We start from the raw sequence: 72,089 nt of genomic DNA, 5'->3' as shown, positions 1-72,089 counted from the left end.
TTTGTGTACGTGTATATTAAATGCATACAAATATGTAAATGTGCATATGGTAATGTGTAAATGTGTATATAGTATATATATTTAAATATGTAAAGTGTATGTTTTCATTTGTATATGTAAATGTTATATACATATAAATACGTAGATGTATATATTGAAATGTAAATGTGTATATGTTATATACACGCAAATATGTAGGTGCATATATGTTAATATGCAAGTGTATATATTTGTGTATGTTAAATAGATACAAATGTGTAAATATGCTTATGTTCGTATGTGTATGTGTCATACAGGGGTAAACTGAAAAGCTGCAAATTAAAGGCAGGGTGACAAGTGACTGGTAGACACAAAATGGGACTGGGGAGGAAAGATAAAGAGAAAAAGGAAATTAAAAAAAGAGAAAACTATCATGGTTGTTCTTAGGAAATTAATAGCCTAAGGTTCAAGCAAAGCTTCTAGCCCCAGAATGCATGAGTTTCAATTCTGCCATCACCACTTCCTAGTTGTGTGGCCTTAGGAAAACTAGTGGGTGGCTGTGGGCCTCCAACATCTTCCCGAAGAAACAAGGGGAATAAATAAGGTTATCTTTATTATTTCCTTCCTTCTGCTGCCTTTAGGCTTCATTTGTTTTTGTTTTTCTTTTTCTAACTATTTTAAGTGTAAAGTTAGGTTGTCTATTTGACTACTATATGTTCTGGTGTTGGCCTGCCTTTGTCTATTTTGTTTATTTTGATGAGAGTTCTCCTGTACCTGGATATCTGTTTCCCTCCCCAGATTATGGGAGTTTTCAGCTATTATTTCTCCAAATAAATTTTTAGTTTTAGCTCTTACATTTAGGTCTTTGGTCTACTTTGAGTTAATTGTTTACTACGGTCTGAGGAAGAGGTCATACTTCATTATTGACATGTGGATGTCAATTTGTTTCAGGACCTTTTTTTGACCAGACTATTGCTTTTCCATTGAATTATCTTGGCACCCTTGTTGAAATTGTTTAACCATAAATGTAAGAATTTATTTATGGACTCTTGAGAATCTATCCCACTGCAGTATGTGGCTACCTTTACGCCAGGATCACACAATCTTGATTCCTGTAGTTTGTTTGAAGTCAAAGAGTGAGCCGCCCAACTTTGTTCTTCTTTTCCAATATTGTTTTGGCTATATTTTCTCTACTTTATCTTAACTAAGCATTTTACTTGGATTATTGTAATTTACATCCAAAGAGAAGTATGTTCTGCCACTGGAGGGACAAAGCTCTCAGGTAGCTCAGATTGAAAAAATCTACAGTTACGCCTAGTATCTCTGTATAATTAGTAAGGATGTCATTCTTCTACTTCTCGAAGAATCCTATTATAAATGCCAAAGTATTTGGTCATCCTCATTTTAGATCGCATGAGTTGCAAAGCTCTTTCGATACCTAACTAGGGAATTTGGTCTGTCAGAGAACTAGGTGCAATCCATAATCCATTCCAATTCCATGGAGCTATTTGAAATTATCCTTCACTTCAACTTTTAAAGATAAGCTTATCAATCACTTTTAATGTCAAGTTATCTCTCATAGGATATCCTCTATGTGAGTTAAAAAAAAAAATCAATCCCTTTCACCGACTTTCTCCTTTAGGACAAAGGGATAAAGCATGGAGAAAACGTGCTTATGTAATCCCTCCTGTTATCTCCTCAATATTCTTACGTTTGCTTTAGACTATTATTTCTTACTTAAATATTTTTCTTACTGTTGCAAAAAGAATTTGCATAAAATATGTAAATTTAGCAAATGAACTTTTGTAAATCCTATCCAATGATACTCAACAACAAATAGTACTCAATGAAATGTTAGCATTGCATTAGTCAAGTATGATATAACAACACTGACAGTAAAATAAATTTGGCAAAGGAGTTCATGTGTAATCAAGCATTTAAAGTGAGTAAGGAATGAAAACCACCCAAGGAAAAGTAGAAGAGTATGTTTTGAGCTCTAAAGCAAGCACGAGATCAGGAATTTATACCTACAGGATTTATATCTGAGTTGTTGGTTTTTACTTTTAACTTTGAGGTTTAAATTTTTTACAGGCCTGGAGGTGTTGGTTCATGGGGTCAAGCCCCGTGTTGGGCTCCACGCTGAGAGTGCAGAGCCTGCTTGGGATTCTCTCTTCTCCCTCTCCCTGTCTCTCCCCTACTTGCATGCTCTCTCTCTAAATAAATAAACTTAAAAATTTTAGGCCTGGAATAATTTATGAATATACTCTATCTTCTAATCCAATAACTGTGAGAAGTTGAAATAAAAAATGTGAAATAAAAGCCAAGAAAAATATTTGAAATTGGTACTAAATGTTTTGTTTATTTAAAAAAATTTTTTAAGTTTATTTACTTACTTTGAGAGAGTGATCTTAGGAGGGTCAGGGAGAGAGAGAGAGAGAGAGAGAGAGAGAGAGAGAGAGATGGAGAGAGAGAGAATCCCAAGCAGGTTCTACACTGTCAGCATGGAGCCCAACTCGGGGCTCGAACTCATGAACCTTGAGATCATGACCTGTGCTGAAATCCAGAGTCAGACCCTTAACCGACTGAGCGAATCAGGCTCCCCCATATACTAAACATTTTCATTGTAGATGTGTTTTTGTTTCCTATCTGTCTTTGGACATTTACTTAGTAAGAGCGAGGCTCTTCAATATAACATAGCTAAATAAGAAGACATTAATGTGCTTTACTAGGTCTACTGAAGTTTCCTGTAGTATGATGAAACGATAACAGGTAAATAACATCAAACTTGTCTTACTGTGGGGAGGGGGCAATTTACGCTGTGAACCAGCATCAGTAGTGACTCAATCTGACACATATTCAGTAAGGTTTTGGATCACTACATGATTTCAAGACTCAAAAACTTACTGCAGAAGTTTTTCTTCGCATAAGGTGACAAGTGTTTTAAAACGAAAGCAAGAAAAAAAGAGTAGAAGAGAAAAAAAGAAAAGGATGCATTTACGATTTTATCCTTTCTCTTTCTGTATCTGCCCTGTAGGGAGTATTTTTTGTTTCAGACCATTCACCAGCGAATTCTCGACAAGGTCAGGACTGAAAGGAACGATGATGCCCTGTGTTACAGAAGCTGAAGGAAGCCGCAAGATCACATCATGGGCTGTAGGAGACTCTTAACTTGGCTTTTGAAGAAGGTGTCCGTGGACATACCAATTGAATATGTATTAAGTGCCATCATTTTTCAAGTTAAAGGTCACTTCAAAGCAGATGATTTCTCCTCCTACCTCCTTCTCTCCCCACCCTCTCTCTTCACACGTACACATACACACACACACACACATACACACTTACACAGGCAGGCACACATATACGCACAGGCACACACTCACAGGTACACACACTCACACAGGTAGATACACAGATAGGCATATACTCACACAGGCGCACACACACACACACACTCACACAGGCACACACTCACACACAATTACACTCTTCCTCTGTAAGGTGACACATGTAGATGGGTAAAAAGACTTAGTTTCCAGAATTTGTATCATATACTAACTGTTTTAAAGAAATGGAGGGTGGGCCATTTATTTTCACGTCTCTGACGATTTTAGCAAGAAATGATAAGGACTGACAAGGACTAAAAGAATGCTTTGCAACTAACTTGGTCTGGATTACCGAGGAGATTTCATGAGGTTATTCAAACAGTAGAGTAAAAACTGGTACACTTGGACATTATGTCTTGCTCATAAAGAATTAAAAATTCACTACACACAAATATTCTACATGTTTTAAGAAGCGTGGTATTCCACTTGAATAAAATCCATGTCACCCTAAAATATATCACCGAATTATCGGTATGTGACCATATATTTAGCATAAATGCTTTTTGGTCAAGATAGAAACAAGTTAACTAAAGCAGGAATTCAAGCCACAAAACGTGCATCTATTATAGGTAAGTCCGTGCCCTGAGACAGCAATTTTAGAGGCTTAACCCTTAACTACCTGCAAACGGGTTGGTGGTAAAGTTACATTCATCCCAGCTATGTGTTACAGTGGAAGATGCACACAAAGAACTTTGGGAGCTAATAATAGCTATTTATTTTTATTCTGACACTCGATTCTACTATTTAATTGTTACATATAATCCCATTCACAGTAGCTGGAAACAATGACAACTTTCTTTTCCACTTTAGCAATTGCCTCATGAATCAAAGAGTACTAGTAGACTGCAAAAGTAACGATCATAAAAATGCACCATAAATTTCTTGAAGCAATTGTCCTATTTCATGCCTTATTATTAAGTGGAACTTTAAAAAATGGAACCATGATTTTTTTGCTGTTGTTGAATAAAAGGTCTCTTACTCAAATGTACTGCAACATGGTCCACAGGACACAGGATTCCATGCGGGGACTTGCATCGTTTGTGGTAACGCAGGCAGAAAACTCAAATCTGGGTGCCGGTCCTTCAGCCCTCCCCTTTTCCACACCTCCCACCCCACCGTGCTTGAGCAAACAGCCCTCGCTCAACGACCCAAGTCCGAGCTTCCCACTGGACATCTTGTCTGAATCACTGTCTACAAGAAATGGATGAGGATCCTGTTTCTGACTCACGGTGCCCTAGGGACAGCTGGCTATCCAGATTACCAGCAACATGATGTGGTATTGCCGGCTTTCTTTTTAGTGATCCTTTGACAATCCTTATGTATCACAACCTATGGGGAAGGGGGATTTACTCATTCATGAAAGAATATAGAACATTTTTTGAAACACGTCCTTCTTAGGGAAAATATAGTGCGGACACTGTGTGATGTGGTAGGTAATGTTCTAAATAATGTCTTATAGCAACTGCAATAGGAGGTTTCTAAAGCAGTATATTGGCTGTCGTATTTTGAATAAATTCCCCTTGTAAATAAGCATAATACTTGCCAAAGTTGAATTAAGACTCAAATTTTGCATCGGGATAATTTGACTGTATTTCTTTGGGCAATTGTAAAGATAAGAAAGTATAATTTATTGCTATAACATGCCAATTAAGTGACTTCAAAAGAGTTGAGCATTCTTGTGAAATTGGTTGAGACATTGTGCTAACAGTCATATATATACGCGCGTGCGTGTGTGTGTGTATGAATGATTGCGTTTAATTCTTACAATTGCTGCATAATGTAAGCAAAATTATCCTTGTTTTATACAGAAGGAAATTAGAGGTTATGAGTTCTATCACCTATTATTTGCAAAAACATCATCTCATTGAATGAAGGTGCACCATCTTGAAAATCTGAATATTTTTAGAATAGGCAATGAATACATATGTAAAATATATAAGAAACATATGAAGCATTAAAATTGTATGTCAGAAGAGTAATATGGTCCCCAAAGACATGTTTATTATTATCAGCCTCTCGTTCCGTTTTTAGTGATACACCGCGAAACGCCGTATCCAGGCAGAAATAACGTAAACTGCAAACACACCAGGGACACAGATCTCTATCCTTAGCAGATGTTCAATGCCCAGACATTAACTCTGTGGACACTACAAGACCTTCTGTAGAACTAGATTATACAGCTACCGTATGAAACCAATCCACATCCATTTTCGAGACAAAGGGCCGTTTGTGTGAATGTCACATTTCGCTCCGATGCCGACACTACGACTCTCCAGAAGGAGCTCTGCTGGTCTACTGAATGATCTGGCCGGCTAATAACCACTCCCTCAGGCCAGCACAACACCTTCTGGTTTTGTATCTTGCACGGCACCATGGGAGGAACCATTTCCCTTCCCCCAGTCACACGAACGCTAGAGCTGCTGGCCTCTTTAAGCATCTTTCCTAGTAAGTCTTTAATGCAAGATAAGTGCTATGGAAGTTTCGTCATCATGTTATACTGAAACAATTGTTACGCTGGAAGAGAATCTGAAAACCTCCAGAATTCTTACTGTTGTTGCACACTTCTCAAAATAAGTGTGCATCCATGAACTTCTCAGTTACTAAAAAATGTTTAATATGAAATGCTACAAAGTATGAGGAAGAGGAAAACATTCCACCACACAGGGACAGCATTAATCAAGTGAACAACTACATACAAACTTTAAAACTAGGATCCTTTAGGGGCGCTTGGGTGGGTCAGTCAGTTAAGTGTCTGATTTTTGATTTCAGCTCAGGTCATGATCTCACGGTTTGTGGGTTCAAGCCCTGCGTCCAGCTCTACACTGAGAGTGCAGAGTCTGCTTAAGAATCTCTCTCTCCCTCTCTCTTTGTCCCTCCCCCACTTGTGTTCTCTCTCTCTCTCTCTCTCTCTCAAAAATAAACTAAAAAAAAAACAACCCAAAAAACAATGATCCTCTGCCATGTTAGATTAGAAGTACCTGAACATTTATCCTTGTTAACGCGTATTAGATAGTCTTCTAAATTCTCACTTTTCAGACTTTATCATAATTTATATGACCAGTTTTCCACTGTTAAACATTTACATTATTGTTTATTTTGTACTCACATTATATACTGATAAACTTCTTTTGATATAAATCAAAATAATTATAAAATAAATAAAATTACACCCATTTCTCTTTATTGTTTTCGAGTATATTCCTAATAGTATTTCTGGGCGAAAAGGTTTGAATATTTACTGCTTCAATGTATACTGACAACTACTATCCATCACAGTTGTATTAATTTTCAGCTTTGCCACCAGGGTACATGACCATTTTCCTGCATTGTTACAAATATGGGGTAGTACCCTTTTTAATCACATTGGTTTGCCAGTGAAAGTTGCGTTACACTGATGTTTTAGTTTGCAACTCTTATTGCTAAGACAATAGAAGGTTTTACATTTGAATGTTTACATTTGAAACTTTGTTTTACATGTTTACTTGCATTTGCTGTTTCTTACATGTTCATTCCATGTTGATATTTTTCACGTGATTTTTATGGGAGTTCAATAGAGGAAGAAAGCTGACATTGTGCTCATTGTAGACTTGTTTTCTATCATAATCTTTGCAGACACATTGTGAGCAATTAACTCAGGGACAAATTATATAGACCAATGGTCAGGAAAGAGATGGTTAGTAGAGCCCATTTGCAAGTGACTGGGATGAAAATGTAGAGACTCTTTTTTTTTTTAAGACTTTTTTTTTAAAGATTGCTTTATTTGGAAAAAAATCCTTTTCCTTGAAAAAGACTTTAAAAATCAATGTATGACCCGTTTTTAACCATCTTATTCAGTATATTTAAAAGGAAAAAGCCAAATAATAATAATAATGATAATGCTGGTAACAGTTGACATTTACTATGAGTGTATGTGTAAGGCACATAAGTGCCAAGCTCTCCTTATTCTCAAAATGATCCATGAAACAGATACTTTATCCACATTTTATAGTCAAAGAAACCAACTCTTATAATGTAATATGTAAGATTACTAGACCAGTGTATATTTTACCACAGTTTTACTCTGGCTGAGATGGGGGAAAATGTGTATAAATTTACCTTCTGTTGTCAAGGAAGAAAGAGATTTCCTAAAATAAAACCCAGGAATTAGTGTATTAAGTTGAATTCTTTGTAACGACTCCTTTTGTAGGTCATTAGTGATTGAATATCAGTAAGTTTATATGGTTCAAACTAATTCATTTGAAACTGTTAGAAACTATGGGGGAAAATGCATGCAAACAACCTGTAGGAGAAAATTTGTTATGGGAGTGTCATTATTAAAGCCCAGTGCATATATTTTACAGAGGGCAAAACTCACTGACGGGGCACAAAAACTTTCCAAGCACTGAAAAGAGTTGTCTTTTTAGAAAGATTGCATCCTGCTAATGTCTTGTTGAACATTCAATGACCACAAATGTTTCTATTCTTTTCATCACGCTGGTAAACATTTTTTTGCCTCCTCACCATCAAACTTTCTCTTCTCGCTGTACCTCACCACTCTTTCCCCACACCCAGCCCTACTCTCTCTCTCCTTTACCCTGCTTTCTCTCCATCTTCCTCTCTGCTTCTCTGCCTCCCTTCATGTCTACGGGTGTTGACTGAGGAACTACTAAACAGTATGCTCAATGCTCAGTTCTCATACGTGGTGGCTGATGGGATAGTCTTTTAAGGAGTTTATTTATGAGGCAGTGGAGAAGAAAAGGAGTGGCTTTTTTTCATTAGATAGAAAGTCGCTTTGGAGTGGCAGTGGATGATGGGGGGGGGGGTGCCTCTCCAAAGGATGTGACTTTGAAACTGGGATGTTGAAGGGGAAGGACCCCCAGGAGAGCATAGCTTTCTCATTGAACTTAGGAGACAGAAACTTGATTTCAAGACTGCTAAAATTAGCCCGCATTAGTGGGGCAGAGGACTGGACAGCACCATGTGTATAAAGGAAATTAAATTCTTAACTAAACATCTTCCCACAAAGAAAACTGTATGTTTAGATGGTTTCACTAGTAAGTCTTACCGGACATTTCAGAAAGAAATAGTACCAACGCTACTCAAGTTCTTTAAGATATTAGAGGAATACAGACTAGCTCCCACTCATTGTATGTGGTTAACATCAGTCTGCTATCAAACCCTGACAAAGACATGTAGAGAAATTACAGACTAGTATCACTCATGAACCTAAATAGCAAGATCTTAACAAAATACTGGCAAATCAAATCCAGCAAAATGTAAAAATAACACATCTTGACCAAGTGGCTTTTATATCAGGAATATAAAGGCATTTGACTTTCACAAATCACAAATCAGCATCTTGTTAGAAAAAAAGAGAAGTTCCGTATGATAATCTAAAGAGATGCAGAAAAATGATTTGCCAAAACCCAAGAAAATACGCATGATAAGCACTGTCAGCAAAGGAGAGATACAAGGGAACGTTCTCAACTGATAAAGAGCACCTACTAAATTTGTTCAGCTAACACCTTACTTAAAATCAGACACAAGGCAAGGATGTGGGCTCTCACCACCTCCCTTCAGCATTGTGCTAGATGGCTGTGTGATGAGGCTTAGTAAAGTGAAACCATCATGGCAACAGAAAATGAAGAGGTAAATTGTATTTATTCCCTGGGGTCATTATCATTTATATATAAAATCCTTGGAAACCTAAAAAACATCTTTCAGACTAATAAGGGAAAATAGTATGGTGGCAGGGTGTGTGGTCAAGAAACAAAAGCAATTGTATTTCTGTAGTGTGGCAGCAAAGACTTGGGAACAAATGTAGATATGAAGGGACTTTTTTTTTCAATGTTATTTAGAGTAGCATAAAAATCATAAAGCATTTGGGGCAAATTTGGAAAAATGTATAGAAGACCTCTACACTGGAAACAACAACACTTTGAAGAGATACAAGAGATAAGGAACCACATAAGATGAGAGTTATACCATGTTCAGGGATTGGAAGATTCAATGTCATTCAGATGTCAAGTATGCTGTTTCTGGTACATATCTGGAGATAGAGAAATGACCTCTGAATAGTTCCATGGACCCAAGGGACCCAACAGGAGAGGGTCCTGACCCTCTGACCCCCTCTCTAAGAGAGCTCCATGACAGTGCTTCAGGTCCTCAGGTATGAAGGCAATGGTCCCCAGCGTCTGGCTATTCCTCATAATGTTCCCATCATGTATGCCTACTGACGTAAATAACTGTGTGCTCCTTTGACGAAGCACTGGAGGAATCATTACTGTATATACTTGCTCTGGCTCATGCGTGTTGCAGGGTCCTGCATCATGGAGACCCAGCCTCTCCTTTTCCACTTCTGAAAGTTGTCACGCTCACATGTGATATCAAAATACACTCTAAGATAAGGCAAATGACTTCAGAATAGAGAGCCTATAAGTCCCTTTGTTGAATTTAATAATGATGGTACAACACATTAGAAGCACCTGGAATGTTTGTAGGGGCGCCTGGGTGGCGCAGTCGGTTAAGCGTCCGACTTCAGCCAGGTCACGATCTCGCGGTCCGTGAGTCGTGCCCCGCGTCAGGCTCTGGGCTGATGGCTCAGAGCCTGGAGCCTGTTTCCGATTCTGTGTCTCCCTCTCTCTCTGCCCCTCTCCCATTCATGCTCTGTCTCTCTCTGTCCCAAAAATAAATAAACGTTGGAAAAAAAATAAAAAAAAAAAAGAAGCACCTGGAATGTTTGTTAAAACTGCAGATTCCTGGGCCACGTTATCTGACCTACCAATGAGAATATGCGGTGGCCGATCCGTGCTGTCAGCGCAGAGCCCGATGCAGGGCTTTTGAGATCTAACAACACCCACTGCAGAGACTTCGAGTGGTGGTCAGGCAAAGCCGATTTGTGTTGTAGGAGAGCAATTTGTTCACAGAAGACCCTGTGTGGTACCAGGGTAAACGGGGAAGTACATTTAGCCCTTTGAGGAAGGAAGTAGTTAGAACTAAATTAGGTGCTATTGCTTCCTGGAGTGGAGAGCAGAGCCCTAGTCTGAAGGGCAGACGTGACACAAGAGGCTGCATAAAAAGGGCCAAGTGGCACGTGTTTATTGAGAACAAAACCCTGAGGCAAGGAGGGGGCTTAGGAGGTTCCGGGAGGCAGGGCCGACCCCGATATTCAGCTCTCCTGTTCGGTCACCAGGGAAACGTTTTCTTTGTACATCAGGGAAACTCCCTACCTCCAGCTCTTCATCTTCCACAAAACCCTCAAAAGGACTTTTTTTCCTCCTTCCTCTTTGCCTTGTGTCACTCATCCGTAATGGCTGTAGGTGAAGTTACCGGCCAGCACACTTACTGTCCTCCACCTCACGTCTACACTGGGGATGAAGACCCATCCCCGGCTTGCACGCCGCAGTCTTGATGTGCTTCCGTGCCAACTTTCACGGGCCACATCGCCAAGGACAGGCAGGTTCCTCTGGGCTGGAACAAAAGGGTATCATCTCCACCACCGCTTCCTGCCACCGGTGCCTTCATGCGGCCGAGGAACACAGCTCAGGTCTCGATTTCCAAAAGCCACGTGCGAGGGATGCCAACCTCACAGCTTACTCACGGATGCCTCTCGTCCTGATCAAGCTCTCGGGTGCAGAGTGTGTTAGGGGGCGTTACTGACCATCGTCTGTTTATGACACAGGGATGCTGCCCAAGGAGCTAGGATTGGGAAGTGTTTCACAACGTCACAGAACATTTCCGAATCATCATTTAAAACGTGTGACAAATCCTGGTACTTCAAGCTCTGTGTTCAACAGTTGGCGTCTTGCATTCTGATCATTGGACGAGCACTTCATCCTGAAGGGATGGTTTTTGTAACCTCCTTTGGGTGAGTGATGTGTGCTTGCGAGGGCTCTGTAGGGCGTGTTTCGGCAGTTCCACATCCCAGTTTCTTACGTACTACGTTTATGCCACATCTGTAAAGACTTGAAAAACAGAGTCCCTCTCCTGGACATGACTTTACAATTTCTTCAAGTCTAACGAAAGCTCAAGGAGACATTATACAAAACAAAGAAATTGCGTAAAGTTCTAATTCACTTGAAGTGTCAGTTTTGCTCCGGTGGGGTTACTGATGTTTTCCGTACTGTCTCGTGTTCCAGTGGGAAAAGGAAGTGAGCTACGCATTTCCTTCTGAGCTGTAGGGCTGGCTCCATCAGAAACTAAAATTAGGACCTTGTGTAAACCATCGCCTGTATCTGGACTTCCAACACACTGGTCAGAAAACTAAACACAGAATGGATCAGAAAAGGGGCCCCATGTAAGAGTCCTGCCATCTCTAAAATGCTTACCTTCTATGAATCAATTGAATACACGGTGTTACCCTAAGTTTGTACTGGGGAGAAATCTTTTGTGAAAGTATAAATCCTCATTATAGCTTGATTCTTTCCCGCGTCTGGCTGGATAGGGTTTTTGTTGAATGGACTGAACAACAAATTACTTTGGCTTGCTTTGCACGGAGAGATGAACTCAGAGATGAACCTGCCACATGGAAGGCCTTCTCTGTCACCCCCAACCACCGTCTCTGCGCGTGGGAGGGCTTTAGAGCCCCAGGTGTAGATGGAAGAAAAGGAGGTTTGCCTAGCATCTGCAACTAGTTGTGCAATTATCGGCCAGGGACCTCCTCGTCTGGACCCTGTTTCGCTCGTGTGGGCCGTGGAGGAGCTCTGAAGGTCCAGTCAGCTCTGTGTGCTGATGCATTAAATCTGAACAGAAACCAAAGGGGTTTTGGCTGGCTCTCTGTTGAGCATCAACAGCAGAGTGAGCGCTTTATACCAAGCATGCACCTTCATTATTGATCACGAGCTTTCGTACGAATTTCAGATCCTCTGAGGGCGCCATGAACTCTCAGGTGACAGACCAAGTGTGGTGGGGTTGATGTGTTTGAGCTGATAACAAACCCAAGAAGGTTTTCCTGTTTTTAGATTTCATGTTCTGGGCATCTCCATCAAGGGCACAAGGCCAACACACCCGTTAAACATTGAAGTTTTCAATAAAGGAGTGGTTTGTTAAAAACTACAAAAATGAAAGAACTCGGGCTGGCTCATTTCTGTTTTACTCGTTTCCTTTCTTTTTCTGTTTTGGAAGGCTGTTCGCTACAACTCACTGAGCAGTTGAGTGAAGCGAGGGCAGAATTTCATTTCAAGTGAAGCTGGACTGAATTGCCCCTTTGGAAACTCCCCAAGTACAGGGTAAAGAATGCCCGGCATGCCAGGCCTATGACAGAGTGGGATGTGACCAATTCCAAATGTTCTCTGCTTTGCCAGTGCTGGTGCTTTGCCAGTGCTTGGCCACCCCAGGAAGTGGCCGTTAAATATAAAATAGGCTTTTAGCCTGAAACAGAATCTCGATATTTCCTTCCCGACCCTCTTTCATGCGAATACTGTTTTAGCAACACCATCAGTGGGTGGGTAGTATGCTTCAACTATTTTGCCTTGACTTTTCATGGTAAAATGACCAGTTATGCAACATAATTCATACTCTGCCACAGAAGATGTTTTTTATTTTTTATTTTTTAATTTATTTAAAAAAAATTTTTTTTTCAACGTTTATTTATTTTTGGGACAGAGAGAGACAGAGCATGAACGGGAGAGGGGCAGAGAGAGAGGGAGACACAGAATCGGAAACAGGCTCCAGGCTCTGAGCCATCAGCCCAGAGCCCGACGCGGGGCTCGAACTCACGGACCGCGAGATCGTGACCTGGCTGAAGTCGGACGCTTAACCGACTGCGCCACCCAGGCGCCCCATAATCACTTTTAAATATATTACATTTCTTTCCGGTTTGCATAAATACTGTTTTTAACTCTGTGTGTACATGTGTGTGGATACATGTAGGTATGTATATTTTACATAAAAGTTACACCTAAGCATAAATGTTTTATGCTTGGATTTTACACTTGAATTTTACATATTTTAGATTTGAATATTTATATGTATATCTGTGTCTAAGTATTTATATACTTATATTTGTTGTACATCTAAGCATACATATTTATATTAAATATACACCTGTGTACATGTAGGGGATCCCTTATTGTGTTTATACATGACCACACAGGGATATTATGCATTCATACACTTCACAAATATTTATTTGTTGAGCACCTACTTTGTCGAGCACTGTTCTAGATTTGGGGGATATTTCAATAACAGACCAACGTTCTGCTCTCCTGAATCTTACGTGCTGTCACTTTTAGTATCCCTGACTTAGTGTTACTATTTGGGGTCAACAAGTACATCTGTGGCTTTATTACAGCCACACATAGGATTATTACAGGAGATAATATATAACTGGCATTTTTTCGAGCTCTAGTTTTATTGCTATCAATTATGGAGTGCAAGACACTTTTGTCTCGATCAATTCCATTTGCTGTTTTATCAGTACAATCTTTATTGGGAAGTATCCTGTGGCATTTATGATTTCTGTTTTAGATTTTAATAAATATTTAAAATATTACAGGCACATAAAATTCAAATAACTGTATAATTATTTCTCTTCTAAATTAATTTGTTCACAGGGAAGGTAGCACAGGAAATTCTGTACTCTGTATTTCTAGTTCCAGAACTCAAAGTCAATTTTTTTCTTGCGAGTAATCTCTGTTCATATCCATCATGCTATGTTGTTTATTTAATTATGAAAACTGTATAAGGCAGGTTGTAAAAACATATAAATGATAACAAGAATGTTAAAATTGGTGATAAAACAAAAGTGGAGACATGTAAGGGCATACCTATACGACTAAAATGCATTCCTGATCATGGATATTCTTAGCACTGTGTTAGTCCTTCTCAACCACAGTTGCAGATTAAAGTGATTTAGGCAGCTCAAAAGTATAGATATCCAGACTCTTCACCCTTAAAATCTGACTTGACTGGTCCTTTGAGGTGGGGACTTTGCAAGGTTAGATTGTTAAGAATTTCAAAAGCAGCTCTAATCTACAGCCAAGGCAGGAGACCCTCAACCGTAGAGCTGTCTCTCAGTTTCTGAGATGATCAGGCTACTTAATTAACAATGTTTATAAGGTTAAGACAAGTATGACATTGTGCCCCTAGAACTAAGTAGGTTTTTCCTAGGGGATACTCATAGAAGGACACCCTGTGACATAATGAACCACATTCTCTCTGTAAAAACATCTGTAAAAGATATGATGAAAAGAACCATCGAGCTCTTCTTTTATTATTTTTGTTTGTTTTTTAATGTTTACTTATTTTTCAGTGTGTGTGTGTGTGTGTGTGTGTATGTGTGAGCAGGGGAGAGACAGAGAGAGAGAGAGAGACACAGAATCTGAAGCAGGCTCCAGGCTCTGAGCTGTCAGCACAGAGCCTGACATGGGGCTCGAACCTGTGGACCACGAGGTCGTGACCCGAGCTGAAGTTGGACACCCAATCAACTGAGCCACCCAGATGCCCCTGAGCTCTTTTTTTATAATGATTCTGATTGGTGGCACTGCCTTTTTCACTGCTATTAAATTTTTTCAACTACTGTGCTATTAAAAATAGAAAGAGAAAACATAAAGTAGGTGTAAGCCTGTGGAAATGTACAGCACTGGAATTTACAACGTTATTACTTATGGCACATTTCTAGCAGACATGGATTGGATACAGACTAATTCTCACTGTATTGACTCTGCTATATTAAGCGAAAGGACACCCATCGTTAAATTAATGAGGGAAACAACCTATAAATGTAATTAGGGAGGAAAGAAGGGTAAAATTAAGCCCAATAAACGGTTAGAAAAGGGTTTATTTTTAGTAAAACTTGGACACTTTACAATAATGGCGATAATGTTTTTAAGCACCATTAATCTTTGTAAAGGGCTGATACCAGTGGAGACTGAAAACAGTTAAGTGCCGAAGCCTGATCTGTGTGTTTCAACCATAGTCTAAGAATTAGATTTTATGAATCTAACCAGTAACTTAAAAAAATTTTTTTTAATGTTTATTTATTTTTGAGAGAGATAGAGAGAGACCAAGTGCAAGCAAGGGAGGGGCAGAGAGAGAGGGAGACACAGAATCCGAAACAGGCTCCAGGCTCCGAGCTGTCAGCACAGAGCCCGACGTGGGGCTCAAACCCACAAACTGCGAGATCGTGACCTGAGCCGAAGTCGGATGCTCAGCCATCTGAGCCACCCAGGCTCCCCTAACCGGTAACTTTTTATGTCTATTTGTAATCACTTAAAAGCATAAAGTTGAACAAAAATCAAAATGGCTGCACCACTGCTTCAGTGAAGCCAGAATTTAAAGTAACCTTTTTGTTTGTCTGGGAAAATCTTAGTCTAAAGGAGTCATGACCACTACACCAGCCCTGCAAGAGATCCTAAGAGAGACTCTGTGAGTATAAAGCAGGAAAGACTACAACAGACCAGAGGACATCACCATAAACATGGAATCTACAGGTAACACAATGGCACTAAATTTGTATCTTTCAATGATCACTCTGACTGTAAATCGACTAAATGCCTCAGTCAAAAGTCACAGGGTATCAGAATGGATAAAAAACCAAGATCCTTCTATATGCTGCCTACCTGAGACTCACTTTAGACCTGAGGACACCTGCAGATTGAAAGTGAGGGCATGGAGAACTATCTATCATGCTAACGAAGTCAAAAGAAAGTCAAAGTAACCATACTTATATCAGACAAGCTAAATTTTTAAACAAAGACTGGGGGTGCCTGGGTGGCTCAATTGGTGAAGCATCCGACTTCGGCTAAGGTCATGATCTCATGGCTTGCGGGTCTGAGCCCCACGTCGGTCTCTGTGCTGACAGCTCGGAGCCCAGAGCCTGCTTTAGATTCTGTCTCAGTCTCTTCTCTCTCCCACCCCCCCAACTCATGCACTGTTTCTCTTTTTCTCAAATATAAATAAACATTAAAAATAAATAAATGAATAAAATAATCATTAAAAAATAAAATAAAGACTGCAACAAGAGACGAAGAAAGGCATTATATCATAATTAAGGGGTCTATCCATCAAGAAGATCTAACAATTGTAAATATTTATACCCCCCCAACGTGAAACACCCAAATATATAAATCAATTAATCACAAATATAAGCAAACTTATTGCTAATAATACCACAATTGTAAGAGATTTTAATACTCCACTTATAGCAATGGACACATCACCTAGGCAGAAAATCAATAAGGAAACAATGGCTGTGAATGATACATTGGACCAGATGGACCTAACAGATATATTCAGAACATTTCATCCAACATATATATTCAGCAGCAGAATACACATTCTTCTCGAGTGCACATGGAACATTCTCCAAAACAGATTACATATTAGGTCGCAAAAAAGCCCTCAATGTGTACAAAAAGATTGAGATCATACCATGCATATTTTCAGATCACAATGCTATGAAACTTGAAATCAACCCCAAGAAAATAATTGGAAAGACCCCAAATATACGGAGGTTAAAGAACATCCTACTAAGGAGTGAATAGGTTAACCAGAAAATTAAATAAAAAATTAGAAAATACACGGAGACAAATGAAAATGAAAACATGATAGTCCAAACCCTCTGGGACGAAGCAAAGGCAGTCCTAAGAGGAAAATACACTGCATTTCAGGCCTATCTCAGGAAGCAAGAAAGGTCCTAAATGTAGAACCTAACCTTACACCTAAAGGAGCTAGAAAAGGAGCAGCAAATAAAGCCCAAAGCTAGCAGAAGAAAGGAAACAATAAAGATTACAGCAGAAATAAATGATATAGAATCCAAAAAACCAGAACAGATCAATGAAACTAAGAGCTGGTATTTTGAAGAATAAACAAAATTGATAACCCCCTAGCCAGACTTCTCAAAAAGAAAAGAGAGGGGACCCAAATAAATAATATCACAAATGAAAGAAGAGAGATCACAACCAACACCATAGAAATGAAAACAATTATAAGAGAATACTATAAAAAATTATATGCAAAAAAACTGGACAATCTGGAAGAAATGGACAAATTCCTAGACCCTCACACACTACCAAAACCCAAATGGGAAGAAATAGAAAATTTGAACAGACCCATAACCAGCAAACACATTGAATTGGTTATCAAAAATCATCCGACATATAAGAGTCCTGGGCCAGATGACTTCCCAGATATTTAAAGAAGAGTTAATACCTATTCTTCTCAAACTGTTCTAAAAAATAAAAATAGAGGGAAAGTTCCAAACTCATTCTAGGAAGCCAGCATTACCTTGATTCCAAAACCAGACAAAGACCCCACTAAGAAGGAGAATTACAGGTCAATATCCTTGATAAACCTGGATGCCAAAATTCTCAACAAGATGCTAGCAAATCGAATTCAACAGTACATTAAAAGAATTATTCACTATGATCAAGTGGGATTTATTCCAGGGTTGCAGGGCTGGTTCAGTATTCACAAATCAATCAACATGATACACCACATTAATAGAAGAAAGTGTAAGAACCATTTGATCTTATCAATAGATGTAGAAAACGCATTGACAAAATGTAGCATCCTTTCTTGATAAAAACCCTCAAGAAAGTTGGGATAGAAGGAACACACCTTAACATCATTATAACCATATATAAAAGGCCCACAGCTAATATCATCCTCAATAGAAGAAAACTGAGAGCTTTCCCCTTAAGATCGGGAACAAAACAGGGATGTCCTCTCTCACCACTGTTGTTCAACATAGTGTTGCAAGTCCTAGATCAGCAATCAGACAATGAAATGAAAGAAAAGGCATCCAAATTAGCAAAGATGTCAAACTTAATCTTCACAGATGACACGATACTCTACATGGAAAACTGAAAGACTCCACCAAAAAATTGCTACAGCTGATAATGAATTTAGCAAAGTCACAGGATATAAAATCAATGCACAGAAATTGGTTGCATTTCTATACACTGGAAATGGAGAAGCAGAAAGATATATCAAGGAATCGATCCCATGTACAATTGCACCAAAACCCATAAAATACCCAGGAATAAACCTAACCAAAGAGGTAAAAGATCTGTACACTGAAAACTATAGGAAGCTTATGAAAGAAACTGAAGGAATGGAAAGAACATTCTATGCTCATGGGTTGGAAGAACAAATATTGTTAAAATGTCGATAATACCGAAAGCAATCTACACATTCAATGCAATCCCTGTCAAAATAACACCAGCATTCTTCACAGTGCTAGAACAAACAATCCTAAAATTTGTATGGAACCAGAAAAGATCATGAATAGCCAAAGTAATGTTGAAAAAGAAAACCAAAGCTAGAGGCATCATAATCCTAGATTTTAACCTGTATTACAAAACCATAATCATCAAGACAGTATGGTATTGGCACAAAAACAGACACAGATCAATGGAACAGAATAGAGAACCCAGAAATTGCCCCACAAACATATGGCCAACTAATCTTTGAAAAAGCAGGAAAGAATATCCAATGGAAAAAAGAGTCTCTTCAGTGAATGGTGTTGGGAGAACTGGACAGCAACATGCAGAAGAATGAACCTGGACCACTTTCTTACACCTGGACCACTTTCTTACACCATACACAAAAATAAACTAAAAATGGATGAAAGACCTAAATGTGAGACAGGAAACCATCAAAACCCTAGAGGAGAAAGCAGGCAGCAACCTCTTTGGCCTAGGTCACAGTAACTTCTTACCTGCCATGTCTCTGGATGTAAGGGAAATAAAAGCAAAAATGAACTATTGGGACCTCATCAAGATAAAAAGCTTCCTTACAACAAAGAAATCAATCAATAAAACTAAAAGGCAGCCAATGGAATGGGAGAAGATATTTGCAAATGACATATTGCAAAAAGGGTTAGTATCAAAAAGCTATAAAGAATTACCAAACCCAACACCTGAAAAGCAAATAATCCAGTGAAGAAATGGGCAGAAGACATGAATAGACACTTCTCCAAAGAAGACATCCAGATGGCTAACAGACACATGAAAAGACGCTCAACATCACTCATCATCCAGGAAATACAAATCAAAACCACACTGAGATACCACCTTATCGGTCAGAATGGGTAGAAGTAACAACTCAGGAAACAACAGATGTTGTCAAGGATGTGGAAAAAGGGGAACCCTCTTGCACTGCTGGTGGGAATGCAAATTGGTGTAGCCACTCTGGAAAATAGTGTGCAGGTTCCTCAAAAAATTAAAAATAGAATTACCCTACAACCCAGCAATTGCACTGCTAGGAATTTATCCAAAGGTAGAGGTGTGTTGATTCAAAGGGCGCACATGCACCTCAATGTTTATAGCAGCACTATCAACAATAGCCAAATTATGGAAAGAGCCCAAATGTCCATAGGCTGATGAATGGATAAACAGGATGTGGTGTGTGTGTGTGTGTGTGTGTGTGTGTATAGTATAGTATATATATATAGTGTATATATATATAGTGTATATATATATATGCATGTGTGTGTATAGTATATATGTGTGTGTATATATATGGTATATGTGTATATATACACAATGGAATACTACTCAGCAATGAAAAAGAATGAAATCTTGCCATTTGCAACAACATGGATAGAACTGGAGGGTATTACGCTAAGCGAAATTAGTTAGTTAGAGAAAGACAAATATCACATGATTTCACTCATATGTGGAATTTGAGAAACTCAACAGATGAACATAGGAGAAGAGAAGGAAAAATAAAATAAGATAAAAACAGAGGGAGGCAAACCGTAAGAGATCCTTAAATACAGAGAATAAACTGAGGATTGCTGGAGGGGAGGGCTGTGGGGGTGATTAAAGAGGTGACTGGCATTAAGGAGGGCACTTGTTGGGATGAGCACTGAGTGTCGTATGTAAGCGATGAATCACTGGGTTCTACTCTTGCAGCCAAGACTACACTGCACGTTGAGCAACTTGAATATCAATAAAAAAATTTAAAGCAAGCTTTTGATTGCTCTCTTCCACAAAGCTCCCCTCTTCCCTTCTCTGCCTCTGTCTCAGGAACCTGGCACCACCCTAGAAAAGACTAACAAGGCTGGCAGTGCTTCTACAACTCCTGTTGAAACTGACTAGCTCCTGCATTTCCCTATTAACCCCCCGGCCCCTCCCTCCCCGGGCTTGCAGGTTTTGAAGATCACAGGCTGCTGCAGCCGCCTTTACCTAGCAAAGCAATAAAGCGACTGTTCCTCTTTATCTGGGACTCTGCCTCTGCGTTCTATTTTGGCTCCGAAGCACGGAGGTCAGTTTTCGACAACACATTCCTACATCTTTTGATGTCTGGGAGAAAGGATTCCTGGCAAAACCAATTAAAAAGCTGAGATTGTTTGGACGCGTTAAATGCTCACTGTTAAGACCACGAAAACCAGCCTGTAAAAGTTTAACATTGTGACCTTCAAAAGGGCAGATGCTACCATACAGAAATCACCATCCTTACTCATCGATGACTACGGGATCCATTATCAGTGGTCTTATGCCTGAAGACGGGTCACTGATCATCTCCAGCACCACTGTTTCCATGCTGCTGTGAACCTGCTGTCCAGCCTGAATTGTGAGCACTAGCCACCCCCCCCTTCCCCACCCCCAGTGTCCAGTGTTTCAGGAGAATGGGGTTAGAAACCCAGATTGGAAAGGTTGCCACACCTTAATGTCAGATTTTTTTTTTTTTTTGGTTTTACAAAATGTTTGCTGTAAAAGATATTGCCAGTATCTTCACATTTGTAAAAGTAATGAGATCTCAAAATCTATGCTAAAAATTATTTTCATTTCCACAAAAATCTGGAGTAAAAGCCTATTAAGCCACCCTAACACTTTTGGAGACTACGGCTGGCTACTGAAAGTCCACGTGGTTGGAGATTTTAGACTCTTGAGAGAAATGATGAGTTAAACTCTTGGTACAGCTAATAAGAATGCGGACTATCAGGACTGAAATTTTTGGGCAAAGGAGAGACAAGTGTGCCGTGTTTTGCAAGGTGAACATCTAAGTTGGGAGGGACATTTTCTGGAAATCAAAAAGTGGAAAACAAACCATAACATTCTTTTGGCCTACCATTTTGTTATTATTATTATTATTAATTTTTTAATGTTTATTTATTTTTGAGAGAGAGACAGAGAGAGAGAGACAGAGACAGAGTGAGAGAGACAGAGTGTGAGTGGAGAAGGGACAGATAGAGAGAGAGGGAGACACAGAATGTGAAGCAGGCTCCAGGCTCTGAGCCATCAGCACAGAGCCTGATGCAGGGCTCAAACTCACGAACCGCGAGATCACGACCTGAGCTGAATTTGGACGCTTAACCGACTGAGCCACTCAGGCACCCCATTGTTATTATTATCTTTAAATTTTTACTGTTATTTAAAAAGTTGAATGTTACTCTTAAAATTTTTTTCTTAAATAGAATGCTTTTCTGTGTGACAGTGTCAAAGGACACTTAAATATGCTTGAATCCAGTTCTGCGTGAGGAGTTCAGAAGGGAAAGATCCAGACTACTCAGTGGCAGCCTGATAAGTAACCACGTATATAAACACAAACCAGTGTGGACGCTGACCACAGCATTAGCAAACATAAATACAAGAAATGAGTAAAGACAAATACCAGAGACAAACGGCAAAAAATTGAATCAACTGAAGGCCACTGATTCACTAATGAGAAAGGAAGTATTGGGGAAAAAACATCAGGAAAAATCATAAAACCACTAAAAACGATGCGTTCTCTTCTTTTCTCAAGAAAAACGAAAGGGAGCACGAGGTACTGGTGAGCCAGTGTATTACTGCTCCATAGGTCTCAGAATTAAAGACGACGTCCCTGTTGTCAGTCATCCCAGCCCTGGTCCTCCCCTCGGGGTGTCTGGCCTCTAGCTCATCTGCTCTCGTGTCTTGCAAGATTACAGTCAAATGTCGGCTGGAGCTGTGGTTTCTTCTGAGGCTGGACGGGAGCAGGGGAGGAAAATCTGCTTCTGAGCTCCGTGGCAGTCACACTCTGTTCCACACAAATTCCAAAGTGAGGGCTTCTGTGTATTGTTGCCCACAGGACGGAGGCTGTCCTAGTCTGCTTCCCATGTGGTCCTCTCCGTAGGCCAGACCCTAACCTACAGCTTGTTTCTTAAAAGTGTTCAAGGAAAGAGTCCCCTGGCAAGATGGAAGCTACAGTCCTTTGAAACACGATCAGGTACGTGTGATCAGGGAAACTCCCCCCGCCTTTGCTGCTTGTTTATAAAGGCAAATCACAGGACACACCTACAGTCAAGCAAGGGGATTATGCACAAAGGATTCACAAAGGTCATCAGATTCACAAAGACTAATAGTCTAGGATTATGGGCCACCTTAGAGTCTGTCCATTGCATACATGGAGGGAAAACTTTCAATAAAGTGTTAACAAACCTAAACAGCAGTATGTGGAAAGGACTATACACTATGCCTGGTGGGGTTTATCTCAAGAATGGAAGATTGGTCTAACATTAGAAAACAGAGAATATTAATTCTCTCCATTGACAATATGAAGTAGAAAAATCATATGACATCTCAGTAAATGCACTGACATAATTCCACTTTCATTAGTGATAAAAGCTGTCTGCCTAATAAGAAGTAGTCTTTTTCGATGTAGTAAAGGGCATCTAGGAAAAATGTATAGCTTATATCACAATTAACAGTGACAAAGTGGATGCTTCCTAGGGAAGAACAGAGGTAAAGCAAAAATTTTTTACTCCCAGAACTTCTGTTCATCATTGTACTAGAAATCTTAGCCAGTACAACAAAGCAAGCACAAGAAGTAAGAACCATAAAAATGGGGAGGGGAGGAGTACAATTTTCATTCACACATGATATGATATTATATCTATATCTATATCTATCTATATCTATCTATGCATATAGTGGTTTTATGATTTTTCCTGCTGGTTTTTCCCCAATACTTCCTTTTTCGTTAGTGAATATATATATATATATATATATATATATGTATATATATATATACACACATGTATACTTATGTGTGTATATATATATATATACATATATGTATGTATATTTCTAGTAGTTTTGTAATATTTTTCTTAGGATTTTGTATATATAATATATATGCGTATATATAATATATATAATACATACAAAATCCTAAGAAAAATATTACAAAACTACTAGAAATATACATACATATATGTATATATGTATATAAAATGTATACAAAATCCTAAGAAAAATATTGCAAAACTACTAGAAATATTAAGTTAATTTAGCAAGATCACAAGAAGAAACTCAATATAAAAACAAAGTGTTTCTTTGTGTTAGCAATGATCAGAAATTTAAAAAAGATCCATTCACAATATGAGCAAAAATAAAGTACTTGGAGATTAGTTTAATAAAAGAGACACAAGGCGTGTTCATGAAAACATTTTTGAAAGAGTAAGGAGGACAAAATACGTAGAGAGATATACCATGTTCATGGACTATAAGGTGCAATAATACTAAGATTTTAATTTCCCCCAAACTTATCTGTGGGTTCAATGCAACCCTAACCATAATCTCAGCAGAAATTTTTGTAAAAAATTGACAAGCTAATTTGATATTTATGTAGAAATGCAAAAACCTACATAAGCTAAAACATTTTTGAAAGTGAAGAAAAGTCAGAGAAGTCATGGCACATGATTACCAGATACAACAATAATTAAGACAGCATGGGAAAAATAGGCAAATAGATCAATGGAACAAAATAGGTCATCCAGAAGATGAGTCACACTTAGTTCTGTTGTGGAACTGGGTGGCTGACCCTGGATTCAGTCCTGTGACTTGCTTTAGCCAACAGGAAGTTAGCAAATGTGATGCTAACAGAAGAAAAGGACATGCCAATTATGCTCGCTCACCTTGGCACCTCTGTCATGAGAGCTTGCTCAAGCTAGTCTGAGAGAAGATGAGGGAGGGACACAGGGCCCAGACACTCCCAGATACTGCCCTGTCCCAGAGCCAGTCAATAGCTGGACATGTGAGTGAGCCATCTAAGAAAACAGCTCAGCTGAGGCCAGTTGAAATTGCAAACTCACAAAGCCATGACTTTTATAAAAGCTTACGGTTTTGAGGTGGTTTGTTAATACGGCATCTCTTTTCAGTGGATAACTGATGTACTTATAACTTATCTGCCTCAAAATTTCACCTCAAAGGACTTCTCATTCATTTTAAGAAATTGCTAGTGTTACTGAAGGATGCGTGTGTGTGTGTTCTGGTTGGGAAGTTTGGTAATTCATATTATGGATTTTGATTTTTTTTTTCCACTTTGGTAGCTCAGTCAACTCTTCTAGTAATGAAGCAAGTGCTGCTCCAAGGTCTCAGATATCAGATATGAACTGTAGAGCGTACTATGTGTAAATATTTGGATTTTAGTAAAATTTCCTAGATATTAGTAGGATTTGTTTTTACCAAATTCCAGTATTCTTATCAGATTGCTTCTAATTTATGCAAGAAAATGGTATTTATCCAACAGGAGAGTTTCCATCAGATGGCGGTTGACATTTCCATTCATGATCGAGACTTTTTTTTTTGAAATGTGGGATCTGTACACTTATTGCCTCTCAGATTCTGTTAAAAAAGTCATGAGATCATGACCGGAGCCGAAGTCAGATGTTTAAGTGACTGAGGCACCCAAGCGCCCCCAAAATGTGTCTATTCTTACATTTCTCTTTCAGCATTTTCTTCTTAAAGCCTGCTGGTGACATTCCAAAAGATAGTTGTTTAACCACATATTTTAATTTTAGAAACTGTGATAGGAATTTTGGGAAACCACATGACCTCTCTGAGCTGCAACTGACTATATTAGAATCCTAAATGGTACTACACGATGGGAAGGAATTCCAAAAGTAACCTCAAAGAATGTATGACATTCAGGAATAATCTTATTCTTTTTGGGGGGGGGATAATCTTATTTTTGAGATTATTTCATGACCTGAGATTTGTTCAGAGACTGAAAACAAAGAGGTGCCTGGAGAGGTGCCTGGGTGGCTCAGTCGGTCAAGCATCCGACTTCAGCTCAGGTCACCATCTCACGGTTCATGGGTTTGAGCCCTGCGTCGGGCTCTGCGCCGACAGCTCAAGAGCCTGGAACCTGCTTCGGATTCTGTGTCTTCCTCTCTCTCTGCCCTTCCGCCACTCATGTTTCTCTCTCTCTCTCTCTCCCTCAAGAATAAATAAACATTAAAAAATATTTACAAAATTGAAAATAAAGCTATGGACTAAAACCACAATTTGCCTCAGTGGGGTAAATTGAATGTCAACTTAAACTTTATTTTTTTCCACTCTGTTGAGATATAAGTAATTTATAGTAAACAACACATACTTAAATTGCAAACTTTGAAAAATTTTGACAGAAGTACGCACTGTGAAACCATCAGTGTAATCAAGATACCAAACACTTGCATCTACCTCAAAAGTTACTTCAGGCCCCTGGGCCATCTCTCCCTCTCTCCAACCCTGTTCCAACAATCAATGATCTGTTCTCTATCATGAGGGATTAGACTGCATTTCCTGAAATCTTAATAAAATTCAATCATAGAGCAGCAATAGTGTTCTGTGTCTTTTTGCACTCAGCCTGGTTATTTTGAGATCCATCTACGTTGTTGTATGTATCTTTTTTTTTAATGTTTCCTTTATTTTTGAGAGACTGAGAGAGACAGAGTGCAAGCGGGGGAGGGGCAGAGAGAGGGGGAGACACAGAACTCGAAGCAGGCTCCAGGCTCTGAGTTGTCAGCACAGAGCCCGATGTGGGGCTTGAATCTACAAGCTGTGAGTTCATGACCTGAGCTAAAGTCGGATGCTTAACTGACTGAGCCACCCAGGTGCCCCCGTTGTTGTATGTATCTAAAGGTTGTTGCATATTGGGACACCTGAGTGGCTCAGTGGATTAAGTACCTTGACTCTTGATTCCGGTTCAGGTCATGATCCCAGGGTCGTGGGATTGAGCCCCGTATCAGGCTCTGGGATGACAGCATGGAGCCTGCTTGGGATTCTCTCTCTCCCTCTCCCCCACTCGTGCATGTGCTCTCTCTCTCTCTTTCTCTCCCTCTCTCTCAAAATAAATAAATAAACATTAAAAAACGTTGTTGCAAATGATTACTGAGTGGTTTTTAACAGAATGAATATACTATGTTTTGTTTACCTATAAGTCTACTAATGGATATTTGGGATGCTTCCAGTGTTTGGCTATTACAAATACAGCTGCTATGAACAGTCGTGTAATAAGTCCTTTTATAAACATTTCCTTCTTTCTTGGGTAAATACCCAGCAATGAAAGGGCTGTTTCTTATGGTGAGTGTATGTTTACCTTGTTTAAGAACATGTCAAACTGTTTCCAACTTCACCACAGTGTATGAGAGAGTCAGGGTTCTACAACATCAGGTCAGCTCTTCTGGCCATTCTAGAAGGTGGCTGGTGGTATCTGACTGTGGTTTGAGTTTGCATTTCCCTACTGACTGATGATATTCATCATCCTCTTGTGTATTTTGGGGGTTTTTACACATTTGGTGGTATTTTTGTACCTTATTATGTGAAGGACTGTTCAATATTTTGTCCATTTTACTGGGTCATTTGTTTTCCTGTTACTGAATTGTAAGAATTCTTTTTTTTTTTAATGTTTATTTTTGAGAGAGAGAGAGAGAGAGCGAGACAGCACAAACATGAGGTAGGGAAGGGCAGAGAAAGAGGGGGACAGATGATCTGAAGTGGGCTCTGTACTGACAGCAGAGAGCCCAATGTGGGGCTCGAATTCACAAATCACAAGATCATGATGTGAGCTGAAGTCAGACACTTTATTTATTTAAAAAAATTTTTTTTAAATGTTTATTCATTTCTGAGAGAGGGACAGAGCATGAGCAGGGGAGGGGCAGAGAGAGAGAGGGAGACACAGAATCCTAAGCAGGGTCCAGGCTCTGAGCTGTTAGCACAGAGCTCAACATGGGGTTCGAACTCATAAACCATGATTTCATGACCTGAGCCAAAGTTGGAAGCTTAACCGACTGAGCCACCCAGGCACCCCTGAAGTCAGACACTTTAAACCAACTGAACCACCAGACACCCCTAAATTGGAAGAATTCTTTATATAATCTAGAGAGTAGTCCTATGTTTGATAGTTGTATTGCAAATATATTCTCATGCTGTTCATTCCCTTTTTATTTTGATGGTATGGTTTTAATTCTTTTGAAGAAAAATAGTTTTAATTTTAATAAAGTTCAAGCCATCAATTATTTTTTCTTGTGAGATTCAGGTGTGTGTGTGTGTGTGTGTGTGTGTGCTTACCCAAAATCCTACAATTTTTATCCTCTCTTACATATTCTTTTAGATATTTTAGTTTTGGATTTTTTATTAATATCTGCCATCCATTCCATGTTTTTAAATGTGTGGTTATGAGTCAAGGGTCTATGTCTAATGCGCTGGTCTTGTTTGTCAAAACGACGTTCTACTTTTCATTGAATTGCCTTGGGATCATCGCCAAAAGTAAATTTACCATATACGTGTAGGTCAACTTCTAAATGGGTGGTTCTGACACGGGGGGCAATTTTGTAGACCTCTTGGGCATCCCTCATTAGATTTATTCTCAGGCATTTCATGGTGTCTTGTCCTATTTTTAAAAAAGAAATCTTGGATAAATGGTTAAAGTTATAGATGAAACTAAGAGTGGGCACATGGATAGTCCACATATATGGATTTAACAAATATTTTTGTCCTGATTTCTTTTTTTAATTTTTTTTTAATGCTTATTTATTTTTGACCGAGAGAGCGAGAGAGAGAGCTTGAGTGGGGATGGGGCAGAGAGAGAGGGAGACACAGAATCGGAAGCAGGCTCCAGGCTCCGAGCTGTCAACACAGAGTCCGACGCAGGGCTCGAACTCACAGACCGTGAGATCATGACCTGAGCCGAAGTCAGACGCTCAACCAACTGAGCCACCCGGGCTCCCGTTTGTCCTGATTTCTGATCACTAACTTGCTTTCCGTGAATCTTTAAATCCCCAAATCCATGTCTTTCAGCTCCTGGAGAAAGGCTCTGTCTTGCTGCATTTTCTTGGGTTGGTGTTTTTCTAGTTGTTTCCACACGTTGGTTCTTCTCTCAGTTGTTCAATTGGTTGGAGCTTCTTGTTTAGATTCTTTGTTGTTGTTGTTGTTTTTAAATGTTTATTTAATTTTGAGAGAGAGAGGGAGACAGAGTGTGAGCGGGAGAGGGGCAGAGAGAGAGAGAGGGAGACCCAGAATCTGAAGCAGGCTCCGGGCCCTGAGCTGTCAGCACAGAGCCTGAGGCAGGGCTTGAACTCACGAACCATGAGATCACGACCTGAGCTGAAGTCAAACACTTAACCGACTGAGCCACCCAGGCACCCCTTGTTTAGGTTATTGATCTGCTTGTCAGTCTCCGGCTCTCGAGGGGTGAGGTGGCTGAGAAGCAGTCTCATCAGTGATGTGCCCCGGGGTGGGGGGGGTGGGCAGGAGCATGGCCAATCAGGACTCTTGTCTCTTCTCACTCCTGCTCTTCAGCTTTCCTAGCCTCAAGTTTCCTTTAATATTGAGGGGCTGTTTTTGCTAGTGGCTTTTCATTTCCTGGTTGTGATGTTACGTTCCAAGGTGGTTCCTCCTTGCCTAGCTTAGGGTTGGTGATTGGTTTATTTCCACAAACTGGGCGCCTATAAGCCATTGCAGCTTTATGTTCATCCCTGGGTACTTCACTTGAACTGCTTGCTAAGTCCTTGTTTTTGCTGGAAATACCCCATCCAAAAATGGGTGCCAAGGAACCTGCCATTTGATGGCTTCAGCAGGTGATGGCACATACTTGTGCCACATAGAGCCAGGTTAATGCGGAAACTGGTACCCGATGTTAACATGGAACCTGGGAGGACACGTAGCTTGTTCAAATGCACTTGCCATTTGGGCACCAAGGGACATATTTAGAATCAGAAATAAGTTTGTACTTTGTAACATCCCACGCTTTTTTGTCTCTTCAGCTTTCCAAAGTAGGTAGTACTAATACGTGTCCATGAGGGCTGTCACACATTGCATCACGACGACCGGTTCCAAAGTCAAACACAGAATCACATTTGGCAAGTGTAAAACCATAATTTGAGCTACGTCATAAAGAGGCCAGTTTTTGGTAACGGAACTCCAGCCCGTTCTCCATTTGTTGCTGTGAACTAATATTGGACAACTGTTGAAACACGTCAATTAAAATTGCTCACAGCTCTCTTTACCAAGAATCTCTAAAAGCCATAAAAACAACATATGTCAGCTTCTAATAAATTGCAATAATTTTTAAATACTCCCTTTATTTACATAGAATATTTACTATTTGCTGTTTTGGCGTTTGTTTCTTTACTCAAATTATCCATGAAATGTTCAATAAAGATAATGTTTATGATCTGATTACTATTGTAACTCCATAATTCTAAAATGGATTCTGTGGGTCTTTACAGAAGGTCTTATAAAAGGAATGACAAGATAATTGTTTGATTGGCACATGGATGGTAATGACTAGAAAAATGGCGTTGACATAAAGAAACCCATTAAGATATATGGGGCGGTTGGATACAGAAAACAAGTCAGTTATAACAGCAGAAGAGTGATATCTCATTAACCCTCAAAAACAAAAGAAACACTTTTTTTTTTAATTTCCCTAGACACTAAACCAAAAGCTACTGGTTTTTAAACCCATCAGGAAGCTCCTCTCCCTTCCCTACTTGCCTGATAATAAGCCCCAGTCTATGTCAAATCTTGGTACTTACTAGGCTTTTATAGCAGATGAGAAAATAGTAAAGTTAATGTCCCTTAACAGGCATTTCATTTGTACCCGTTTCATTCTGAGTATGACAAATCCATCCAATACACTCAATCTTTACACAAAAATGATTTAAAATGGACGATTAGATGGGCACAGTAATTGAACTTTCCCCCTCGGCTATGAGAAAATCATGTCTCTAGTAATAAAGACTCTTTAAAACAACTGAATTTCAACACAAAGAATGACCTTAGAGACTGAGGGGTTAATTTCTCATTTAATTTCTCCATTTTCCCTCACTTGTACCCACCACTTGGAGTCTCTCAACCCAGCGTCTGTAATATCTTTTCCCTTAATGTCTGCGCTCTGCTACTTTCCTGGTGGAAGACAGCCTTGTCCTTTCAGCCCTAGCAGACACATTATTCTACTTCCAAGTAGGTGAACGTGGCCACATACATCCTTTGTAGTTAGTGTGCTATGTGCATTTGACTCTAAACTACGTAGTGGGGGAGTTCTTCACTTTTAAAAGCGTGGGTTCCTGACTTTACTCTTTGATCTTTATAAAACCATATGGTTTTCCTGACCTTGGATAACGTGAGAGATATTGAGCAATTGAGGATGTGCAGAGGCTGTTGCAAATCTGTCAGGAAATAACAGAGCACTAGGATGAAGGATGGAGACCGCTAGCATGACCACTAGGATGGAGACCACTAGGATGACCACTAGGATGGAGATCACTAGGACGGAGATCACTAGGATGGAGACCACTAGGATGACCACTAGGATGGAGACCACTAGGATGACCACTAGGATGGAGACCACTAGGACGGAGATCACTAGGATGGAGAACACTAGGATGACCACTAGGATGGAGACCACTAGGATGGAGACCACTAGGATGGAGGCCACTAGGATGGAGGCCACTAGGATGGAGACCACTAGGATGGAGGCCACTAGGATGGAGGCCACTAGGATGACCACTAGGATGGAGACCACTAGGATGGAGACCACTAGGATGGAGGCCACTAGGATGACCACTAGGATGGAGACCACTAGGATGGAGACCAGTATGATGGAGACCACTAGGATGACCACTAGGATGACCACTAGGATGGATACCACTGGGATGGAGACCTCTAGGATGGAGACCACTAGGATGGAGACCACTAGGATGGAGGCCACTAGGATGGAGGCCACTAGGATGGAGGCCACTAGGATGACCACTAGGATTGAGACCACTAGGAGGTCCACTAGGTTGGAGCATGGAGACCACTGTCCTCACCACCCAAATCACCTGCATCTCAATTCCTTTGGATGCACCTGCAAGTGATCAGAATTGCTAGCAACAAAACAAAATATCAAACACAGTGCTTGCTTTCCACTGCTGGCATTTCCCCCTGGCTGGTCAACAGATCACCCATGGGTGGTGGAGGGAGGGCGAAGGCACAACCAAACCAGGTGACTGAGGGAATCTGGGACCCTAAAATCTCCTTTCCTGGGTAGGTGAATAGAATTCAGTTCAATATGTTGAAATTGATTTGTTTAATTAAAATGGTAAGGTCCTTAATTTCAAGGAGTCTAGGAAACCCAATCAAAACTTCTCTTGAGTTCTTTATATTTTTTATCTAATTCTAAATTTTATTTTACTTTAGTATAGCTTCTGTAGTTTTTAGTACAGGAAACTGCAAAATAAATTTTAAAAATTGCGAGAAAGTAGCACTACCCAAATATCAAGTATATACAAAGAATCAGCTTGTTTCGCTCGTCTGTGTAGTTTGGCCAAAGCTGTGGAAGGGCATCCAACTTAGAGTATTTTATGTTTTATTTTTCTATTCTATGAACGGTTGACAATTCTATCTTCTCTGTCCAGAGGAATTGGATAGAAAATATTCACATGACTAAATTTTTGCATATTCTATGCACTTTGTTTTTTCCATGTCCATGCCCAAATACTATTCCCAAAATAAGCCGTAATGTATTTTTCTGAACAAAATCATATAAATGTTATATGGATTTGAGAGTTACTTTATGTGTAGGAACATTAAGAAATTCTTTTGTTTCATATATATATATATATATATATATATATATATATATGCTTATAAAACAGAAAAGAGTATGACTGTGTTTTCCTATTCATTTAGAATTGTTTCTCAAAGCTTCAAAGGCAGGTGGAGAGGTCAAATACCCACATTAGTATTTTCATTTAGTGGCATTTTTTTCATTTCACAGTGAGTAAAATATTTGAAGACTGTGATTCCATGGGTTACTGGTCTCAGGTCAAAAATAGGTGCCATGCACTTTTACAGGCGTTTGCTACATAACCATCCATCTATAATGTACCCTTAATCTTTCCTCTATGCCTTCATGAGTCTCGACAATGAATATGCCATTCACATGAATTTTGAGGGTCACCTGGATATCATGACTGCCTGGTACAGCCAGAACACAAAAAGTTGTGTTATTCCTATCACACCATAACCAACATCTTCCACACTTTGCTGAATAAGGGAGCTAAGGGGCTGAAGGCATTTTTGCAATCAGAGGATAGCTTTGTAATTTATGAAATTGTTTTCAAAACTATTAAGGCGTATCAGTTCTAAATAGCTTAGAAAACATTTGGACTCGAAAGCATGTGGTCTAGGAGGGCTTAAGGGACGGTGTCCTTTAAAGGACTCAACACAGATAACTACTGTTAGTGACTGACAGTGCTAGGAACACCTACTTGGAGGCTCTGTGTACATTTCTAATGGGAATCCTCTTGGGAACATGCACATTGACATTGCTATAAATCCACGGTCTCCCACTTTGGTTAGAGCGAAATACACTGTTATAACCTCTTTGGTTCTCAGTTGGAATGGGGCTACTGATGGCTTTTAGCAGAGAATGGCTCAGCAGTAAACCACTGCCCACAGGCTAATGTGTCTGAGAAAGTGGTTTCAGAAAGTGACAGCAGGAGATGACTGGAAAGAACCAGATGCTCTGGGAAATAATGATGTAGGCGCAACTCTCCCTCCTCCAGCTACACCTGCTCACAAGATGAGAGGCTGATAAACAGTGTGAGGGGAGGGGAGCAGGAAAAATGGTAGGGTTTCCCATTGCTTCAGAATCTGCTGAGGGATATTCCATCTGCCTTTTACAGTTTCTACATCTCATCTCCGGATCAAATTTGATTAACTGCCAACTCAACCTCCAGAATCCACCTGTTGGAAAAAGAAGGTCATATTATGGGCACCCTCAACCAACTGAACCGTGATTTTGCCAATTCAGCAAAAGAAATGGGTTCAATTTTCATCAGACTGTAAGATTCCTCTCAGCTCTGATTTCTGTATACATTCCATATCTCTAAATTCTTTAAACTCAAAAGAATGTCCTTATCAATAAACTAAGTTCAGAGGTTATTTATTAATAGGTTATTTCTGTGTAGTAAGGTTAATATATGAAATTCTTCATTTTTTTTTCTTTTCCCACTGGAAAAATAATGGTCCACAATTTGTCTTGAACTTCAGCTCTGTTTTGTTGGCTATATGAAGCTGTTTCTGGAAACTTCATTGTAAAAATGAAAACATCAGGTATTTGTAGGTATACAAATTTCTAGTAAGTCACTGGGTGAGTGAGTTAGATACTCTCACAAATAATGTAGGGGCCAAGGGACAGGCTGTCCTAAGACAGGCAACTTTGGCATAAAGATTATTTTGAGATAGAAGCAATCAAAATCCAGCAGAGTCAGGAAAAACTCTTCACCTTTCCCTCAACTGCCTAAAAGGAATCTGGACAGAGGACCCGCTCCAGGAAGAGAGCTACCATCACAGATAGCTGCATTATGATAGGAAGCAGGTATGTTGGACAGAGAGGAGCCTAGCAAGGCCACTTGGATCAAGGTCTCTTTATCCCATGGTTTCTGCGTGGCTCGGCAAACATTTGTTTACCAAACATTTGCCCTTTTACATCTTCCTGTGGCTTGCATTCCTTACCTTTTAAGTTCCAGGTCTCTACCCCCTTTTCCTTAGTTCAGAATGACATATATACCTCATTTTGCCTGACTGTCTTTGGAATGTTTCCATGTCTGTGTGAATTCCCCATATGTATGAAATTAAATTGGCTTTTCTCCTATGAATCTGTCTCATGTCCATTTGATTTTTAGTCCAGCTAGAAGGACCATGAGGGGCAGAGGAAGTTCTTCCTTCCCGATAACAGTCATCTGAGATGATATAAAAGAAAGAAAACAAACTACTGTGACATAATTGCTCATGGTCTATGTTAGGTATAGCATGGAAAAAGTGTTTATTAAAAATTTTTTTTTAACATTTATTCATTTTTGAGAGACAGGCACACAGAACAAGCGGGGGAGGGGCAGAGAGAGAGAGGGAGACACAGAATCTGAAGCAGGCTCCAGGTTCCAAGCTGTCAACACAGCCTGGCACGGGACTCGAACTCACGAACCGTGAGATCATGACCTGAGCCGAAGTTGGACACTTAACCGACTGAGCCACCCAGGCACCCCTGGCAAAAGTGTTTTTTAATCACCAGCCATAGTTTCTGCTATTCTAGCATGTCAGAATGGGGCAATTTGGCCAGAAATGTGTAATAAACACTTTCTTATGCAAGTCTCTTTTATATCACACCTATAAAACAGAAGATCAATACAATACAATAATATTTCTAAGATGTTGTTACGAAGGCTGGCCAAATACCTTTCATTGTCATTAAAATTATAACAAACCTAGCATCCATCATGTTATAATGTCTCATTTTTAAAGAATGTGGAATCAGAATTAATAGGTTTTGAGCATTGTCTATTGCTCTGCAGTAAATTATTCCGAGATCTATGTACCTCTTTCCCAGAGGCTTTCTATAAAGAGAAAGAAATGCAAAATGTGTAGAGTCTCTTGGTTCGGAGATATATAAGCCTCTATTCTATGTTTTGATTAGAGAACAGTGAAAAATACAGTCTCTTGGTGCCTCATTAAGGGAGTTTCAATCAGACGTTATCTTTGTACTGGCCTCAGATTAAATAAGGGAAGTGTGACTAGACGGCTCCCATGACTGATCAGTGAGATTAATGGTATCGAATGGGGTCAGGTGTCCCTTTCCCAGCACATCCCTCTTATAAAAAGCTGTCAGCTGGTCTTCTGCATTAAACTGAGCCTTGAGCTGTGGGCAAACCCCTGCCCCTACCCCTTTGACTGTATGAGCACGCAGAGCACAGAAAGCGGCAGGAACAACTTCGAAGAGTTACCACAGTCGCCTTGAAGAGGCACCACCTAACAGACTATTGGACTGACTCTTTGTCTCTTCGTATCTTGAAACACTCTTCTCAAAGAAAGTCCTGGTCAGTCGGTGAAGAAGATCCCTAATTATGCCAAATCCTAAAACGGCGCATGTACAAATTCATTTAAAGTTTTATGTGATTCGTTACGGAGTTGGTGCTGTCATGCCGTCGTCATGAACTATTGGTTGGCAAACTGACAGGGCACATTCTAATGCTGAGATAGAGGGTACCATTAGGGCACTCCCCATATGTGCAAATGCAGCTTTTGATCATCTCCTTTCCTACCTTCCTTGCTTTTATCTCATAAAGTCACATTCACTCACCCCGCACTACGACCAAACACCGAACCCTGTGACTTTTGAGCCTTACGATACTGAAGGAACAAAATATTGATGCTGGGGATTATTTAAAGAGATATAATTGTTCAGAGAAAATTGCCTGAAAGATGAAATTCCTCCTAAAATCTCTATTTATAACAATTTGTAATCTTCTTTCTAGCTAATTTCATCCAGGTGTGACTGTCCTCATTCATTATTACCACTTGGCACTTTTAAACTCGGTGGGATTTATTTTATTCCTATCAATAATTATTATTCACGTGGGCATTCACAGTGAAATTCATTCTAATGGGATTCATTAATTTATGGAGGATGTTCTCGAGTCTTCAGGCAAAAACTTAACAATTATTTCATTTCCTACTTTTAAAAATGAAATTCATACGCAGTTAATAATGTAATTAGTACAGTGTCTGAAAGACGTCAGAATTCGCTGCAGCCCTATGGAAGGCAGCAAGTTACCTCTTTTGAAGAATGGGTTAATATGCAGTAAGAAATAAAATACTCATCCAGCTTTAAATTCTACTCAAAACCATAAAGCCTGGAGCTTCAATATTAAATAATGACTTTATTGCTTTGCCTAAACCATTTTTCCCTTTTCTCCAATAATTTTTTTTTGTATTTTATTTTTTAATTCACCGAAATCATAGAAAATAACTCCAGATCTGTAAGCCTAAGGTGGTAATTTTAAAACTAGTTGAAGGGAAGGTTTAAATTACTCATGTTCTTTTTCACTTGTTATTGTTCTTTGGGAAACAAAGACAAGGAGGGGACAGTCGGGATCATTGGGCCCAATTTACTGGGGAGACGAACCAGCTCGTGCCCAGGAAGACGTGGCCGGTGAGTGGCAGAGCGGACAGCCAGGCCTTCTTGTCCAGAGCAGGGCCTTCCCCCCAGCCTGTGTCCTCGCCGACTGTAATATTAACTTATTCTCAGGGGTTCTTCAGTCGGGCTTTTCTCTCTATGTAAATGTAAAGTTAAAAATGCAAATTTCTCGGTTAATAAAAGGCCTGTTGTTAAAATCTGCCTTCCACTTTAAAAACTGTGGAATTAGGAAATCTAATAAGTTGGCATAATTTGTGTGTGGCAATACCCATGGCTCCCTGGCCTGGCCCCCAACTTATTTCCACGGATGTCTTCTTCTCAGACACTCTGAGATCTAAACGGGATCACTCCGAAGGCCTGAAGGTGGGTCCCTCTCAAAAGTATCTGCAATTCTGAAGATGCAATCTTCTTTGAGGAATGCCTCTATAGTGATGGCATGTCAGATAGTCATGTCTGTAATTCAGATGAAAAGTCCTGCCTGTGGTGTCCGCCATTTTGCCACATACACTTATTCATCCGCTGTTGACATCCTATCTTGTTTTCCAAAAGGATTCGTGGCCCTACCACAGCCCAAAGGAGCCCAGTGTTTCTGCACAGGTTTAGGCAAGCCTTCTGCAACATTTAGAGACTTAAGGACATCACGAGGTATGAAGCATCTAGATATTTTTAGTCATTAAGTAGTACTAAGAGCTACAGGACTGTCCCTATGGCATAAATATAGAAAAAAGGATGAATAAGTTATGAAAACCACAGGCAAAAAAAAAAAGTACAGTTAAAGAAAAATAACTACAAAGAGTAAGAAAAATGGCTAAGTATCCAAATGGCCATGATAAAAAAGAAAAAAAGTTCTGCTTATACAAAAATCGATTCAAAGCCACATACTCTAAGTCTCATAAGCTCCTTTATACTAATACCTACCAACATTTTGTCTCTCTTAGTAAATGTTAATGCAATGCAAATGGTATTTCTCTATTTTAAATAAATGTACTCCTCTTGACTATAAATTAATAGAAATAGATCCAATTATAAGAGCTTAAAATATCCCCTGTTTTTGTTTTTAACCAACTTCTAAATTTTATAAATATTAAAATCTAGGAAGAAAACAGAATACATTATTGGGTCAATATCTTACCATAAACATCTCGAATTAATTATTAACTTCCTACAATCAACTAATTTATTTTGATACACTAACACATAAAGGGTTCCACATAAATTATTGTTAATTACATCAATTTCATCTCTAATGCCATATATTTTCCATTGAGCTTTAATTAGAGCTATTTGTATGTGTGCTATTATAAACATATTACATACTAGTGTTTTTTGTTGTTGTTGTTGTTTTCCTAGAACTGCAGCCATGAAGGAGGAAAATGTAATCGGAAATCAAGAAGTAGAATAAACACTGTTTAATTCACCAGTGTTAGGAGCGGCAATAGAACGTAAGCTGTTCGGAAATTAGTTTACGTTCCCTTTGGCCAATGTTCTGTCAGAGCCCTGGGCCCCAGCGTCCTGGTGAATTGCCTGTGAAGTGCTTCTCAAAGTTCACCATGTGGAACAGGTGCGTGGGGAATCCGGCCAAAATGAAGATTCTGATTCTGTGGGTCCGGGGTGGGACCTTTGCATCTGGATTTTTAACCATCTCCCAGGTGATGCCAAGCTGACTTGCAATCACAATTTGGGTAGCAACGTCACGGGGTGAAGTGTCTCAGATGTGGTCCCTTGGCCACAAGCAATATGAATTAGATGGCTTGTTAAAAAATAAATGCAGAATGAAAGCGCTCACCCCAGACCCAGGGCAGCTGAATTACAAGCTACAGCCAGTTTCCGAGCCGGCCCTCCGCGTGAAGGTCTCTGCACACGGAGGTTTGAGAAGCACTGCTCCAAAGGGGATTGCACAATCTGTGGCTGGACGTGTGTGTGTGTGAGTGTGTGTGTGTTTTTAACGTTTATTTATTTTTGAGACAGAGAGAGACAGAGCATGAACGGGGGAGGGTCAGAGAGAGGGAGACACAGAATCTGAAACAAGCTCCAGGCTCTGAGCTGTCAGCACAGAGCCCGACGCGGGGCTCGAACTCATGGACCGTGAGATCATGACCTGAGCCGAAGTCAGATGCTCAACCGACTGAGCCACCCAGGCGCCCCTGGACGTGTGTTTTAGGCCTGAATGTTACCTGTGGGGGTCAAGGGCCACTGCTCACAAAATAACCGAGTGAGCCCAAGGCTGTCAAAAACTAACGTAAACGATTACTGCCTGAGACCAGTCACCACGTCATTAAGTTTTTAAGATGACTGTGTCACCTTGTCTCTTCACGTGGTAACGCAGACGCTGGCTCCTGGACCAGTAGCCTTCAAACTTCAGCGTGCACCGGGCCACCTGGAGAGCTCGGTCAAACCCACCCCCAGAGCTTCCGGGAAAGCAGAATTTGTGTTTCGAGGCTCCCCAGCAATGCCGATGCTGGTCTGGGGATCACACTGGGTCCCGGATGACTGCATGATCTTGATCACTCACAGCACCTAGAATGCCGATGTCCTGCTGCATTTATTTATTCAGTGCAAGTATTGTTTACAAACGGGTGCGTTTATTGAACACAAACTGTTTGCCCACGTGCTGAGATGGCCCAGGGGTTTAAAAAACAACATAAGATACAGTCCCTGTTTACCGGGATTTCGCAGTCTAAGTAGATAGAACAAGTTAACATATAAAACCAGTCCAGGATACTTCAAGGGAGCACACCGCAAAGGGTTAAAATGAGTGAATTATTCCCGCTTTAGAATTCAGTGTGGGCTGAACTAGCTTCTATTGGTTTAATGAAAAACAAGGCATTAAACGTATTCCTGTTTGCAGTGATAGCAAATTGAAAGGACATTAGTTCAATATTTGCAGGTTCTTTGGCCTTTTCCATAGAGGCAATTATACCTCTTACAAATAATGATTGCTTTGTCCTTCCTTTCCAATCCTTATGCTCTTAATTCATTTTGTGATTATTTTCTCTTTCCGTGTGATTTTTAAATTATGTAATATGTCGCATGGTTCTAAGACAGGCGTGCTAAAGCACATGAGCTGAGGGGCGCCCTTTCGTGTCCTACTCACATGGAGTTCTAAGGGAATCACTGCCCCTCCAGTTTTGCTCTGGGGTGCTGTCCATTTGGAATCTGCTATGAGAGGGGTTGAAAGTGTGCAATAACAATCTTGTTCAAAAATAAATAAGTATGTGTATATGTGTTATGCCTTTTATATTGACACTTAAAGATGCACTAAGCAAAGTCTTTCGGTCACTGTCCCCAGGCCATCTGGCTCCTTCTCTAAGCAACCCCAAGCTAGCCCTCTAGTCTCCCTTCTTCTGTGCCTTTCTAGAATTTCCACATGCCTCTTCAAGCAGATATGAGTGTGTAATGGTATGTTAGGCCTTCAAAGAAAATGTTTTCATAAAATACACATTGTCTTGTGTCTTGTTTTATTCACCTAGAAATATATGTATCCTAGAGGTTTTCCCTCTAATACTAAGCCCTTTTTTATTCTTTCAAACTTTCCACCCTGTAATTCAGCACTGCCCAGATCCATCATAATTTACTTTGCCAATCTCTTATTAATGAACGTTGAGGTCGTTCACGATGTTTTGCGATTATAAGCAAGACCACAGTGAACGACCTTGCGCGCATGTCCCATGGCATGTATTTCAACTGATAAATGATAAATCATAAGAGCTACACTGCCAGTTCAAGGGCACTTAAGCATTTGCGATTTTGATGGGATCATCAAAATGACCACCCAGGTTTGCAGATGCAAACTCAGGGACGGGCATGTCCCTTTTGCCAAAGCCTCACCGTCAGGGCTTACATCCACTTGGCATTGTGCCCATCGTGGGAAAATGGTGTTTCAGATGATCACGCCTTTCCTTTGCTCGTGGTCTCCGTGGAGATCAGTATCTTTCCTTCAGGGCCACTGGTGTTTTCCTTCCCACTGACTCTTCACTCATCACCTTTCCTCAGTTTTCTTTAGACTTGATCTTTTCCTAATAAATTGTTTTGTTTTGTTTTGAAAGATAGAGAGAGAGAGAGACAGAGAGAGAGAGAGAGTGCAAGTGGGGGAGGAGCAGAGGGAGAGGAAGAGAGAGAATCTCAAGCAGCCTCCACGGTCAGTGCAGAGCCCAACTCGGGGCCCGATCCCACGACTGTGAGATCATGACCTGAGCAGAAATGAACAGTCAGATGCTCAACTGACTGAGCCACCCAGCTGCCCCATCTAATTAACTTTCTGTCTTATTTTTAGGAACCTTTAATTTTTTTGGGGGGGTACCTTTTTTTTTTCTTGAAATATGAACCCAAACATTTTTTTTCAGTTCTTGGGTTGTTTTAATTTTGGATAGGAAGAGCTTCCTTTTTAATGTAGTAGGTTTTTAAAGGTAATCAAGTTTGTCAACTTTTATTTATGTGCACTAGGTTTTCCATATTAGAAAAGCCCAACTTCACTCATATAAAGGAGTACTATTTGTTTTTATAAATTATTTTCGTGGTTGCATTTTTCCATAATTAAGTCTCTATCCATTAGAAGCTTCATCTGGTCTACATTCAGGGATACGCATCACATTTCCTTTTGTTTTCTTCAGATAGCTACTGGTTAGTCTTAATGACTTAAAGGCTCTTATGCATTGTCTCCTTGTCAATCACTGGTAACGGTTTCCTGTGTCACCTCCATTTTTTCTTGATCAGCTTCAGCAAGGACTTGACGAGTTCTCTGAAAGGAACACAGTCTTGGCTCTGGTGATCGCTCTGTGGCCCATTTATTTTGTATTTTATTAATTATTCTTTTACTTTTTTTTTATTGTTCGACCTTTTGAGTTTTATTTGCCGTGGTTTACCTATATTCTTAATATCAATGTTTAGCTCATTGATTGTAAGCTTTTCTTTTTTTTTCCCTAATATATGCAGCCATGATTTAAAACAGAAAATGAAACCCCATAAGCATGTCTTTAACTATCCACAAGTTTTGAAATGGTCATATCATTTTAAAATTGCATTCAGTTCAAGATATTTTTCAAATTTTGGTGTAATTTCTTCTTTGATTTGTGGGTTATTTAGAAGTATATTGTGTCTTTTCCAAATGTTTAGGTGTTTTCTCATTTTTTGGTTTCTAGCTTAATTCCATTTTCTTCATGAATCATGTTTTGTATTATTTTAATCCTTAGCAATAATTGGAAACTTGATTTGTGGCCCAGCGTATACTGTATTTTTGTGTTTTATGTGCACTAGAAAATGATATGTATTTTATGACATAGATATGTCAGCTGGGTCTCCTTTGCTAACATCTTTTACGTCCTCAAGGGTTATCATTTTGTATCTGTTTATTGTATCATTTACTTTGAGGGGTGTGTTAACATCTTCTGTGATGTGGATTTGTCTCTGTTCTCCTTTAGTTACTTATTTGCATCATGTATTTTGAGGCTATGCTATTACCTAGCTATTACATAAATGCTTAAAGGCTATGCATTTAAGTGAGTAACTGTTACATCTTCTTAGTGGATTGTACATTTTGACATTATGAAATGTCACCCTTCATCCCTAGCACGACTTACCTTGAAGTCGACTTGGTCTGAGATTAATCTGGCTACACGGCCTTTCTTTTGTTCAATGTTTCCATGACAGATATTCTCCCGACCTTTTACTTCAACCTTTGTTTGATCTCATGTAATCTTTTGTAGAACCTTTATGTAATCTCTAGGTGAGTCTTGAAAACAACACAGAATTTCTGTGTGAGTGTGAACACGTACGTGTGTGTGTTTCAATTCAGTATGACAATTTTTGGTCTTTTAAGTAGACCATTTAAAGTAATAACTTTTACATTTAAAGTAATAACTAATGTATTTGTGCTTAGATTTACCACCAAACTATTCACTTTCTATTTTTATGCTCTTTCTTCTCCCTTAGAGTAAACATTTTAGACTATTTCTACTATTCTATATCCCATTAGCTTTTTCATTTCTTCCTTGCTTCCCCCTTTCTTTCTTTGTTAAATAAATTTATTTTTAAATTTCATTTATTTATTAAATAAATTTCATTTATTAAATAAATTTCATTTATTTATTGTTTATTTATTTAATTCATTCATTAACATGCAGTGCAGTATTGATTTCAGGAGCAGAACCCAGTGATTCATCACTTACATTTAACACCCAGTGCTCATCCCAACAAGTGCCCTCCTTAATGCCCATCACCCATTTAGCCCATCCCCCTCCGACCCCCTCCCCCTCTGCCATCAACCCTCAGTTTGTTCTCTATATTTAAGAATCTCTTATGGTTCGCCTCACTGTCTATTTTTAAAGTGCTTTTCCTTCCCTTCCCCTACGTTCATCTGTTTTGTTTCTTAAATTCCACCTATGAGTGAAATCATATGAAATTTGTCTTTCTCTGACTTATTTCACTTAGCATAATAATCTCCAGTTCCATCCATGTTGTTGCAAATGGCAAGATTTCATTCTTTTTGACTGCTGAATAGTATGCCATTATATATATATACACCACATCTTCTTTTTCCATTCCTGGGCTCTTTCTATAAGTTGCCCATTGTTGAAAGCAGTGCTACAAACATTGCCCCATTTGCTTTTTATCTGAACCATTTCTATTATTATTTTGAAGATTATCAGACACTATAGTATGCATTCTTGGCTTATGGACACATAACATAAACAGGCACTTTTACCCCTTTCAAGACAAGGCAAAGATCTTATTAACTCTTACTCCATTTATCTCTCTTCCAAACTCCGAAGCTATTTTGGTTTTTCCTTTTGATTCTAAATTTATTTTGCAATCTAGAAAATATTATTTTTAAATTTTTATGTAGTTGGTATTTATGTGGCTTGCCCAAATCTTTACCCATTCTTCCTCACACCTTATGGCAACTTTATGTCTTCCTCTGGGACATGTTTTCACTCTTCAGTATTTCCTTTAGTGCAAATTTAAGGGAGATAAACTGTGCCAGGTTTGTATAAGAAATAATAATTATGTGACCTTCATTAATTTTTTTAAATGTTAATTTATTTTTGAGAGAGAGAGAGAGAAGGGGAGAGAGAGACAGAGAGAGACAGAGCATGAGTGGCAGAGGGGCACAGAGAGAGGGGGACACAGAATCCAAAGCAGGCTCCATCCAGGCTCTGAGCTGTCATCACAGAGCCCAACATGGGGCTCGAACTCACAGACCACGAGATCATGAGCTGAGCGGAAGTTGGATGCCCAACCGACTGAGCCTCCCAGATACCCCTACCTTCATTTTTGAAGAGCATTTTTGGTTGGGTATATTATTCTAGATTTGGAATGTCTTTCAGCACTTCAAATACATTGTTTTCTTGACTCTAGTGTTTGTTCTCAGAAGACGGTGGTTCATCTGAAAGTAATCTATAGTTTTTTTCTGGTTTCTTTGAGGCTTTCTTGTCCCCTTGGTTTCAGTGAGGACACCATGAGGTTACAAAGCACTACCTAAAAATTACATAGCTATTTACTTGCGGTTCACATACTAATTTAACTGGTAGCTTGATTTGCTTTTTCATTTAAAGAAAATTAAGAGTCTTTAATTTTTCAAATACTGCTTCTGTGTAATTCTTTCTCTTCTGTGTTTCATTCACAACATTTTTGATTCTTTTTTTTTTTTCAACGTTTATTTATTTTGGGGACAGAGAGAGACAGAGCATGAACAGGGGAGGGGCAGAGAGAGAGGGAAACACAGAATCAGAAACAGGCTCCAGGCTCCGAGCCATCAGCCCAGAGCCTGACGCGGGGCTCGAACTCACGGACTGCGAGATCGTGACCTGGCTGAAGTCGGACGCTTAACCGACTGCGCCACCCAGGCGCCCCATCACTCACAACATTTTTGGCAAATCTATCTAGCAGTTTTGTAGTCCTCATTTTTTTTTCTGACTCTAACCTATTTTTCCCCATTTGGTGAGCTCCTAATTTCCGCTGTTATATTTTTCAGTTTTAGATTGCCATTTGCTGCTTTTCCATAAAGTCTAATTTTTTTGGTGAAGTTATTCATCAGGTCTTTTATTTCAAGGCCCATGAAGTTTATATCCATATTCTCTGCTTCTGTTTTCTGTTGCTTCTTGCGGTATGTATGTGTCTTTCCTTCTCGAGTGCCTGATTATTATTAATTATGTGTTGTGAAACACATTGGAAACATGTAGAATGATTTGTCATCTCCTTTGGAGAGGACTGTTCTTTGCTTCTTTTTTTTTTTTTTAATTTTTTTTTTCAACGTTTATTTATCTTTGGGACAGCGAGAGACAGAGCATGAACGGGGGAGGGGCAGAGAGAGAGGGAGACACAGAATCGGAAACAGGCTCCAGGCTCTGAGCCATCAGCCCAGAGCCCGACGCCGGGCTCGAACTCCCGGACCGCGAGATCGTGACCTGGCTGAAGTCGGCGCTTAACCGACTGCGCCACCCAGGCTCCCCCTGTTCTTTGCTTCTTACAGAAGGTTAGTGACTCTACAAACCTGAAAAACATCTTCCACTTTCAGGGAGAGGCATGACCTAAAGCTGGCTTGGTATTTTTCTAAATATGCCTTACTTCTCAGGTGTGATCTTTGCGGTCCAGATCCAAAGCCGGGCATCTACCAGAAGTGACCTCCATTCTTGGGGCCCTGCTTCACCATTCATGGTGTGCAAGCACCTGTCTCTCTGACTCCTGAGTGCATATTCTGCTGAGCAGAAGATGCTTCTTGCTGTCAAATTGCCCCAAATCCCAGATCACTTCTTGGGGATGCCTTATCATCTCAGATCTTGGCATGATGGTTTTTCATAGATCTCTGATGACTTAAGCCTGATTCCTAGGATGTTTTATCTGGCTTTCACTGTTCTGTTCATTAGAAGAGTTGTCCTGAATATCTGAGTCCACTATCACCATAAGCATAGCTGCCTTTTTCTGCCTATTTGAAATGCCATCTTTTTAAATATATGACATTATTATATAAACTTAACCAAGTTTTTAGATTTTCCTTTCTGTTCCATAAGTTTTTCTGTCATATATGTGGCAGCAACCTACTGTTTTATTTACTGAGGCTTTCTAACATGTTCTGATACCTGTTGGGATGATCGTTTTTCACTGTTGTATGATTTTTTTAATTAGTCTTCCTTAGTTCAGGTTTTTGTTTTCCTTTTGTTTCTCTCTCCATGAACTTCTGAACACGGTTAGCTAATTCCCACTAAAAATCTGTTGTTATTTGAAGGGAGGGGATAATCTTTAATTTCCATATTGAATTAAGACAAGACATCTCTGTAATGTTGCATATTTTTACTTAAGAACATTGCTGATCAGCTGATATGACTGTAATTCTTCAGTCCTTCAACAGTTTTAACGGCTTTCTTCATAAGGATATTGATATTTTAGTCGTGCTAATTGTACGTAGTTTATTGTTCTGATGTCGTTGGGAAAGTGGTATTTTCCTATCATGATTGGGTGTTTACAAAATGAGACTTATTTATTCACCATGTTGGTTATGTTATACTTTATACTTGATCTGTTTTGTGGTGTAGTTGTTAGCAGTAAAATTACCTTGGATTTTGCTTTAACTAAAGCACTTTTCTTTTTAAAATAATTATAGACTCACAGGAAGTCGCAAAGATAGCGCCCTGAGGTCCCGTGTACTTTTGTCCAGTTTCCCTCAGTGGCTACGGCTTACATAATTATGGTGTCATATCAAGACCAGGGGTTTGCCATTGGTACAATGTGTATGCATAGCTCTGTATCATTTTATAACAAATGTAGTCTGTGTAACTGCCACCGCAGTCAAAATATACAGAATGTTCCATCACCACAAATGCCTTCCCTGTACTATGCCTCTTATAGTCATAACCTCCCACCCGTCTCCACCTTCCTCAGCTCCTAGCAAACACGAATTTTCTCCCCATCTATATAATTTTTGCCATTTTGAGAATGTTCCATAAATGGAAACATATATGACCTTTTGAGATTGACAACCTTCGCTCAGCACAGTGCCTTGAAATCCATATGAATTGTTACACATAATGAAAAGTGTTCTCCTTTTTAGAGCTCAGTAGCATCCCATGGAATAAATGTAATGGTATTTTTTTTTTAGCCATTCAGCTATTGTAGAACATTTTAGCTGTTTCCAGTTTTTTGATTATTTCAAACAGAACTTCTGTAAAGATCCGTGTACAGGTTCTTACGTTGGCAAAGGTTTTCATTTTTCTGGGACAAATGCCCAGGGGTGGGACTGATGGCTTGTATGCTATGTATATATTTAGTTTTGGGGGAAAAAATCACAGAGGGACTGAGTCAGTTTGAGGGAAGGGGAGAAAAAGTACATCCCTTTGCCCCCTCCCATTTATAATATAATTGTCTTCAGTATTTCCTCTAGGTACACCAAGAGCCACAACAGACAGCTGTAAGTTTCACCGCACCTGTCAGACATGATTTTGGAAACAGAACAGGGGAAGGAAAGGCAATTGTATCTACCCATATTTTTGCTTTCTTCCTCTTTGATGTTCTAAGTTTCCTTCTGTTATCTTCTTCCTGTTTAGAGAACTTCCTTTTTTTTTTTTTTAATTTTTTTTCAACGTTTTTTATTTTATTTTATTTTTGGGACAGAGAGAGACAGAGCATGAATGGGGGAGGGGCAGAGAGAGAGGGAGACACAGAATCGGAAACAGGCTCCGAGCCATCAGCCCAGAGCCTGACACGGGGCTCGAGCTCACAGACCGCAAGATCGTGACCTGGCTGAAGTTGGATGCCTAACCGACTGCGCCACCCAGGCGCCCCTAGAGAACTTCCTTTAACCATTATGTTAGTGGAGGTATTCTGGAGGTATAATTTTCTTTGTCAGAGGATGCAATGACTTCCCCTTCAGCCTGGAAGGACATTTTCACTGGGCCTGGGATTGCAGGCTGACCATTCATTTCTTCCAGCTCTTGGTAAATGTGCCACTTCCTTCTGGCCTCCATGGTTTCTAAAGAGAAATGTGTGATAGTTTCCAACTGTGTTTCCTCCACAATAAGGCATCTCTGTTCTCTTGCTGCTTTCAAGATTTTTTTCTTTGTCTTCAGTTTTCAGAAGTTTAACTATGACGTGTCATGGCACGGGTTTCTTTGGTGCCTCCAGATTTAGCTTATTGGTCTTCGGCCAAACTTGGGGAATTTTCAGGCATTATTTCTTTGGGTTCCTTCCCAGGCAAGTGTCAGATCTCTTGTTACAGTTCTGCAGATCCTGGGGGCTCAGTGTGACTTGCTTTTCAGTCTGTTTTCTGTCTGTCATTCAGACTGGGTAATCTCTCTTGGTCTGTCTTGATGTTCACTGGCTCTTTCTTCTGTTCTCTCCGTTCTGTTGTTGAGTCCAGACACTGAATCTTTTATTTCAGCTCTCATATTTTCGGGTCTAAAACTTGCATCATGTACCATGGATCTCTGCCTCCTCATACGGCATTGGGGGTAGGGTGGGTCTGTCTCACTTCTTCCAGAGGAGGCGGCCAGGCTGAAGGGCACTCGTGTTGCAGGGCAGTGGTGGGAGCTCCGGCTCTCTGCTGCTGACTGCTCTGGCTGCAACACACAGAGGGACCTCCACCTGCCCTCCCTCCCCCCACCCCCATGTGGCTTCAGTGACATCAAGAGACGGGGGAACCTTTATGCCACGTGCAGTGGTACAAGTCCTGACTCCTTTTATTCTCTCGTTGGAGTGGAACAGTTAGTATCTGAAAGTTTTCTTGTGTGCTTGCCCATTTCTTAGCCCTTTGCTAAGGCAAGTATGCTTTTCTTGGGGCTTTTTGTCTGCATCCATTGGTGTCCCCAGATTGCCAACTTCTCCATCACATTTTCCAGGATACATCTTTTCCCTCAGGTTCTGAGATCCTTAGGCATTCTGACTTCTCTCTATTTTTCACAGTCTTTCACATTCGTTTCTTACATAATGCACACAGTATTTAGCTGTGCCTAGCGAGGTGTATAGGGAAAACTGTGTCAACTCCATTTTTTCGAGAACTTTCTTGATACTTTGGGTATAGAACTATCTTAGCTGAAATTCATTTCCCCAAATATTTAGATTTAAAATGCAACAGCAGTTGGAAGGTTATGCCACCAAAAAAGGTCCCCTAAATTTCAAAGACAGCGGTAAAATTGCTTAAGAAATTTTGTAGATTTATGCATTTTGTTTGCATTTTGTTGCAAAAACAACCAAGTTGCTTTTGCTGCTGTCAATTTCACTCTCTTGCTCGTACCTGGTCCGTGTGGTGTTCAGTTCTCATGTTCCAAGGCAGGATCTCGGAAGCGTCAGCAGGCCAGCTGGGGCCCTACCCCACAGCAAGCAGATAAGCCCCAGGAGAGGGAAGGAGTGTGTGTCCGAGCCCTCTGATTTACCTCCCTGCCAGTAAGAACACATTTTGATTTCCACGTGGGCTTAGGGGAAGGCAGTGTGTGCAATTTCATTTTGACGCGCATGTACTGGGCATTTCATTGTGACAGGCATTTTGCTTGCTGTTTGGAGATACAAATACACCAAGAGACCAGAGCTCCTAATGTTCCCCAGTGAGCTTTCCTGAGCAGCAGGCCACACACGACAGGGTAGGGAGTGACCGAGCCAAGCCGAAGACAGGAGAAAATAACAGCAGCAAGGAGAAAATGCAGCAAGGAGAAAATAACATAGGACTTCATCACTGAAAGGCTAGGCCCTCTTCCCAAATCGGGAGAACCTAGAAGCAGAGAAAACCATGTTCAAAAAAAGACATCATTTTAACTGTAAGTTGGCAAAGTTTTTTTTTGTTTTGTTTTGTTTTTGTTTTGGTGACTTTGTTCAGTTTTCCTTCCAGGAACTACCCAACCAGCCCTGGTTTTAGTGGCCTCATGTGGACAGTTAGCACCTGCTGAGAGTTTAGCAGTCTTATAAATTTCTTTTTTTTTTAAATATTTATTTATTTTGGGGGGAGAGAGAGCAAGCATGGAGGGGCAGAGAGAGGGGGACAGAGGATCCAAAGCAGGCTCTGCACTGACCGGTTCACAGCAGCGAGCCCAATGTGGGGCTTGAACTCACCAACTGCTAGATCATGACCTGAGCTGAAGTCAGATGATCTCAAATTTTTAACTAAGGGGCTGCAGTCCAGGAGATAGTGAACTAGTGAAAGACAGGTGGAGTCAGTATCCTCCAGTGTCTCTTATTTGGGAAAAATCCTGGGTTGGGGAGCACTGGGAGGGTCAAAGAAATCTTTGACATAAACCACAATGTTTATGAAAGAGCTTCATGTAATCAGGAAGCTTTTTCATTGTTACTAGAAACTGCTAGCTGCCAGCTCCAGGAAGAAGCATTCAGAACACCTGTGGGAAAAAGTCTGTATAGTAATTTTTTTAAGTTTATTTTTGAGAGAGAGAGAGAGAGAGAGAGAGAGAGAGAGAGAGAGAGAGAGAAACAGACAGCATGAGCAGGGGAGGGGCAGGGAGACAGGGAGAGAGAGAATCCCAAGCAGGCTCCGTGCTGTCAGTGCAGAGCCCGATGGGGGGCTTGATCCCACAACCCTGGGATCATGACCTGAGCTGAAATCAAGAGTCAGGCACTTAACTGAGCCACCCAGGCGTCCGAAGAATCTGTGTAATAACTAAATGGGAAAATAAAGGCTGCACTCAGCTCATTCAAGAGTCCAGCTTCCCATGCCCTCAGTTCATTGATAAAAAGTTGGCAACGATGTTTATAATCTCGTGGGCACCTGCACTGTTTGTAGGAGAAGCAGCTGTAACTATTCAAAAGCACAGCTGTTCAAATGCTTCCAGCGCTTCCACTCCAGACGAACATATCATGCTTTACTTATGGGGCAGGATTCGCTAGCGGTCTGCTGAAGCTACGTTCAGGGTGTTCTTTTAATTCACAAGATAATTACCATTTCTTCACACCAATAAATCCAAGTTCCTCCAAGCTTCTCAATTTCCAACCGATAGAGAAATTATTCATTTCTTCTGCAAAACACAATCCATTAAGGACAGTAGATAAATGGATTAAATTATATAACTCATTTAAATTTGTGTCTCGAAGTAGCATTTTTCCCCCCCATAGGCTCCACGACCGTATTTCATTTGTGGTCACTGGGAATGCGGTACCACCTGCTGCTGCCTTGTTTACGTCACGCTATAGAAGTGGTCAGTTATTACCATGGTCACTTGATGATTTTGGATGCTCAGTTTCTCCCCCCGTGCTGTTTTCAGGTCTGCACTTAAATTCATGCACTCAGGTGAAGGTCCACAGAGTCTAGCAAGGATCTTTCATCACATGAAAATCTGTTCCATCCAGGATTCCCAGCGAATTCAAAGTTCTAGTATGACTTCTAATTTATTTTGAAGCGTCTCATTGATTTTACAATAATATTGTAGAATATTTCATACTTTTCAAAACTGCCCACACTCTGTATCCATTTGCTGCCACAGTAGCTGCTAACAGAAGGAAATTAATTTCCTTTTTGTTTTTAGCCATACAACAGGGGTTAAGGGTAATGCCAGCCGAGAATGAAGGCACACCCTTCATTCTTCGTAATTCCTTCCCCAGCAACCCATCATTGCATGAGTAATATGCTTCCACATTCTATGATCCACGTTATCTCTGGTCTGTTGGTCTCTTATGAAAGGAGAGAAGAACAGGAAGTAAGTTGTCAGAAGACCCAGGTTCTGGAAGGCTGGTCATCCCCATGCATTAGCCTCATGACTGCAACAAGTCACTTGCCTTTTCACAAATGGAGCTTCCATGCCTATAAACAAGAGAATGACCTCCATGTTTCCTTCCCAGATTAGTAATGAGAGCGGAGTCACTCTTGAAATAGAAAATGGATGGGGCGCCTGGGTGGCTCAGTCGGTTGAGCGTCCGACTTCAGTTCAGGTCACGATCTTGCAGTCCGTGAGTTAGAGCCCCGCGTCGGTCTCTGGGCTGGTGGCCCAGAGCCTGGAGCCTGCTTCCGATTCTGTGTCTCCCTCTCTCTCTGCCCCTCCCCCATTCATGCTGTCTCAAAAATAAATAAATGTTTAAAAAAAAAAAAAGAAAGAAAATGGAACTGTCCCTAGTGGCCTTTGGGAGCCAGCGGAGACCAAGCTAGGTACAGAAGCAAGGATGCTGCAAAGTTGAACGTCTGCATTATTTGTGACCCTGAGACTGGCGATCCATTTCCTCAGGAGGGAAGATGTCTTATGAAATGTTTGCTTTGGGTTTCTTTGGCTTTATCTTCAGTAGTAATGCCCATTTCCACACCCCCTTTGATGACCAAAACTATACAGAAATTCAGTACTTGGGTGAAGTTCCCTTTCACCTGACCAAACTGCGTCATCTCGAAAATGTTAACGTTCTCTGAGGTTATGTCACCTAACATTAAACAGATGTGAATTTAGTACAATTAACTCTCCTCTCCCAAATATCACAAATTTCACATCGTTCTCTCTCTGAAATTACAATCCCCAGAAGATTCAGGAGACACTAAAGAACATTCAGCAGCCAAAGGCCACTCTCAGACACAAATACAAAATGCACACTGGTGTTATTCCACGTCCCTGCGACCATCACCAGGGCTTTCTTTTCCTTTATTGGCTCTGCTCTGACGTTCAGGGGAAAGTGAGGACTAGCAGAGTAAGTAATAAATCACACAGAGTCGTCATTTATCTATTGGATCTATTACCATTCATATTTAATGTAGCCCATACTTGACTTTTAAAGATTGCTTTTTTTTTTTTTTAAATAAAGGAGCTCAGCTTCCATTTTCAGTGACATCCACAGAGTGCACTGTGTCCCAGAATTTCGCTCATTCTCTGTCTGTGTCGGTCAGGCACACATTGGGATTCTGAGTTGCCCTGAGCACTGGCTGTGGTGGGTGGTGATTTAACTCCTTGGCCAAGTCTCCCGAGCGCTTAACTGCTTTATGCTCCAGTGTTGATGGGTTTGAAACCCAGGCTGTTTCTTGTTCTGTATTCTCTTTCTGGGAAGTACAAGGAGGTGGTCTTACAAGAAATAAATAAAAATAGGCAGCCCTCCCTCCAAAGAAAAGCCCCCTCCCCGCCCCTGCATTCAACTCATCATGGGGCAAAACCATAAGTTTCTGGCAAAATATCTACTAACTCCCAGATAGATTATCTGCTGGACATTTGTTTTTCTTCTTTTTGGAACAGAAACACCCATCAAATGGAAGAATGGTTCAGGATAACTCTTAGCTGGGAAAGGGTCAGAGGACTTGATATCACATCTTTATAGCCTCTCTCTAACACCTGATTAAGAATTGTGAGTCTTCTCTTATTTTCTTTCTTTTTCCTTTTTACAAAGCATTTGCTAAAGTGTTTATGTATTTTCACGAATTCATAGGTTTTATCACTTCAAGGTTCAGGTCAGCCTCTGTGATATAATAGGTATGTTTATATCTGGCAATGGAGATATTTGGTCACATAACAGCAGTTTGACTAAAATGATTTTGTAACATGTAAGCTGGTTTTGGGCCCATGTGCCATGCTTTTTGTTAGTTCTTACCTTGCACTACAAAGGCTCCATAACTCAGAGACAGTTAGTGAGAATCAAGGTCAGAAAACCGCTAGTCTCTCTTGTGTACAAACATAACATGATTTGGATTTGTAATTCAGGACAAAAGAGAATTTAAAAGATGGGAATTTAAATGAAAATGTTAATCCATGAGGTCTCAAATTCCATCAGCTATAGATAATCTGTCTGCTCAGAAACCAAAACACCATTTATATACCCACATCAGAGTTCTCTGCCTTAATTCTGAAACAACGGGAGCTCATTTCTACTTGCGTTGTGTGGCAGACTCTGCTGTCTGCCTCATGGGTTTCTGCCCCACTGTCATGGCCTTGTTCCAGCCTCACCTCCTCCTGGAAGGCCTCCAAGATCCCTCCAGTTACGTAACTGCTATGATCACCCATCTAGAAAGCAGTAATTATTCAAGGATGGCATGAACTGTTCACATGTCCTTTTGCAGACGATCACCCACTGGCCGCATATGATTCTAGAGTTCAGTCAGTTCACAAAGCTAACTACAGAACTGCAGTCACTCGTAAGTACTCAGTATTTGTGTTGATTAATTTATTTTACAGAGTGAATCTTGATATACTCAAGAGATAGCACTACAAGTGGGGAACAATCATTTTAACGTCGTAGAGGAGGCAAAATTTCACCTCTACCCTCGTAGGTTTTCACTGGGGCTTGAGAATTCACACAAGACAGATCGGCAGGAGGGACGCTCACAGAGTCATTTAGTCTAAGTTTTACGTGACATGCAGCCTTCACACGGGATGAAGACCCAAAGAAGAGGCAAAACCCAAAGGCTTTTCCACCAGGCTGAACAAAGGGAGGAAGTTTTGGAAAAGTGACTAAACATTCAAGGATGCTAAATGAAGATGGGATCATATCAACAAGGGCTGTTTGTACAGAGTTCTCTCGGCTTCAACTGTCCGTCCTTGGTGACGGGGACATCGTCCGTGTGGGATCTTTTCTCCTGCTCCCAGGAGGAGGAAGGGGAGGTCAGAGCATCCTTCTTGGACCTGATGTTTTCCAAAACAGTCCTTATGCCCGAGTGGCACGTTTTCGGTGGCATATCCTGCCACCCTTCAGTAGCTTACCAAAAATAAAAAGTAGAGAATGCAGAAGTACATCAATTACTTTGCCCTCTTTTGTGTCTTATTTGTTTTTTATCACTGAATGAATATGTGCTATTTGTGGATACTGTCTCTTGCCACACCACCTCAATTTAAGTTTGAACCCAGTTTATTCTGGCCAGTAGATTTGATTTGCTCTTGACTTGAAAGTGCCTCCACGTTGTAGCCAAGGGCTATCTGAAGCCCCTTCCATCTCATTCTGAGGATCATGGTGAAGCACAACTTGCTCCCCCAGCGGGTTCTGACAAGATTTCTGGAATGAGGAGGACAGATGTCCAGGCTGGAGGTTCTGCCTTGATTGGACATCTGGCCCCAAGTCTGCTGTGGAGCGGGAGCCCTGAAAAAGTCTCTCCAGGGATATGGAAGCCAAACCCTATCAGGAAGCAGTCCTCCCGGAGGCCGCTATGAAATGCCCTGACCGTGGGGCTGTTGTCTGCAAGCCCGAAATGGAACCGCTACCTGGTACAGTCCTTCCGACCACCCGTGGTCGCCCTGGACAGCCTGTCCCCACTGGCTGTGCCTGCGGCTGCCCTGTCACACTCATCTTGTCTCCAGAACTTTCCTTCTGGGCATGTAGGACTAACCTAAGAGCGTGGCCGCGTGTGCCCTGTGGAGGCTTCTGGTTCTCCAGTCATGTCTGATTTCTTGTGAAGACAGACACACAGAGCTGGGCTCCCTAAGCCAATATGGGCACAACCGTGAGATCAGCAACATCGGAGGAGCCTACTGTTTTCTACCTCTCCCACAGAGTAGGTCTTCATGCCAGGTACAGAGTAGGAGGTGAGTAGTGAAATTATGATCATTCCTGGCTCTGGGATCTGACATCACACGGTCCACAACCGTCTCTGGTGCTGACTTTTATGATGCCTATTAATTCCTATTTTATGCAATAGCTGTGGAAAGTAAGTAGGGTAAATCATGTGAAACATTTAGTACAAAACCTGCCATGCGGTGAGTCTTCAAATCTTAGTTTTCTTCCTTAAAATACAGCAATACAAAGTAACTGAGTTTACTTTTAGAGTTAGCATTGCAGCTTGGTTTCTTCTGCATTTTTGTTTAGGCTGGTATTTATTATCATTTATGTTTTGCAGCTTTATTGAAGTGTAACTGATATTCCATTAACTGCACATATTTTAAGTGTGAAATCATTCTCATAATCAAGATAATGAGCACATCTGGCTCCCGCCAGATTTCTTTGTGCCCGTCTGTGGTGCCTCATACACCCCCTTCCCTGCTCCCCTCTCTCACCCCTCTTCAGAGAGCCACCAATCTGCTTTCTGCCACTGTACGTTAGCGTGCACTTTCTGTGTTTATAGAAATGGAGTTACACAGCCTGTACTCTTTTTCGGGATCACTTTTTTTCACACAGCATAATTATTTTGACATTCATCGACTTTGTTGGGTGCATCAGTGATTTTCATTTCCGAACAGGATGCCATTGTATGGATATGCAATGTATTTATGTGTTAATCTGCTGATGGACATTTGGGTGGTTTACAGTTCTGACTATCACAAGTAAAGCTACTATGAACATTTGTAGATCTAAATGTAAGAGTTAGACGCATAAAGATTCTAAATGAAAACATAGGGGAGAATTAGCGACTTTTAATTTGGCAAATATTTCTCAATTATAAATAAAAAGCAAGGATTATGAAGGAAAACACATCAAGAAAGTGTGCCTATCAGAAACAAAAACTTTTGCTCCTCAGATGACACTTAAAATGAAAAGGTAAGCCACACACTAGAAGAAAATATGTGTGAAAAATGTATGTCCAAGAGAAAATCTGTATCTGGAAAATATAAAGAACTCTTACCAGAAGACAAAATAATTAGACCAGAAGACAAAATAATTACAAAAAAAAGGCGAAGATTTGAAAAGACCCTTCACCAAAGATTGTATAAGGATGGGTAATTAACACATGAAACAATGTTAAGCATATTTCATCATTATGGAAATACAAGTTAAGACCATAATAAGAGGCCCCTACATGCCCACTATAATGGCTAAGTTAAAGAGTGATCATACCACATGTTGATGAGGATGTGGGCAGCAGGAGCTCTCTGCTGCTGGTGGGCACGTAAAATGGTACATCTGCCTTGAAAAATGTTTGGCAGTTCCTTAGAAGTTAAACATAAACCTAGCATATGACAAAGCCGTTCAATTCCTAAGCATCCACCCAAGAGAAAAGAAAGCATATGTCTCTCCTAAGACCTGTAGCGTTAAGTTAAAAGGAAATAAACTGAGCTCAACCTACAGAAACCAACATCTCGAAGAGTGATGGAGGCTTCATAATACACCCCAGTCCCTCAAAGCGTCATTTAAAATTTTGTAACAAGAGAACACCTTCATTTTCATCTGTTGTTTTTTAAAATGTGGTAGAAACCAAGAGCTGTTAGAAATTATGCTGTAAAGGGAAGAAGTGCTATGGAAACAGAAGGAAAAAACCCCAGGGTGCTCAGTCGGTTAAGTGTCCGACTCTGGGTTTCGGCTCATGATCTCACAGTTCGTGGGTTTGAGTCTGTGTTGGGCTCCACTCTGACAGTGTGGAGCCTTCTGGGATTCTCCCTCTCCCTCTCTCTCTCTGCCCCTCCTCTGCTCTCTCTCTCTCTCTCTCTCAAAAATAAATAAACTTGAAAAAAAGAAGGAAAAAAACGCCAGAAGACACTATGTAGCACTAAGAAATGGATTTCAGAAAGATACATGCTCATAAACACATCAACAAATAAAATAGCTTTGAGACATATATACTAACCCCATAGTGTTATTCAACTCAGTAGTCCTAAAATATCCAAGGGTAGTTTGCAGATACAGCTCATTGGGGAAATACACTGTGGTAGAGCAGTACTGACTTCAAGATGAGGTCTGGGTTCTAGGTCCAGCCATGTGACCTTTGGCAAGTCACTGGCCTGGCCAGCATTCAGCTCCATGTCAGGCTTGTATGAGCCCTACCGTGTCTTCCAGTTCAACGATACTGGTTTTCCAGTGAACTGGCTCTCCCTTTTGTAAAATCTACCATTTGGGGTATCACGTTTCTAAGGACTGAAATCTTTGGTCATTGGTGCTGTTTCTACATCATTATAACATCATTGCTGCCACCAAACTGAGGAAGATGGGAATTGTCACTGATACCTGGAATGGCCATTTCAAAGACAAACTTTTTAAAGACAATCTTAAATACATAAGTGCTTTATATAGAAGCCCTACATGATGTATAGAAGTAAACTCTGATTTGGCCTATGCTTTGAGAACTTTGGACAAGGTATGTTAATTCAATATATATATATAATTCAACATATAATTGAATATAACCATGGATAGTATATGAAAGACACAAAAGCATGGGTGCCTGGGTGGCTCAGTTGGTTAAGCATCCAACTCTTGGTTTCGGCTCAGGTCATGATCTCAATGTTGCGTGAGGTCAAGCCCCTTGTCGAGCTCTGTGCTGACAGTGTGGAGCCTGCTTGGGATTTTCTCTCTCTCTCTCTCTGACCCTCCTCCATTCACGCTTTCTTTGCATCTCTCTAAAAAAAAAATAAATAAACTTAAAAAAATATCTATACAAAAGCAGCAAACCCCTTCACTTGTTTTCAGTCATTCATGCACTATATTAAGCTGTGTGATTCACACCCCAATTGACAGCTACTAAGTAAACTCTTCTAGAAACATGAAATCTTAGTCTAATAATTCTCCCCATATGTTTCTGGCAAATAAATAATTGAGGCTTAAGAGAAATGGTAGCTCTGCTCTCATTTCAAAAGAACAAAGACTTAGTATCCATTTCCACTCTTAAAAGGATTATTCACAACATAGATCACTTAACATTGAAGGAAGCCAGTATTAAGATTTCCTTTTAATCTTACGGTGCTCGTAAAGTAGTTCAGGCCTATTTCCACACATCTGCAACTTAGATGTAGATGCACCACGTCCTCTAAAGATGTAACCCTCCCATTCTCGTGCTTTAAAAATTTCCAAAGGACTGCCAGCAGCTGTTTGGGCCAACTCAACTGGCTAATCAGCCGATGGCATTGGCCCAAGTCGATGGAAAGAGAAGGACAAGTCCATCTTTGCTGTTGGACAGCAAGCAGGACAGGAATGAGACACCACCATGTGCCTGGTCATTTTGTTGGAAGCTTGCTCGGGCAATAAGGAATCTGGGCAAACCATGGGAAGCACAGTTCCTTCTTCATTAAGAGGAACCATGATGGAACAAAGGGCACCGTTGAGTGAGGCGGAGCCCAGGAGGCAGGTGGTGCCTCCACCGCCCCCGTGGCCCTGCCCACCCTCCCGAGCACACCCGGAGGCCGCGGCCCCAACCAAGACACCAACATGCCTTCCTGAAGGACAAACAGAGCAACTGAACGAGGCCCAGATATGAACTGGTCTGAGTTTCAGTTCTCCTGATATAAAATGAAGAAAATAAAGACACCTTGAACACATGCAGGCATATTGAGAAGACTTTTCTTTGACTACCTGCTTCGACGACCCCAGAGAGCCCAGCAAACCTGGTCGGCACCTGCTTTGTGTCTTCATAAGAAGGACTCACCTCCATTTCTGCCCCTGCCTCCTGCCTGGATCACTTCCGTGAGCGTTGTTTGTTCAGCATGTAGCCTGTCCCCATTTGGCAGTAATAATCTCTCTAAGTTTGACAAGATTTAAGTAATTTCAAATTGTTTTCAAGGCTTGCTTTCAACTCATGTTTTAAATCGCAGCATACGAAGCATGTAAAACACTTGTTTCAATGAGAACATGATGCTTGCACTTAGTATTTACACACTATGAAATAAATCATGTCAGAATTAATAAGGTCTAATTCTATTAATGTCAGAAAAGATTAACGTAGGTTCTCTCTTCTAAGCAGACTTACCCGATTCTCTTTGAATTATTCTTGACAGTGTTAAAATTAGACTAAGCCTACAAATAAAATAGGCCAGCAAATAAATTGAAGTAACAAATTAAGACGCTGTGGAAATAGAGGTATCTGTGGTAAAAGAAGAAGATTTGATTGAAAACCCTTAGTAGGTCTGTCATCGACGATGCACTTACTCGTCTCTGTCCCGGTGCTTCTAGCTGTCTCTGAATTGCGTTTGTTTTCTTTGTGTGTTGTGTATGAAATGAAATTTTCATACTTGGGATGAGAGAGTTAATGATAATTAGAAGAGGCATACCAAAGCAAGGGGTGTGATTTAACAACAATGACAAAAGAGGTTTCGCTCCTCGGGTGGGAAGCCATCCTGATTCGAGGGAGCTAAAATGTGCACATAAGCCTCATGAGTTTGCGTGGTTAGAGAGAACGTGCACGGGGTGGTGGGGCGGGGGGTGGTTGACTGGAGTTATCCCTTTTATTTCTATCTTGGTTTCCTCCTACAAATTAGTGCTCATGGACAGGTGTTCTTGTAAGAAGAGGGAAAAAGAAGATGTCTCTGATTTAACCTTTTGCTTGTAAAAGCACTGCTTTTAAACAACAACAAAAAGTTATTACCTAAAAATATGGTTAGTACTCCCACGGGTAGTAAATGATATTATTCCTATAATTCACCGAGAGAAACACAGATCAAGCTGGAGGCAGAGGGCAGGACTGGCAAGGAAAGAGAAGAAGCAAAGTTGTCTGAAACAGTGTAGGAAAATGTAAGAACAATATATGGGCTTAAACTACCATGTTCTTAAACAACAAATATTTAAAATAAAGAAAGTATTTATTTATTTTGAGAGAGAGAGAGCAGGGGAGGGGCAGAGAGAGAGGGAGACTATCCCAAGCACGCTCCACGCTGTCAGCACAGAGCCCGACGTGGCGCTCGAACTCATGGACCGTGAGATCATGACCTGAGCTGAGATCAAGAGTCGGACACCTAACTGACTGAACCACCCAGGCGCCCCTGCAATACCGTGTTCTCAAGGGGCAGAGTACTTGACAGAGGGTATTATGGATACAAGCACATTAGCTATTATGCATTTACATTATTAAAGGTATGTACTATTTAAGCTTAGTGTATATGGTGTTTATTTAAATTTCCTGGGGAACTTGGTGTAAGATTTACAACCCGTGAGCAGAAGTTAATCAACTCAGAGGAAAGTTTTTTTTCTAATAATGAAACAGAAGTAAGTCATCTTTTATTTCCCCCCAAGGAACATGGTTTGGAAACTGTGGGTTAATACACGGATCCAAACGTTCCGCGGAAAGGAATGAAAGGTGGACCACAAAGATGATCACTGCCAAGTGCATGTGGAAGTTCAACCTCATGATGTACAACTGCAACGTCAACTCTCCCCAAAGGACTCAACTAGCACCGTGGGGCGCGTCGGGGGTGGGGGTGCCTGCCGGGCTGGCAGGTGTGAGCCGGAAGCGCTCTCTCCACGGAGGAGGTGCTGCTGGGGCACTGGGGTCCGTCAGACGTTTACTCCGAGCACAGCACTATTCCCGAAACTCTAAGTGACAGAGAAGGACACTCGAGAGTAGCCCGGCCCTCGTTCAACTTACAAACAGATAGAATAGAGAAGACTCAGTGTATAAAAATTTGTGATGAGAATTAGCAAAAATGACTCCCGCAAGCCAGTGCCGGGGATGAGGCGCTGAGGACAGTTGCTGTAGGGAATTTCAAGGTTAAGGCGCTTCGGACATGATGGAAAATTAGGATGAGAGCACACAGATGGTGAGTGAGCAGGGAAAGCTCCTAGAAACACATATTTAACGTCAATAGAGTAAATAAATGATGCTTCCTGAATGGAATGTGTATCTGTAAAGTGACGTTCCACACGGGGGTTTTATAGTAGAGCCAGACTGGAAACAATCCAGACCTCCAATAACAGAAAAACAGCATAAAAAGGAATACTTTACTCATATCATGTAATTATGTAGTAACTGATAATTATGTTTTCCATAATAACACTATTTGATAATTTAGAAAAATCTCATTATATAGACTAAGTGAAAATAAAAATCAGGATACAAAACTTTATGTGAAGAATATTATTACTTTAAGCACGCAAGAATTATTTCTGGATCAAAACGTCAAAGTGACCACTGCCTGCAGTCCCCCCCACCCCCGTGTCCATGCACACACAGCACATATGCACATATAATGTGTCCGTGTCGTGTATACAGACATTTGCACGTGTATACACAGGCACACATCACACAACTATGCATGGCCACACCACGCGCTCGTACACATACACACACAGCACACGTTACACAGGCCATGCACACACAGGACACACACACACACACACACGCGTGCATACAAATACACAGCATATTTCACACGCATGTGCACACTGCTAACTTTATCTTTAGACTTTTGTGCCAGGGCCTGGTGGGGTGGATTGCGACTTGACCCCTTTGGGCAAAATTGGGTTTGATAGGAATGCGGCTGTGCTGTCTGGTGATTGGGACAGGCCACCCGTTCCATTCCTACACACCCGACCCTATGTGAATGGGAATGGACCAAGGCAGGGGCACTTGGTAGACTAGCACTTTGACAAGCACAGTAGCCAAACCAGATGTCCCTTCGAAAAATGGACACGTTTGGGTAAAAATAAAAGACAAACAGAGAAAAGGAAGACCAGTAGCTGAGGGTAAAAGCATAAATAAATGGGTTATGCAATGAGGCAAATCTAATGTATTGATGCTTTATGAGAGGCTCAGAGAAAGAGCTGACATTGTCTTGCTCAATTGTATCAGATCCCTGCAGGAGTGAAGCTTCATGTTGCCAAGATTACCACTGCTTTGGAAACCAGAAAGGTCAAACAGAAGCCAAAAAACCCCCAAAACCCCAAAACTGGTGACATCACTGAGGGAGACGTTTTGGTCACATGATGGCGATGAGCTCTGACAGCTGTTGGTGACTCAGTGGGACTCTACCAATGGGATGCTCTACATGCAATCCTGGTATTGTTGGGGAGATTGTGATTAGTGATACTGGTGGTCACGTGTGCCAGGAAGTTAAGCCAAAGTCACCTCAGGCTGTAGTAGTACCGATAACATTGTTAGTACCAATGGAAACACCAAGGGAAAATAACTGGCCTCACCAAGAACCAGATTTAGCTAACCATCAGCTGACTTCTGTGCTAAATGGCACTGCAAATTGGACTAAATGGCCCTAAATGGCACCTCTTTTCTAAAAAAAAAAATTATTTAAATTCAAGTTAGTTAACATATAGTACTGGTTTCAGGAGTAGAATTTAGTGATGCATCACTTATACACAACACCCAGTACTCATCCCAACCAACAAGTGCCCTTCTTAATGCCTGTCACCCATTTAGCCCATCCCCCCCACCTCCCTCCAACAACCCTCAGTTTGTTCTCTGTATTTACGAGTCTCTTACGGTTTGCTTCCCTCTCTGTTTTTATCCTATTTTATTTTTCATTCCCTTTCCCTATGTTCATCTGTTTTGTTTCTTAAATTCAACATACCAGTGAAATCATATGGTATTTGCTTTCTCTGACCGACTTATTTTGCTTAGCATAATGCATTCTAGTCCCATCCATGTTGGTGCGAAAGGCAAGATTTCATTCTTTTTGATCTCTGAGTAGTATTTCATTGTGTATATATGCCACATCTTCTTTATCCATTCGTCAGTCAATGGACATTGGGGCTTTTCCATAATTTGGCTATTGTTGAAAGTGCTGCTATGAACATCGGGGTGCATGTATTCCTTCAAATCAGCGCTCCTGTATCCTCTGGGTAAATTCGTGGTAGTACAATTGCTGGGTCACAGGGCGGCTCTATTTTTACTCTTTTGAGGAAACTCCATACTGTTTTCCAGAGTGGCTGCACAAGTTTGCATTTTCAACAACAGTGTAACAGGCTTCCCCTTTCTCCACATCCTTGCCAACATCTGTTGTTTCCTGAGTTGTTAATTTTAGCCACTCTGACAGGTGTGAGATGGTATCTCATTGTGGTTTTGATTTGTATTTCACTGAAGATGAATAATCTTTTCGTGTGTCTGTTTGCCATCTGGATGTTTTCTTTGGAAAAGTGTCTTCTATTCATGCCTTCTGCCCATTGTTTCACTGGGGTGATTTGTTTTTTGGGTGTTGAGCTTTATAAGTTCTTTATAGATTTTGGATACTGATCCTTTATCCAATATATCATTTGCAAAGATCTTCTCCCATTTCATTGGTTTTTGTTGTTTGTTTCCTTCACTGTGCAGAAGGTTTTTACCACGATGAGGTCTCAATAGTTCAATTTTGCTTTTGTTTCCTTTGCCTCTGGAGATGTATCTAGTAAGAAGTTGCTGTGGCTGAAGTCAAAGTGGTTGCTGCCTGTTTTCTCCTCTAGGATTTTGATGATTTCCTATCTTGCATTTAGGTCTTTCATCCATTTTGAACTTATTTTTGTGTATGGTGTAAGAAAGTGGTCCAGATTCATTCTTCTGCATGTCACTGTTCAGTGTTCCCAGCACCATTTGCTGAAGAGACTGTCTTCTTCCCATCGGATATTCTTTTTTCCTTTGTCGAAGATGAGTTGGCCATACATTTGTGGGTCCATTTCTGGGTTCTCTACTCTGTTCCAGTGAACATCTGTTTCAATGCATCTGTTTGTGTGCCAGTACCATAGTGTCTTGATGATTACAGCTTTGTGATACATGTGATACAGACTGAAGTCCAGAATCGTGATGCCTCTCCAGCTTTGGTTTTCTTTTTCAACATTACTTTGGCTATTTGGGGTCTTTTCTGGTGCATACAAATTGGCAAGGAAGAAGCCAAACTTGCACTCTTCGCAGACACCATGGTACTCTATGAGAAAGCCCTAAAGACCAGCAAAAAGCTGCTAGAACTGATACATGAATTCAGCAAAATTGCAGGACATAAGATCAACATGCAGAAATCTGTCGCACTTCTATACCCCAATAATGAAGCAGCAGGAAGAGAAACCAAGGAATTGATCCCATTTGCAACTGCACCAAAACCCATAAAATACCTAGGAATCAACCTAAACAAAGATGTAAAAGATCTGTATGTTGAAAACTATAGAGAACTTATGAAAGAAATTAGAGAAGACACAAAGAAATGGAAAAACATTCCATGCTCAACGATTGTAAGAATAAACATTGTTAAAATGTCCACCCTACCCACAGCAAACTACACATTCATGTAGCAATCCCTAACAAAATAAACACTAGCATTCTTCACAGAGCTAGAATAAACAGTTCTGCAAAACTTCGTAATAAGGTCCAAACAGCAGTAGATCAAAGGGGAAAAGGAATTATCAAATTAGTACAAAATACAAAAAATTATGGCTTTATAGGATGAATCGCTTGTTTCTTTAAATTAATCCCTACCCAACATTGGATCCTCCAAGCATTAGGCATATGCAGAATGATACCATCGCTGTATCTTTCATATAAAATTTATACTAACTGTAGATCCTAAGACAAATGTGGTCATTTTTCTGTAAGAAAGCCAGAGACTCAACACCACTAAAGGCGGGCGAAAGGGAGTTGTGTAGTGAAGAACCAACCATACCCAGAGAGGGTGGGCCTTTGCCCTGGGCTCCTAGAAGGTCATCTCTAAGCCCCTGGAATGTCCTGTCTGATAGAACTATCTCTGTTTACCTGGGGCCTTGGCCACACTGATAGCCTAAGGGTAATTTTTCATGGGGGCTATGAGCCATGTGGTATCAGCTCAAGTTCAACCTTGAACACCAAGGTTCTTTCTGAACACCAAGGTTCAGAAAGCTTCCCTGGTTGGCAAAACTCCATGGTATTGTCACATGTCATTGCCGGGAGAAGCCAGCCCTGCCCACAGTTCCATGGGACAGGACGGCGGGAAGCTCTAGGCCTGGGAGTATCCTGGTCACTGCTCCCAGACCACTCTTCTGCTGGCTGATTTTAATCTCTTTCCCTTTGCTATGACAAACCACAACTCTCAGTATAACAGCTTTCAGTGTGAGTTCTAGCAAATTATCAATCCTGACTCTTGTCTTGGGGGGATCCAGAACTTACAATTGGTGTCAGAATGGAGGGAAGCAGTCTCACTTTGGCAGAGTGCTGACTCTGCAGAAATACACACAATCATTTATGGAGTATTCGTACCAAAAATGCATTAAAGTTGAATGTAACTGTGAGAAACAATTAGACAGATCCAGAATGTGCGACAGTTAATGAAAACAAACAGGCTGAAACTTTAATTATGTCAGCGATCTGAAATCAGGTACCAAAAAAGTGGAAAGAACTCTTCTAGTCTAAAGAGTTCATACATCATTCAGTGAAAGAGAGAAAATGTTTCTCCTAACCATGGAACAAAAGTCTTTTGTTTCAGACACTTTAGGCCAATGTGAGTGTCATGTCCATCCCTGGACCACTGGGATGTACCAGTGGGTTGCTGGTATGGCCTGATGTAAACCTGGATTTGGATGCAGTCCTGGCAGAGTTGATGGGGCTGCTCTGGTTTCTTAGTCTATTCAGAGACCACCCCCTAACTGAGATGAAGTTGTGTTTCCTTATCACCTATGTTCTATGCAGGAAAAGGAGTAACAACACTGTCCAAGGCATACACATACTTTGTCCGGATTTTGGGTGCAAACACAGCAAAACAGTAAATTTAGGCCCCCTTCTCCTGAAACTCAAGTTGGATTACAAGCATGGAGATATGTATAGAATTTGGACTTCAACTGCAGAGACCTAACTTTGCTTTCATATAGCTCCTCATGACCCACATACCCTTAAGAGATGACGGACAAATAGTAGCTCCTTGTAAGCCACTAATTAGCACTGCTTGGACTATCACTTTCTATATTTTATATGTACTCCTGCCTGAGATATTGTTGATGTGGATGGAAAATATCTCCAGCCATGAGTACCATGCTTCATCATGAAAGATGCCTCCCTGTCCAACCACGGGTGGTCGAGAGAAAGATTCAGATGTGTTTTTAATTTCTAGAGCCAATGTAACCAACTGGAAACATCTCTTTTACTTTCTGGTATCCAGTTTTTTAAAAGTTCTACTTCCTTGGATCACTTTCTATTTTATTCTGTTATTTTTAGAATCACAGAATTGAAGCTTCAGAGGTCATTTCAGTGGCCATTATCAATCAGGATGTGGACAACACATAAGTCAAACCAATTACATACCCTTCTGCAGACGCTGGTGGCAAAAGGGCAGTCCTCTCCTTGAGCAGGGGTGAGAGGCACTTCTGAGAGCAAGGATTGACCCAGACTGTGTTTGGCCAGGGAGGCTACAAGTCAGCACTGGCCAATGACTGTTAGTTTTGACCTGGCCATGACTTTCTCTGGAGTTACCAACCCATCTTGATAACTGCCGCTTTTTCTCTACTTCCTGTTCGTGCTACATAGAGCTCCAGAGGTTAATTGATTTGTCTGTATCTTTTAAGTCATGGAGACATCCTATTGCTAGAGCATTTCCTAGAGTTTCAAGTACACATTTCTGTATTTTCTTAGTTTGTATTCTGCTTTACGGTCCTTCCTTTCATACAGGTAAATGAATACTTGAATTAAAACTCTGGCTAAACAGGCAAAAAGTAAAAAATTGCTTTCTTGAGAAAAAATCATATTGCCATCCTTCCAAGATTACATGCTACTGCCAGCTCAAGACCCACCTGTGTGTAGGCCAGGCTCCTGACTGTCGATTTCTTTGCTCAGCGATGCCTTGTCACTCGAGAACCAGTCTTACTTGCCTTCTTGGTGGAATACGTGATGTGGTGTCCTTCACATTCCAAAGCCTCCTTATTTCTGGATAGCCTGCAAAACATTTTCCTTAGACATTATTCTCAAAATTCACATCGTAAGGCTGCATGGCCTAGAAAACAGATCGGAGGCCCGATGTGACCCGTGTGTCATCACATACATGACACAGCCTAACTTGTTATGGACACTCGGATGATCTTGGGATCTAAAATCTTAGGATTTTAAAAATAACAGAAGAAAGTAAAAGCGATTCAAGAGAGTAAAACTTTTAAAAAAATTGAAAGCAAGTAAACGAGATGTTTCTAATATGTAAGATTGGATCTAGAAATTAAAAACACATCTGAAACACTAGTAATATTAAAAACAAAAGTGAAATTAAGAAGGAAGGAAATCACTTAAAAAAAAAACCAGCAGGAATATCTCAATTTAAGTGAGTCAAGTACTTGGTGAGACCATACCCATGAAAGAATCTACAGATGATTAGCAAATGAATATAATGTTTTAGACACATGAATCTAGGACTGCAGCGAGGAATGCTGTGGTTAAGATGTTGAAGTCAGAAATGATAGGTGTGTTGCCAGCAACGCACAAGTCCAATAGCTTTTAAGGAATCTATGGTATTTACTTCACAATATAATATGAAATTAAAATACAATGGCCATTAATCTGAAGTATTTTGTTAGAAAAGAAATCCAGATTTTGGTCATAGCAGTTTGGGTAATTTTGTCTCTGATTAGCCTAGAATAAACTGGCTTTATTTTTTAATTACAGAAAATAGGCTTATTTTTCTTTGTTTTGATAAAGGAAAAAAAATCAACACGATCAAGCCTTAAAATATTGTCTGAAATTCAATACTAGGACTAAATATGCAGACTGAAATAAGAAATCATACAAGTGGCCCATTTTCTTTTATTGGTGGATTACACATTCCCTATAAATTCTCAAAAGACAAGTAAATACCAATTTGTAATAGTTCACAGCTACAGAATGGAAAGCTGGTCATAAAAGAGAATGGAGCAGACATATGTAGCGTTTCCACGGGAACACTGAACAGAAGGATGAACTATGGGAGCAAAATCAATTCTGGAAAAGGCTTCCTAACCTGTCTAGGTGAACATCAAACAGTGACTTCTGCATCTGACAAACCTCAGTATCAATATTCACCACACAGTAGACTGCCACTCATTCCTTACTAGCATGACACAAAGTACAAAATACGAAAACCATTTCCATCTTTAGGGGAAGGATCAATTTTACCTGTGACTCGCTCAATCCTCTCCCTGATGTTCAATAACAGTTTATCCTTTTAAATGGTACTTAATTTAGCCTTAATTTATTGTCTGGTGAATGACGCTGGGCAAAACTGAATTCAGTAAGAACCCATCTTGCCTTCTTAGTCTGCATCCTTTCAAAGACGTTACAGCACCGATCACTGTAGCATTTTTAGCTTTACTTTTTCATGCAGTTTATTGAATGAAGACTACTAGAAAATCATAGAATTAGTATAATCTGTTTCGAAAACCATATCAGGCTTCTGGTTGAAGGAGGAGGCATGAAGTGATCATGGGAACAATCGCTAAATGGGTCGATTAAAAATGCATATATCTAAAGATGCCGGGAAGCATCCAGAAGCAGAGAGAAACGGGGAGAGTTGAAGCTCGAAAAATGAACTTGGAAGAAGGACGGAAAGATGTGACTTTGCAGTGCAGGCTCTGTGCTCAGCGTCTGTAGCTGTAAGTGCAGAAAAATGGTGGCGGGAGAGACCACGGTCCCGTTAGTGGAGGGTGCCAGGCAGGGGCACGCAGAGCTGGAAGTGAAGTTGGAAAAAAGTCAAGGGAGGATTCAGGGCAGCATGAGAACCATAGGAGGAAAAGAATCTATAATGAGTTAATGGGCCCCAAAGATTAAGAGGCGATGCCGCACCCAGTAAATAAAAACAAGATAGTAAGAATCAGGGAAAGTCAAGACGTGTGAAAGGTGCCACAGGACCTGGGAACCAGGGAAGGAAATTGACAGTTCAATACAAGGGTGGGCTGACAAAGTCAGGACGACTTCTCTGAATTGGTGTAAAAATAAAAGAAGAGGGGGGGCACCTGGGTGGCTCAGTCGGTTAAGCGTCTGACTTCAGCTCAGGTCACCATCTCGCGGTCCTCGAGTTCAAGCCCCGCGTCGGGCTCTGGGGTGATGGCTCAGAGCCTGGAGCCTGCTTCCGATTCTGGGTCTCCCTCTCTGCCCCTCCCCCATTCATGCTGTGCCTCTCTCTGTCTCAAAAATAAATAAACGTTAAAAAAAATTTAAAAAAAAATAAAAAATAAAAGAAGAGGAGAACTATTTTTAAAACAGGTGTATGTAATAAAATAGGAGTATTAAGCAGTTACATCCAGAATCCTGCTTATCTGTGCCTCTGTGTGTATGTGTGTGGGCATAGAGATGGACACAAATGCATTAAGAAAACACACGAGAAAAATCGCTGAATGGAAAAATTAAAAACCGCCCCATTAAAACCATACACAGCCCCCAGCAAAATGAACGCAATGGTTTAAACAGAGGCATGCCTTTGTGAAATCTGAAAACACTAGGGCTGAAAAGACTCTAAGAGATTATAGAAAGAAAAATATGTTCTCCTGCAGAAACACGCAATTCAAAACATGTTCATATCAACATACAACATACAAGTCAATGCACAATAGAAGGGAAATAACGGATTCCTCTCATGCCTCAAAAATACTGGTCAAGAATACAATGGAATATGCCCTTCACATTGGGAAAGAAAATCATTTTCATCCTGGAAGTTTATGCTCATGAGATGTGAAGACTGAGAAGAAAATCAAGATCTCTTCTGACATGCAATGACTCAAAACCCTGACCCCTTGTGCACCTTTCTTTCAGAGCCTGGTTAGCTTTCCCCTGTGAATATCCCCCTTGCTAACCCTTCCACTGGAGCTCTCTTTGGTCATCTCTAAAATCTGTCTCCTCTCATCACTCGCCTGCGTCTCACCCAACCCCATTCCATGTAGCCTTCCTTTCTGTGTGCTCCCTGTGCAACACCCTTGCGTTTCTACGTCTCAGGGCGTCACTCTTCGTCTGGAAGCAGATCGCCATTCCACGGGCCTGTCCCAAACCTTTTCCGTGGCTTCCCACTGCACTCAGGAGATAACCACAATAGTCAAAGTAGCTAATGACAAGCTGGCATCGTAGCTGGGACCGAGCCTTTTTTAGAAGTGGAACCAAGTTCTCCCAAATCACCTGAGTCCCGTAGTTGCAAACGTGATGTACTATTCCTGTTATTATTATTTGGAGCACATAAAGCTCTTTCTTTTTGCACAATCTTATCCATGTTCCTTACTCTGCCCAATGTATTGCTCGCCCAATTCTTATTCTAAGTCTTGTGCATTCAAACTTCCTGTCTTCCACTCTACTGGGCTTTTCATTAAAGCAGTACTCGTGCCCGTTTTTGACAGGAACATCCAGAATATCGCCTGATGAAAAGAGTGCTGAAGAAAAGGTGGCTGAAGAAATAAATCATCTGCTCTATTTGAGATCAAGATTGCTCTCTTTGAAGAAGTTAGGACGTGTGTTTTTATATGAATTGAAAACCAGACCATCTTGGGAAGGTTAGGGCTAATTTGAACAGCATATTGGCAAGATTCAAAACAGTCAAATGGTATTATAAAAATACTTGAACTTTACTTCCTTTTTTTTTTTTTATCATTTACCCATCTTTCTCTTCTTTCTTTTGGTAGTTTTTGGGCATTTTTAAATTTAGTCATGATACATAGATTTGGCACTGACTCCAGTGACTTAGATAGCCATGTTCATCAGAGCTCTTCAGAGAAACAGAACCAACAGGAGGTGTATATTTATTTAAAAAGAGTATTTATTTTAAGGAATTTAAGGCTCACGTGATTGTGGAGTCTTGGTGAGCCTCAAATCTGCTGGGGCAGCAGGCTGGAGACCCAGGAAAAAGCTCCAGTTTGCAGTCCGAAGGCAGTCTGCTAGAGAATCTAGGACAGCTGATGCTGCTTTACTCCAAGTCCACCAGTTTAAACGAAAATCTCATCCAAAAACACCCTCAAAGAAACACGCAAAACAACGTCTGCCAGATAACTGGGCATCGAGGCCCAGCCAAGTTGACGTACGGTCTCATTCTTACGATCAGTACCGCCAAATCACTGAAGCATGAGTTGCTGACATCACGGCCCTTCAACCCTGAACACTGCCTCATCGACCCCCCAAGAACAAAGCCTTACGGTGCGGTTATCAAATTCAGAAAACTGGTCATGACACAGTACTAGTATGTGATAAAGGATTACATTTGTATTTCCTTAGTTGCCCTATTGAAGTTCTTCCCCGGCATTTTGTTCCAGTCAACATGCAGTCAGGTATCACCTGTTTCATTAAAGCCACCACGTCTCTCTAGTCTTTTCCTGGGACAACCCCTCCATCTCTGCCTTTCCTGACACTCATATCTTTCGGGGCGTATTTGCAAATTGTCCACAGACTAGTGAGTGGATCTCCGATTGCTTCTTTCTGACTAGACTCAGGGGCCGTTTCTTTGCTGGCAGTGATGTTCCCTGAAGTGTGTGCACCCAGCCCGTCTCACCCGAGACACCCCACTGTCCCATTCGTGCGTGGGAGGTTAGCTTCAGGCTCTGGGCTGTGGTGCTCTCTGTAAGTGTTCTCCAGTGCAGTTACCAGTTCCTGGTGCCACGAATAAGCAATCTCTGGGGAGACAACTTGAGGCTCTTTGATTATCCTGTTCCCAACCAATTTTACCCAGTGGTTTCAGCATTCATTGATTACTCTTGCCCAGATCAATTATTACTACTGTGGTTGCTAAGGGGCAATGCGACTACCGCCATCATTCCTTCTGCATTTATTAGCTGGAATTCTACCATGAATAAGGAAGGCTTTCTCTCCCTACCTCCACCTTCTGAAGATAATTTAGTAAAATTAAATTATAAGATAGTGTATAAAACTTAATCAGTTTCATAAAGATTATGCTATGGCTAAACCAGGACAGACAATAGATCCATGCCGGGTATGGATGGGTACGACCAAACCATTGACGCATGAGTTGTGTCACGTGGACCCCAGATGGAAAACTCAGTCTGAATTTAGTCCTGGTTCTACTGATAACATGCAGGGGATGTGTTAGTTAGGAAAATCACTCACATCTCTAAGTTTTAGTATTTGTACTTATCCAATCAGTGTTTTGGGCTATTTAATATTAAAGCTTCCTTTTAGTTTTAATAGCCCATAGCTCTTGAAAAAAAATTCAGTCTTTGTGTGGCCTAAAGGATCTGTAAGAGAGGAAATTCCCCCTTCTCAGTCTTAATAACAGC

The sequence above is a fragment of the Prionailurus bengalensis genome, chromosome B4, assembly GCF_016509475.1.
Source record: "Prionailurus bengalensis isolate Pbe53 chromosome B4, Fcat_Pben_1.1_paternal_pri, whole genome shotgun sequence".
NCBI lineage: Eukaryota > Metazoa > Chordata > Mammalia > Carnivora > Felidae > Prionailurus > Prionailurus bengalensis.
The sequence above is the reverse complement of the archived record's forward strand: the minus strand, read 5'-3'. Positions refer to the sequence as shown.